Source organism: Triticum aestivum, chromosome 4B (genome assembly GCF_018294505.1).
Source record: "Triticum aestivum cultivar Chinese Spring chromosome 4B, IWGSC CS RefSeq v2.1, whole genome shotgun sequence".
Taxonomy (NCBI): Eukaryota; Viridiplantae; Streptophyta; class Magnoliopsida; order Poales; family Poaceae; genus Triticum; species Triticum aestivum.
Window position 1 is genome coordinate 164,146,295 of NC_057804.1, and position 72,089 is coordinate 164,218,383.

Below are 72,089 nucleotides of genomic sequence, written 5' to 3' on the forward strand. Positions count from 1 at the left end.
TGCTAAACCCATGACATAGTTGTTGAAGAAGGACACCAAGTTTAAATGGACTGAGGAGTGTGAAGCCAGTTTTCAGGAGTTGAAGAAATGTTTGGTTACAGCCCCAGTGCTGATTCTTCTAGATCAACGAAAGGATTATCAAGTGTATTGTGATGCTTCTCGACGAGGACTTGGAGCAGTGCTTATGCAGGAGGGAAGAGTTGTTTCATATGCCTCACAACGGCTTAAACCTCATGAGTTAAATTACGCTACTCATGATTTGGAGTTAGCAGCCGTAGTGCATGCGCTCAAGATGTGGAGACATTTTCTCATCGGAAACCACTGTGAGGTATACACGGATCATAAGAGTTTGAAGTATATCTTCACATGGAAGGAGTTGAACCTCAGGCAGAGGAGATGGTTGGAGCTCATTAAAGATTACGATATGAAATTGCACTATCATCCCAAAAAGGTTAATGTAGTAGCCCATGCATTGAGTCGCAAGAGTTATGTCAATACGCTCATGACCGGAGGATTACCCAAGGAGTTAGCAGAGGATCTTCGCGAGCTATGTTTGGAAATAGTTTTGAGAGGTTATGTAGCAGCCTTGGAAATTCAGTCCACTTTGATGGATAAGATCGGAGAAGCCCAGAAGACTGACAAGGAGATTGCTGAGATAAAGGAAAGGATGGGAAAAGGAAAGGCTAAAGGATTTCGTGAGGATGAGCACGATACTTTATGGTTTGAGGATCGCGTATATGTGCCTAATGACCCCGAGATCAGGAAGTTGATTCTGCAGAAGGCCCATGATTCGCCGTATTCGATTCACCAAGGAAATACTAAGATGTACCTGGATTTGAAAGAATGTTTCTGGTGGACAGGAATGAAGATGGATATTGCCGAGTATGTAGCAGTATGTGATGTATGTCAGAGAGTTAAGGCAGAGCATCATAAGCCAATAGGATCGCTACAGCCATTGCCGATACCCGAATGGAAGTGGGACAAGCTCGGCATGGATTTTATCACTGGATTGCCCAGGACTCGTTCAGGCTATGACTCTATATGGGTTGTAGTCGATCGATTGACGAAAGTAGCTCATTTCATTCCAGTGAACACTACTTACACAAGTGGTAAGTTGGCAAAGATATACATGACCAGGATCGTATGTCTGCATGGAGTTCTGAGGACCATTGTATCAGATAGAGGAAACCAGTTTACCTCAAAGTTCTGGAATCAGTTGCATGAGACTTTGGGTACTAGGCTAGAGTTCAGTACAACTTTTCATCCACAGATAGATGGACAGACCGAGAGTGCCAATCAGATTCTGGAGGACATGTTGAGAGCTTGTGCACTAAATTATGGATCTAGTTGGGATAACAATTTTCTGTATGCAGAATTCTGTTATAACAATAGTTATCAAGCCAGTTTGAAGGTGGCCCCTTTCGAAGCTTGGTACGGAAAGAGGTGCAGGACACCGTTATTGTGGGATGAAGTTGGAGACCGAAAGTTGTTTGGACCAGATTTGATTAAAGAGTCTGAAGAGAAGGTCAAGTTGATTCGCGACAGACTTAAGGTAGCCCAGTCCAGGCAGAAGAGTTATGCGGATTCTAAACGCAAGGAGACAGTTTATGAAGTCAGAGAGAGAGTATACCTTCGTGTGTCACCGCTTCGAGGAGTTAAGCGTTTTGGCGTTAAGGGAAAGCTAGCACTGTGACGCCCGGATAATCAAGCTACAGTAACCCTCTACTAACGATGCCACATCACCTCCATTTCGGTTACTAACCTCGAGTTAGTTCGAAATCCAAATTCAAAATCAAACAAATAATAAAAGTTTTCCAATCTTAAAACTAAAATGTTTGGAGAGAGCCAAATAATGCATAAGTAATATTGGTGAAGAAACCAACCTCTTTGAAAGTGTTTGATTCCTAAAGTAAATAAAATAGTAGCAAAACAACTAATCAAATACTTTTTACAATTAATAAATTATTAAACTATTCTATCTAGTTGCCCAAACTTAGGTGGCCGTAGTATAACTATTTAGACCAAATTAGGGACTACTTTTACAAGTCATAAATTTAAAATAAAAGTGAAACTAAATGTAACAGAAAAATAAATAAAAGAATAAAAACAGAAGACAAAACAAATACAAAAAGAAAAAAAAGAAAACAGGACCCCCCCGCTGGGCCAAGTGGCCCAGCTGGACTCAACCGCTCAAACGGGTCGGCCCACCCCGGCCGAGCCGCTCTCCATAACCCCGTGAGCCACCCCGAAACCCTAGCCCGATCCCACTCTCCACTCCTCCCCACGATCCCCTTCTCTCACTCATCTGGATCGGGATCGAGGCGACCTTGCCCTTGCCCCCATCGCCCCTGGCGCACGATCCCCTCTCCTCCCTCAGTCGTCCTCGATCCCCGACCTCACCACCTCGACGCCGTCGACTGCCGGATCCCGCTTCCTTGCCGTACCTCCTCCTCTACGTCGCCGTCGTCCCCGTCCTCCTCCACAACGGCTCCCTCGAGCCTCGCCGCCCCCTGGTCTCTACTCGAATGTGAGGGCCGCCTTCCCTCTCTTCCCTCTCTGTCCAGCGCCGCCTCCCGTTCGTCCCCGCGTGCTAGCACGAGACGCTCCGCCCCTGACCCCCTTCGTGGCCGCGCTGTACGCGCGCCGCCCTGCGGCCCCGTCCACGGCCACGAACGGCCAACCATCCCCCGCTGCGCCCGGCGCTCGCGCCCATCAGGCACCTACGGCCTTGTCAGCCTCATGCCCCGAATGGCCGCTCGTTGGCTCCCTGAACCGTCGCCCCTTTCCATCCCGCGGCGGTCCTGTTGTTGTGCCGCATCGGCGCGCAGCCCCGGCCCCCTGCGCGGCAGCTGCCGCTCGTCGTGGTGGCCGCCGGCACCCATCGCCGTTTCCCCGCCGACGACCTGGGCGGGTGCCCAGCACCCGCTCTAGGTTTCCGTCGGCCCGACCCGCTGTGGCCTCTGTGCCACTGACCCGAGGGGCCCAGCCCACATAACATTTTAACAGAAAAAGAAAAGGAAAATGACAAATAAATAATAATAATTAAAATATTAATTAATTAATTAAAGAATTAATTAACTTAATTAATCCTGATTAAATTAATCTAATCACTAGTTAACTTAATTAAACTCTGATTAGCATGTTCAGTCAATGACATGCGGCCCCGACACGTCAGTTTGACCCAATCAACGCCCTGTTGACTGCTGACGTCATGATGACGTCATCATACACTATTCTGGATAATGTTGATTTAGAGTAATTAAATAAATTCTAAAAATGATTAAATCTTTTAAAAATAATATAAAATAAACCGTAGCTCCGATGGAAAAACTTTGTACATGAAAGTTCTCAGAACGACGAGATGAACCCGGATGCGTAGCCCGTTCGTCCGCCACACACTCCTAATATATCAAACTCGCAACTTTCCCCCTCCGGCTCCTCTGCCCGAAAACACGGAACACCGGGGATACTTTCTCGGATGTTTCCCCCTTCACCGGTATCGCCTATCCCTACGTTAGGTCACCCCTAGCAAAACGTATTGCCGCGTCTTGCTTTGTGTTACATTTGATTGCTCTGGTATTTATTGTGTTCCCCCTCCGTTACTCCTTTCCGGTAGACTCCGAGACCGCTGCTGATGCCCCTGTGGTCGACTACGTCACCGACGACCCCTCCTTGTCTGAGCAACCAGGCAAGCCCCCCCCCCCCTTGACAACAGATATCGCCTATTCTCCTCTATACTGCTTGCATTAGAGTAGTGTAGCATGTTACTGCTTTCCGATTAATCCTCTTCTGATGCATAGCCTGACATTGTTGCTACATCTGTTGATACCTTACCTGCAATCCTAAATACTTAGTATAGGATGCTAGTTTATCATCATTGGCCCTACATTCATGTCAGTCTGCCTTGCTATACTATTGGGCCGTGATCACTCGGGAGGTGATCACGGGTATATACTATACATACATACATACTATACAGATGGTGACTAAAGTCGGGTCAGCTCGATGAGTACCCGCAAGTGATTCTGATGAGGGGGCTGAAAGGACAGGTGGCTCCATCCCGGTAGAGGTGGGCCTGGGTTCCCGACGGCCCCCGACTGTTACTTTGGGGTGGAGCGACAGGGCAGGTTGAGACCACCTAGGAGACAGGTGGGCCTGGCCCTGGTCGGGTTCGTGGATACTTAATACTTTTAACGAGATCTGGGTATTTGATATGAGTCTGGCCATTTGGTCTATATGCACTAACCATCTACGCGGGAGTAGTTATGGGTATCCCGGTGTCGTGGTATCAGCCGAAGCCTTCTTGACGTCAGCGACGGAGCGGCGCGCGCCGGATTGGAATGTAAGCCTGCTCTTGTATTAAGGGGGCTAGTTCTGCTTCCGGCCGCCCTCGCAACGTGCAGGTGTGCAATGGGCGATGGGCCCAGACCCCTGCGCGCATAGGATTTAGACCGGCGGGCTGACCTCTCTGTTGTGCCTAGGTGGGGCTGCGACGTGTTGATCTTCCGAGGCCGGGCATGACCCAGGAAAGTGTGTCCGGCCAAATGGGATCGAGCGTGTTGGGTTATGTGGTGCACCCCTGCAGGGAAGTTAATCTATTCGAATAGCTGTGATCTTCGGTAGCAGGATGACTTGGAGTTGTACCTTGACCTTATGACAACTAGAACCGGATACTTAATAAAACACATCCTTCCAAGTTCCACAGACAACCCGGTGATCGCTTTTCCACAGGGCGACGAGGGGAGGATCGCCGGGTAGAATTATGTTATGCTATGCTACTTGGAGATGCTACTTGGAGGACTTCAGTCTACTCTCTTATACATGCTGCAAGATGGAGGCTGCCAGAAGCGTAGTCTTCGACAGGATTAGCTATCCCCCTCTTATTCTGGCATTCTGCAGTTCAGTCCACCGATATGGCCCTTTACACATATACCCATGCATATGTAGTGTAGCTCCTTGCTTGCGAGTACTTTGGATGAGTACTCACGGTTGCTTTTCTCCCTCTTTTCCCCTTTCCCTTCTACCTGGTTGTTGCAACCAGATGCTGGAGCCCAGGATCCAGACGCCACCGTCGTCGACGACTCCTACTACACTGGAGGTGCCTACTACTACATGCAGGCCGATGACGACGACCAGGAGTAGTTTAGGAGGATCCCAGGCAGGAGGCCTGCGCCTCTTTCGATCTGTATCCCAGTTTGTGCTAGCCTTCTTAAGGCAAACTTGTTTAACTTATGTCTGTACTCAGATATTATTGCTTCCGCTGACTCGTCTATGATCGAGCACTTGTATTCGAGCCCTCGAGGCCCCTGGCTTGTATTATGATGCTTGTATGACTTATTTATGTTTTAGAGTTGTGTTGTGATATCTTCCCGTGAGTCCCTGATCTTGATCGTACACATTTGTGTGCATGTTTAGTGTACAATTGAATCGGGAGCGTCACAAGTTGGTATCAGAGCCGACTGCCTGTAGGAATCCCCCTTCCCAACTCCTTGGCCGAAGTCGAGTCTAGACATTGCAAAACTTTTACTAACATGGCCATGTGTCTTACGGGCACACGTCGCCATTGGGTGGTATTAGGATCTTTTACTGCTCGACCTTTACTCTGGGACTCTGAGCTCTCTTCTATTCGGGTTAAATGATTTTGCTAAAAACAAAACTAACTTTAGGTTCTCGCAAGTACTTTCTCCCAGAGAGCCACTTGTTACCGATGACCGCCTGCTGCACCAGAAGATTCCGAAGATACTCTACAATGTGCTCTCGAGATTATGTGCCATCGCTTTTGCAATTCACTTCCATCGATAAATCCCTCTGGATAACTACTTACACCTATCGTTCATATTGTCATCCCCAGTTGCCCTTGTTATTACAAGATGTCCTGAAATACTCTTCGATATTCCGATAATTCTTTACGCTTACTGCGCTGCAGTTCCTTGCTGCATGAATAACCCTACGGATAATTACTCGCGCTTGCTGAGTATCCGTTCGTCCAAAGTTGTTCATGTGTTTCACAAAAACACATTCAAATACTACCCGATCTTCCGAAAATCCTGAGCAGCCTATTGCTCTTGAAAATTCTTGCTTGTTTGCATTATGGTTAATCCCATAAGCCTCGTAGTCTTATTGACATTCCTTGTCAGTATCATTTTGAGTTTGTTGACTCAATATGTTTGTGAATACACGCAATCATCATTGATCCTTATAAATTAACTTTCCGGCTGAGCTGCCATTTTTTTAACTGGAATTGGTTCTCGACCCATCCAATTGTCATTGATTGTACCCTAAGGCTATTCAACTTATCCATCCCTAATCAGAGCATTGCTTCTGATCCCTAGATTTGGAAATCATATTCCTTTGCATCTGACAATTGAATTAGTCAATTGTTCAATCATATGATATCCTTGCATTCTTTCTTCTTCTGGTAGAGTACTGATGCTCACATCAGATCCCTTATGGACCACCATATCCTTTGTTGGATTTATCTGACAACGCCCTTCATATTCAATAACCTTGTGAGCCTTTCCTCGGATACATAATGCCTTTGGTAAATTGTATCCTTTGCTTTCTCAAGCATACTCTACTATCGAGTTTGCGTTATTTATTCTCAAAATGTGTGGTATATACTCCTAAGAAGCCCCGATGGGATTGAACCAACGCCTTCCCTCATCGGTGTGAACCCGAAAGATTTCACGAGTCATACTTATCTGGTATTGCACCAGGTAAAACTTTCAACAACTAATGTCGTCTTCGAAATACGAGAGGTGAATGGAAGATTATGCATTGAGGAAGTGGGAGTCGACCTTGAACTTTGTGTTCATGCCCATGGACGCGATGTATATCCTATCATGGAAGCTTCTTGTAATAATAACTATTTCCTTGATAACTAACCTATGGTATCTGTGAATTGATCCCTTGCAACCGTGGTTCCGACCATGATTGTTCTTCTTTGATTCCATTTCTCGGACAAGTTAAAACAATTGTCGTCTATGGATCAATACACCAGTCCAACCTTTACTTTGATCTTGTGTCGAGTATTACCCCCCTGGTATTTCGAGATTATCATGGAACTGCATAACTTCTTATGAGTTCTTCGTCAAGTGCTACCTCCCACTAATTCCAATTTTTCACGGGCTCTGAGTTATTAAACACTCAAAGACACCGATAACTGAACCGAGTCCGCACTACGGTTCAACAACTCTTCAGTAAGCTTCTATAAGTACGAGTTTGTACCCGATCACGCCATTCCTAGCCTGTTTGGCTATATCATTGTCGTGATGATTTTAACTGTGCTACCCGGTCCTTCTTCTCAGAGCACAATTTTCGACGATGAACTAACCTTACGCCGATCCTCATCGTCATATCATTTCTCCTTGAACAACAAGCTTGGTTTCGAGTTTGTGTCATACCCTTGGTTCCAATAACCTTTCACTTCATCATTACTTTGACTTGATGTCGTCGCCGATCGATTACATCTTCATGAACTCTCGCGACAAAGGTGTCGTGATCATCAACATTCTGAGCTCATCCAGGATATCAATTGAATTCATGATGAGAAATACCATCCTTACCCTCGATGAATTGTATTATCATCGACCACTTTATTGCCTTCCCACCAACACAAGCTTGTTCATGTTTGGTGTTATACCTTGAGTTCCTTGCTATCCAGCAATTGTTCTTCTTTACCTTCGAGTATTACCATCCCTTATGTCAAGAATGTTCTAAGATTTGTTCCACCTCTTGAGAATTCTTGACATAGAAATACTTCTCAGCATCACCATTCTTTCTTGGTCCCCGTGTTAATTCCAACAAGTGAACGGTGTTGTTTGGATTCTTTCCTTCTAGCAACCCTATTTCTTTGAAGTTAATGGTCGAAAGCTCATTCTTAGGCTATTGATTATTGAATCACCATTCTGACATTGGTCGTGCAACCCAACCCATATTTCGGGCGCACCTTTCAACCAATGTTTAATTGTGTATGTTTTCCTCGAGCATACTTCCTTATATCATTTGATCTGACAAATGTTATCTCCTTGTTCACTTAATTGTGGAAATCCATCTTTTGGATATCTCGATGAATTGCCGTTGAGTTCACCAGACACCTCCTTGTCCTCTCCTTGGTTTAATGATGGACTCTTGTTAACGGAAATCACTTCATAGTTCATTTCCCCGAGAATCTTACAATGTCTTCTCGTCTATTTGTGTCGCACCCTTTTCTTCTAAGGCATCCTGAGTCTGAGGTATAATGACACCAATCGGATCTGAATCTTGGTCAGATATGATGGTTGGGACATATTTCCAAGAGTTGTAACATTGATCTCTACGTAACCCGGTAAGGTGGTGTCTTTGCTTAGCACCCTTGGCCAGAGGACCTATTGTTATAGTTTTCTTTTTAGCAATGTTAACCATTCTTCCAAGAGGAAATTGAAAGACTTATTCTATAAGCTATTCCCGATGAATCCATTGAGTATCTAAAGTCCAACCTTTGCTTGAAGACCATGTCAATGCTATCTCGAAGCATGTCTGTGGTACTCCGATTTTCAACAGGAACATTTGAAGCACGATGCTAAATTTTATTTATCGTTTATCCGAACACCATTGTATGCGTAATATCATGAGATTCCTCCCCCCTTACCTAAATGGTTTTCTACTTTATATCCTGTCTTGGATATCATCCTCTGCTTGACTTTGGGGAGGATATATCCCTGATATATGTGTCTAAACACATTTTCCTTTCCATTGTTATGATTAATTTGATAATCATATTATCCTTTCCATTGTTTAGTTTAACCGTTCTTGAGGTTTATATGATCTAAGCACTAATATTTTCCTGCCTACGAAAACACCTCGGTGTACCACCTTATTAGTCAAACCCTGTTACTATTGTTGATGACATTTCAGTAACCACCGATGGACGGGAACTTTGCCTATTGGTCCGCCTCGTTCAACGAGCGGGAAAATGATTCTCTTCGTCCCTCGCTCTTGGTACCGATAGTGTTGCCGACATAACTGATAGGCTACCCTCTGTCATGTCTTGCTATCATGACCGCGAAAGATGTCAACACCCTTCCTACTCTTAACCACATGGTGGGCCCATAACCCACAGGTCCCAGGATCGAAACCTGACTCTCCTATATACCCCCTTTTCTTAAGATTGGTCCTCGCACGTGGCCTCGTATGTAATTCATGAGCCACCTTCAAGTCTGATATGAGGCACAATACCTATTCTCGTTGCCCTGACACCCTTTCACCTTCTGATTAGGCATCGAACGATTGCCTATCTGTTTAAAACTTCTCATGGTACCTTCTTACTTTGCTCTTGATATCTTTTTAAGTTTCAAATCGAGAGACACTTATGCTTCTTCCCTGAGTTAACCGTCTGATGCTCGATCTTGTTAGAATCCATCCATATAGAGTTTTCCCTGCTTAACCTTTCGTAAGTACACTAAAGATCCTGAAGGAAGGATGGCAACTTCATCTTAATCACCTGAAGCAGAGGAATGAAGACATCAGCGCTATGGATCGACCACCTCGAGAAGAGCAACCAGACCTTTCCCCCTTATTCCACCTCTTAAATCTCGGGACAAGATTTCTTGTAGTGGAGGAGAATTGTGACGCCCGGATAATCAAGCTACAGTAACCCTCTACTAACAATGCCACGTCACCTCCATTTCGGTTACTAACCTCGCGTTAGTTCGAAATCGATTCAAATCCAAATTCAAAATCAAACAAATAATAAAAGTTTTCCAATCTTAAAACTAAAATGTTTGGAGAGAGCCAAATAATGCATAAGTAATATTGGTGAAGAAACCAACCTCTTTGAAAGTGTTTGATTCCTAAAGTAAATAAAATAGTAGCAAAACAATTAATCAAATGCTTTTTACAATTAATAAATTATTAAACTATTCTATCTAGTTGCCCAAACTTAGGTGGCCATAGTATAATTATTTAGACCAAATTAGGAACTACTTTTATAAGTCATAAATCTAAAATAAAAGTGAAACTAAAGGTAACAAAAAAATAAATAAAAGAATAAAAACAGAAGACAAAACAAATACAAAAGGAAAAAAAACAGGACCCCCCTCCCGCTGGGCCAAGTGGCCCAGCTGGCCTCAACCGCTCAAACGGGCCGGCCCACCCCGGCCCAGCCGCTCCCTATAACCCCGTGAGCCACCCCGAAACCCTATCCCGATCCCACTCTCCACTCCTTCCCATGATCCCCTTCTCTCACTCATCTGGATCGGGATCGAGGCGACCTTGCCCTCGTCCCCATCGCCCCTGGCGCACGATCCCCTCTCCTCCCTCAGTCCCCCTCGATCCAGATCGGGCTCCAACCCTGGTGCCCCGCTGCTCGCCTCGCCGTCGGTGTTCCCCGACACCGCTCGTCATCTCCGGCGTCGCCCACGCCCGATGCAAGCCGCAGCCGACGCCGCCCCGCTCGGACTTCTCCGCGCCCCTCCTCTCCGTCGCCGACTCGGCCCCGACCTCACTACCTCGACGCCGTCGACTGCCGGATCCCGCTTCCTCGCCGTACCTCCTCCTCTATGTCGCCGTCGTCCCCGTCCTCCTCCACAACGGCTCCCTCGAGCCTCGCCGCCCCCTGGTCTCTACTCGAATGTGAGCCCCGCCTTCCCTCTCTTCCCTCTCTGTCCAGCGCCGCCTCCCGTTCATCCCCGCGTGCTAGCATGAGACGCTCCGCCCCTGACCCCCCTTCGTGGCCGCGCTGTACGCGCGCCACCCTACGACCCCGTCCACGGCCACAAACGGCCAACCATCCCCCGCTGTGCCCTGCGCTCGCGCCCATCAGGCACCTACGGCCTTGTACGCCTCACGCCCCCAATGGCCGCTCGTTGGCTCCCTGAACCGCCGCCCCTTTCCATCCCGCGTCGGTCCTGTTGCTGTGCCGCATCGGCGCGCAGCCCCGGCCCCCTGCGCGGCAGCTGCCGCTCGTCGTTGTGGCCGCCGGCACCCATTGCCATTTCCCCGCCGTCGACCTGGGCGGGTGCCCACCACCCGCTCTAGGTGCCCGTCGGCCCGACCCGCTGTGGCCTCTGTGCCACTGACCCGAGGGGCCCAGCCCACATAATGTTTTAACAGAAAAAGAAAAGGAAAATAATAAATAAATAATATTAATTAAAATATTAATTAATTAAAGAATTAATTAACTTAATTAATCCTGATTAAATTAATCTAATCACTAGTTAACTTAATTAAACTCTGATTAGCCTGTTCAATCAATGACATGCGGCCCCCACACGTCAGTTCGACCGAGTCAACGCCTTGTTCATTGCTAACGTCTTGCTGACATCATGATGACGTCATCATACACTATTCTGGATAATGTTGATTTAGAGTAATTAAATAAATTCTAAAAATGATTAAATCTTTTAAAAATAATATAAAATAAACCGTAGCTCCGATGGAAAAACTTTGTACATGAAAGTTGCTCAGAATGACGAGACGAACCCGAATGTGCAGCCCATTCCTCCGCCACACACTCCTAACATATCAAACTCGCAACTTTCCCCCTCCGGCTCCTTTGCCCGAAAACACGGAACACCGGGGATACTTTCTCGGATGTTTCCCCCTTCACCGGTATCGCCTATCCCTACGTTAGGTCACCCCTAGCAAAACATATTGCCGCGTCTTGCTTTGTGTTACATTTGATTGCTCTGGTATTTATTGTGTTCCCCCTCCGTTACTCCTTTCCGGTAGACTCCGAGACCGCTGCTGATGCCCCTGTGGTCGACTATGTCACCGACGACCCCTCCTTGTCTGAGCAACCAGGCAAGCCCCCCCCCCCTTGATCACCAGATATCGCCTATTCTCCTCTATACTGCTTGCATTAGAGTAGTGTAGCATGTTACTGCTTTCCAATTAATCCTATTCTAATGCATAGCCTGACATTGTTGCTACATCTGTTGATACCTTACCTGCAATCCTAAATACTTAGTATAGGATGCTAGTTTATCATCATTGGCCCTACATTCATGTCAGTCTGCCTTGCTATACTATTGGGCCGTGATCACTCGGGAGGTGATCACGGGTATATACTATACATACATACATACTATACAGATGGGGACTAAAGTCGGGTCAGCTCGATGAGTACCCGCAAGTGATTCTGATGAGGGGGCTGAAAGGACAGGTGGCCCCATCCCGGTAGAGGTGGGCCTGGGTTCCCGACGGCCCCCGACTGTTACTTTGTGGTGGAGTGACAGGGCAGGTTGAGACCACCTAGGAGACAGGTGGGCCTGGCCCTGGTCGGCGTTCGCGGATACTTAATACTTTTAACGAGATCTGGGTATTTGATCTGAGTCTGGCCATTTGGTCTATACGCACTAACCATCTACTCGGGAGTAGTTATGGGTATCCCGGCGTCGTGGTATCAGCCGAAGCCTTCTTGACGTCAGCGACGGAGCGGCACGCGCCGGATTGGAATGTAAGCCTGCTCTTGTATTAAGGGGGCTAGTTCTGCTTCTGGCCGCCCTCGCAATGTGCAGGTGTGCAATGGGCGATGGGCCCAGACCCCTGCGCGCATAGGATTTAGACCGGCGGGCTGACCTCTCTGTTGTGCCTAGGTGGGGCTGCGACGTGTTGATCTTCCGAGGCCGGGCATGACCCAGGAAAGTGTGTCCGGCCAAATGGGATCGAGCGTGTTGGGTTATGTGGTGCACCCCTGCAGGGAAGTTATTCTATTCGAATAGCCGTGATCTTCGGTAACAGGACGACTTGGAGTTGTACCTTGACCTGATGACAACTAGAACCGGATAATTAATAAAACACACCCTTCCAAGTTCCACAGACAACCCGGTGATCGCTTTGCCATAGGGCGACGAGGGGAGGATCGCCGGGTAGAATTATGCTATGCTATGCTACTTGGAGATGCTACTTGGAGGACTTCAGTCTACTCTCTTCTACATGCTGCAAGACGGAGGCTGCCAGAAGCGTAGTCTTCGACAGGATTAGCTATCTCCCTCTTATTCTGGCATTCTGCAGTTCAGTCCACCGATATGGCCCTTTACACATATACGCATGCATATGTAGTGTAGCTCCTTGCTTGCGAGTACTTTGGATGAGTACTCGCGGTTGCTTTTCTCCCTCTTTTCCCCTTTCCCTTCTACCTGGTTGTTGCAACCAGATGCTGGAGCCCAGGAGCCAGACGCCACCGTCGACGACGACTCCTACTACACTGGAGGTGCCTACTACTACGTGCAGGCCGATGACGACGACCAGGAATAGTTTAGGAGGATCCCAGGCAGGAGGCCTGCGCCTCTTTCGATCTGTATCCCAGTTTGTGCTAGCCTTCTTAAGGCAAACTTGTTTAACTTATGTCTGTACTCAGATATTATTGCTGCCGCTGACTCGTCTATGATCGAGCACTTGTATTCGAGCCCTCGAGGTCCCTGGCTTGTATTATGATGCTTGTATGACTTATTTATGTTTTAGAGTTGTGTTGTGATATCTTCCCGTGAGTCCCTGATCTTGATCGTACACATTTGCGTGCATGATTAGTGTACGATTGAATCGGGGGCGTCACAAGCACCATGTTTTGTGGGACCATACAAAGTTTTGGAACGTATGGGAGAAGTTGCTTACAAACTAGAATTGCCAGAAGGATTGTCAGGAGTTCACAATGTGTTTCATGTTTCCCAGTTGAAGAAGTGCCACGCATAGACAGCCGATATTCCTCTGAGAGATATAGTGCCACTGGAAGTGATTCAGCTGAGAGAAACCAGTGAAGATTCTCAAGTTTGCACGAGTCACACGCAGCAAGGTTATCAAGTTTTGCAAAGTTCAGTGGAGCCACCATTCCAAGGATGAAGCCACCTGGGAACGAGAGGAAGATCTACGGAAGGACCACCCGCACCTATTTTCTAGCCAACCCGAATCTCGAGGGTGAGATTCATCTTAAGGGGGGTAGGTTTGTAACATCCCAAATGTTCAATTTGGAATGTTATTGTCAGGACCCCGACTCAATGCCACATCGATCTAGCATGTAACACCTCATATCACTTTGCGGCCTCCCGCACGGTATTCCCACGGGTGTCGCCTTACCTTTGCCCGGGACCGTTTGCGCCTTTTGGCACACGTATATGACAGTGTCGCTAGCATCCATATGATAAGGAGCCCGGGCTGACATGGCTAGTCGTAAACCCAAAGTGGCACAGACTTACAGGGACAGGCATCCATGACCCAGCATCGAACGTGTCGGTCATCAGCGAGTGAATCCAGGCTGTAGCACTGGGCTAGCAGGACTCCGGTGAACCGGGCTGTAGCGGGCTAACAGGACTCCGGTATTCATCGCATGACATTTCCCCGAAGGGACAGACACAGGAACGAAGAAGGACACATGCCGGCCAGCCTAAGTGTTCCGGAGCAGTAGCAAGCTACCATGGCTCAGTGAAACACTAGGAGACATTTCCCGGTAAGAGAGGCTACTAAAGATAAACAACTAGATGGTCAGATCCCACACATACCAAGCATTTCAATAACATACACACAATATGCTCGATATGTGCAAATACAGCATAGCATCACAACATGACTCTATGACTCAAGTAATTTATTCATTAGGCTCCGAGGAGCGAGATATTACAAACAGGGGTCTCACGACCCAACATTCAGAGCATACAAATCAAAGCACAAGCGGAAGCTATCATGTCTGAGTACAGACATCTATAAATGAAAAAGGCTGAGAAGTCTGACTATCTACCAGATCCTGCCGAGGGCACAAGATCGTAGCTGAGGTAACAAGCTAAACGTCGAAGACCACGCGGAATTACTAGTGAGACTGAAGTCTCTCTGCAAAAACATAAAATAGGCAAACGCGAGTACAAATGTACCCAGCAAGACTTACATCAGAACTATCTACATATGCATCATTATCAACAAAGGGATGGTGGGGTTTAACTGCAGCAAGCTAGCTTTGACTCGGTGGCTATCCTAAACCACGACTGCGAGTAACTCTTTTGAGGTGGCGCACACGAGTCCACATATTCACCAACCAATACACCACTATGGATCCGCTCCCGTCTCCCTACGAGAACACCATCCATAGCACTCACGCTTATCTTGCGTATTTTAGAGTATCCCTGCAGGGGTGTACTTCTTCACACACGCTCTCACCACTTACCGCCGTTTACACGACATGTACTCGGCAACCTTCAAGCGGAAGCCCAACGTGGGTGTCGGCCACGGCCTGCCCAAACACTCAAGTCTCTAGTCCAGGTTTATTGCCTATTCGGGTTCCATCCATGAGGAGATCCGGCCGGAGTTTCGCTCACAGCCCCAAACGATGTGAACAAGGTTCCGTGACACCAAACGGGCGCCCGGTTTACCCGGCCACGTGCCTACCGCATCACAACCCACCCCTACGGTCAGTGCTGCGCACGGCCTCCAGCATACTACAAACACCAGAAACTACTTGCAACTCCTGGACAGAGGACAAGGGTGATCAAGAAGCCGAGAGGGTCCATTGGTTTCGGGCCCAATGCGTGGTAGTAGCTGAATCATGGATCACAAACACAGAACTCAGTTCCTGAGGACGGCTGCAATGAGACAACCCACCATGTACTCCTACATGGCCTCTCACCGCTACCTTTACCAAATCGTATTCACACACTTAGCTCACACACAGTAGGACATGTTCACACACCTCTGATTCATCACGGATGAATCAGACCTGACTCGACTCTAAGCAGTAGCAGGCATGACAAACAAGCATGAATGAGTAGGCACAACAGGGCTCAAACAACTCCTACTCATGCTAGTGGGTTTCATCTATTTACTGTGGCAATGACAGGCCATGCAGAGGATAAAGGGGTTCAACTACCGCAGCATGTAACAGTTGAATCGGTGTTGTCCTAATGCATTAAAAGAGAGCAGGAGCGAGAGAGTAGGATTGTATCGGAATGAACAAGGGGGTTTTGCTTGCCTGGCACTTCTGAAGATAACATTGAGTCTTCATCAGTGTCAACGATCACATCATCGGTATCGCGTCTATCGAGAGGGGACAAATACCGGCAACACAGAAAGGAACACAATCAATGCAATGCACAATATGATGCATGTTCATGACATGGCAATATGAATGTGTTTTGAGCTAATGCAACTAGCAACAGATTAAATGAAGTTGGTTTGAATATAAAATTCAAATTCAAACTCCATATGTGATTAATTCAAATGCCCTTTAATTGATTTGTGCTAAACAGCAGCTATAAGTTGTTCTAACATGCATGAAAATGGTACAGATGGATTCCTTGAATTTTTCTGATAATTTTTCATATATAATTTATTTAATTTGGAGTTACGGTTAATTTTCTATGATTTATTGAAGTTTTAGGCATTTTCTGGAATTTCAGAATTAAATTAAATCCAGAAAATACTTATTGCGTCAGCCCCACGTCACAGTGACGTCAGCAGGGTCAACTGGGCGCCCCAGGTCAAACCTGACGTGTGGGGGCCACACGTCAGTGACACAGGAGCTAATCCCGGTCAAACCCAGCGCTAACTGAGGTTTGACCAGGGGTGGGGCCCACAGTCAGTGGCCTAGGGGGTTGATTAGGGCGTCATTAGTGCTAATTAAGCGTGCCACGTCGGCAGTCGCCGGAGTATCGCCGGCGGCGACCATTCCGCACGGCGGCGCGGCTCGGATTCGAGCTAGGGGCGTCAGTTTGGCGCGCTGAGGGCACCAGGGGATGGCCCTTGCTCCCGCGCATCCAGAGGACCGAGTGGGAGGTCGTGGGGTCGCCGGAACTCATGCCGGCGACGAGCTTTGGCGGCGATGGTGTTCGGTGGTGCTCGGGCGCGTCGCTACGGTGCATCAGTGAGCAAATGGAGAGGCTGGGCAGCACCTGCTAGTCATGGGGAGCGCTAAGAGCAGCTCAGTGAGGCCAGGGGAGCTCGGAGGCTATGCGTGCAGCAGCAATGGCGGACGGTGGCTTCGGTGCTCGTGGGAACGGCGCTACGGCACGGAGGGAAGCATGCTGAGTTAGGGGAGAGGGTCAGTGACTCACGGCGATGACGAGGGGACGCTCGGCGAGGTCGGGGACGGTCCGGAGCCGGCGAATTTGACGAAGATGGCCGGCGGGTCCGAGGTAGAAGACGACGGCGATGGCGGCGATGCAGGGCTTCCGGAGGGCTGTGGATCGGTGGGGAGGAAGAGGGGGTCGAGGCGGAGCTCCTGGGTGCATCGGCGAGGCTAGGGGTGGCCGGTGGCCATGGGTACGGCGACGATGACGGCGAGCTCCGCTCGGTCGCGGGAGGGGAACAGAGGAGCGAGGGGGAGGGAGGTCCAGAGAGCGAGGGAGAAGTGAGAGGGGGTCGGGGACGTCTGGCCGGATCGGGGGCCGGAAGCAGGAGGTGGCCGGCGTCGGCGCGCGTGCGTCCAGCACGCAGCTGCTTCGGGGCGAGGGGGAGGAAGATGACTGGCAGCTGGGCTGCACAGTAACGGGCCGCGCAGAAGCTGGGCCGGCTACAGGTAAGTGGCCCAGGTACGGGTCTTTCTCTCTCTCTCTTTTTCTAATTATCTCAGTTTTCTATTATTCTGTAAATTTAGGGCTTTATTAAAAATACTCAGACACTTTCAAAAATCATGAAACTAATCATGGCTACTGTTTAGAATATATCCAACAGTAAACATTTTAGTTTATGATTATTTGGGCATTTGAAATGTTTAATAGCATTTAAATGCCCAAATGAAAATACTATATGATTTAATTCAGTGACCAAATATGTCCTGCAAAAATATAAACCATTTTTGGTAGATGCTTCCACCTCAAACCAGAAATGTTGAACATTTTTAGAGGACATTTTGAGTTCAATGAAAAAGGTTTTATTTTGACCCTAGTTGAATTCATTTGGTGCTAGGGCTTAGTCAATCCCCATCTCAGGTTTAAATGAAATTTAAACATGATGTAACACTCTAGTGCATGCACTAGGCATTGTCAGAACTAGGGATGTGACAACTCACCCCCACTAAACAAGAATCTTGTCTCGAGATTCAAGCGTAGGGTAAGGTGAAAGGTAAACGCAACTAGTATAATCTTCACGATCCAGGGTGCACTTCAGTTGAACGTTGATTCAGTCACCATCATTGTCTTGAAGTCTTGCTCTGAGAAATCCTGTCAACATGACATGGAGGGAAGAAGGAGACTCTAGAAGGACTGATCTTTCGAAGATCGAACCACTCAGGATTAACTCCCGGAATGACATAGCAACATCTCTCGAGCTGAGAGACGAAGCATACCTCTGGAGGGATGGAGTGGAGCAAGTGATGAGGTTCACTAGGTAGACAACAATTCCACACTTAAGAGGGTGGTAAACGATTGTCCACGTAGCGAGGAGTTAAGTTGCCATGATACCACGACGAAACATCCTGGAGGAGGGTGATTCGTAGATTATTACCTTAAGTGGCAAAAAGAATTACTTTTGATTCAGAGATCATTGAAACTCTTCATACCAGCCTAAGGCAGTTCACAACGATCGTTTGGAGGGGGTCGGTAGAATGGCATACTCGGACTTGGATGATGTGGATTACCTTGTTGAAGACAACGTAATGGATGAATTTCCTTATCACCGGAGATGGAAGAGACCCGTGGTAGAATGGCACATTGACGGTGCAAGCTGGGAACAAAATGCAAATGCTGGGAATGATTCTGGTAACTGTGGAAGAACCCAACACTAAAGAGTTAATTCACTGGTTGAAAAGGTCCTAGCATTGCCTAGGAAACTGAGAGCAAACCCAGTTAGTGCCGATGATAACACATAGCGCTTGTGCATGCTCTCAAGAACTTGAGCATTTCCACATTCATCAAGGTTTTACCAACATCCGTGTCAAGGGTCCGGTAACACAACTTACTACCATGATGAATGGTGATGGAGGATGCAGATGCAAAGGAGGATAACACTTCTCAGATTTCATCTTAGCGAGGCCAAGGAAATAAAATCTGGATGATCGACCGAGAGACATTTAGCACTCCGCTTCTAATGTTCTTCTTGATGTGCTAGTGTAACCCATTCATAGATATGGTTTGATATCTAGAACATCAAGTAAAGGTCGGACTTCGGGAGCACAAGAATCCATAAGGAACAACTAGGGAGGTAAATCCTACGAAATCCTTATGGGGAGGTGGCCAACTTCTTCAATCAAGATACTACAATAATAGGTCTTTCGGCTGGGTGGTGCTGGCCACGACATCCACTTTACCAGTTATCGAGGAACCAATATTATAGTTCTTGGGGAAATGTTCCAACCATCATATCTGCCTGAGATTCAGATCTGGTTGGTGTCAGAATATTCCAGACCCATCGAGTCTAGGAAGAAAAATGAAAGTTTGCAACACAAATCGACGAGATGACGTTGCGGGATTCTCGGAAGATGAACTACGATAGCAAGCTCCAAAACATGAGCTGGTTCTGCTACAAACATGTGAACACGTTGTCCCAGACAAGCATGCCCACATGGTAGTCTTACAATAAAACACTACCGAGTTCTGGTTGGGAACCATCAGCGAGGATATCGAAGTTCTTTCATAAGTCCGGATTAGCTCTTATGAAGATACTCCTTCTCCTTGAACAAATCAGTCAGTGGCTTGGTGTGCTAGGATACACATATGGAATGAAGGTTGCAAGTCTCCAGACCACAGAATACTTCGCACGTGTGCATGACTGACTTGCGATGATTCCAGAGGAAGCAACATTGACTTTCTCGAGTCCACGGCGGCAACTTGCATCAAATGCACATGAACTAGAGGAAGTCACTTCTTACATCCGAACATATGCTTCATGAGCTAGCATGAACAAATGCTTTCAAAAGTTTCCAACACTAGCTTAATGTTCAGCAAAATTATGAAGAAGACAAGGATGTTGTCAATGGGCACAACAACAATTCATCTGGGTTTCCTTTTAAAAGGAATTCCATAGTTAAGTGAACAAGTGATAGCATTGGTCAGACCCAAAAGATATAATGGTGTATGCTCGAGGGATCAACCACGAGTAAGACAACATTACGAATATCGTTGGTTCTGGTCTGATTGGATGATAGCCCATACTCAATCAAAGGTTTGGGTAAGATAATAGATCCAACAATTGTTCACAAGGACCAATTGATGAAGATATCATCTTTCTTCAACACACACACACACAAAAAGATATCCCTTAACATGAACTAAGTCGGACAAGCTTTTATCTTCCAACTCTCCAAGTTGTTGTTTAGCTTATCCAACTAGCTCAGGGTATCCAACACGGATTCTTGGAGAAGGGGTGGTTTACAGGAATAAACCAACTTGATCACGAACTCAACATAGCGGTCAGGTGACAACCTGGTAATACTTCTGAGAAGATATTCAGAAAATCACGAACCACCGGTATGTTACTAAGCTCGAGAACAATCTTGCTTTTCAGGGCAAGACGATATGATCAATAGAGCAAGGATTTGAAATAATCCTAACTCATCGATCGAGGAGTGAACCAGGAGAATGGACTAGGTAGCATGATCAACCTTAGAATGATGATTCAAAACCAACACGCTAAGAATGAAATTATTGTCCTTTAACTACCCAGCAACGAGGTTGCTAGGCGTATTGATTTCACACATCACGATTCACTTGTCGACATTCCGGTTATAACCACACGGAACCGAGGAATGAGTAATGATGGTGAGAAGTATCACTACGTCAAAATTCATGAGAGTTGGTGCAGTTCTCATGACAATTCTGACATAAAGGGGGTAATACTCCAAGGTAGAACAGAACCAAAAGCTGGGCTGGCATTTGATCTGCGGAGCACAATTGCTTTGACCCAATCCTAGATATGGAAGAGGTACTGGAGTTTGTTTCTCCTAGTCATTCTGCGATAGAATGGCTTGACGGACCACAAGAGTAATAGGCATCGATAAACGAACGCACGCATACTCTTGACTATCAATTGATAGACGAGGGTCAGAATGCAACTAAAGAGAACAACTCAAAGGAACATATAATTTTCTGAGTTGTGGATGCATAGATTAGTATGTCGAACCAAGTTCAACATATTTCTTCCGGATAACCCATGCAGAAAGGTAGAACTGGCAGAGTCACGATTTATGAATGGAGAACTCCTCAAGAATAATCCTGTTGTGATATTTCAGTTCAACGAGGAACTTCTGCCATAAGTAGTTCATGGTATTTGGAAGAAGAAGATACCACGGACTTCAAGGACTATCACAAAGGTTACTAATATCCTAAAGGCGCTAGCAATTACTATCAACATGAAGTAGGTAGAGTGAATCTCGGGTTCAAGAACCCAGGAACAGAATACCTATTACTAAGTAGCATCACGGGATGCTTTCGAGAATAAAAGCCAGAATCATCACACTGGGAACACAAATCATAGCTAAATTACTAGATGATCCCCTAAGACACCTAGGGTCATAATAATATCTCCAACATATACGCCGAGGTAACAAAGTACGTCAACTCACCGATTAGTGTGGTTAATCTGGCCCAAAGGAACATCGGAACGGGAGGAAGGGATTTTGCAAATGCTTCAGACTATTTAGAAACCTGGGATGACTCGGACAGCATAACGGCTGTAAATGCTCAGAAGAGATTTGAGACATTCACAAAAATGGTGGCATAACCACTCAGAACCACAATATCAAGGTTTCGAGATCAACAATTAACATACGGGAGTAGTAGGAACTGAACTGAGACTTAAATCCAACAATCTTATAAGTCCACTGATTAGTAACACGTGATCCTGATAGAAAGAAGAGATAGCCTAGTTCTTAATCCCCGTAGGAAAGATAAGATGACTCAGATCAGAAGGCCATGAGGTATAAGGAGTAAAAGAGCCTTACGTTCCATCCCACAATCAATTCCCTTATATAACTAAAGAATTTCTAGACTCAACTTCGACCAGTTTGGCTTGGTAATCCTACAGGCAGTCAAGCTCTGATACCAACGCTGTCAGGACCCCGACTCAATGCCACATCGATCTAGCATGTAACACCTCATATCACTTTGCGGCCTCACGCACGGTATTCCCACGGGTGTCGCCTTACCTTTGCCCGGGACCGTTTGCGCCTTTTGGCACACGTATATGACAGTGTCGCTAGCATCCATATGATAAGGAGCCCGGGCTGACATGGCTAGTCGTAAACCCAAAGTGGCACAGACTTACAGGGACAGGCATCCATGACCCAGCATCGAACGTGTCGGTCATCAGCGAGTGAATCCAGGCTGTAGCACTGGGCTAGCAGGACTCCGGTGAACCGGGCTGTAGCGGGCTAACAGGACTCCGGTATTCATCGCGTGACATTTCCCCGAAGGGACAGACACAGGAACGAAGAAGGACACATGCCGGCCAGCCTAAGTGTTCCGGAGCAGTAGCAAGCTACCATGGCTCAGTGGAAACACTAGGAGACATTTCCCGGTAAGAGAGGCTACTAAAGATAAACAACTAGATGGTCAGATCCCACACATACCAAGCATTTCAATAACATACACACAATATGCTCGATATGTGCAAATACAGCATAGCATCACAACATGACTCTATGACTCAAGTAATTTATTCATTAGGCTCCGAGGAGCGAGATATTACAAACAGGGGTCTCACGACCCAACATTCAGAGCATACAAATCAAAGCACAAGCGGAAGCTATCATGTCTGAGTACAGACATCTATAAATGAAAAAGGCTGAGAAGCCTGACTATCTACCAGATCCTGCCGAGGGCACAAGATCGTAGCTGAGGTAACAAGCTAAACGTCGAAGTCCACGCGGAACTACTAGTGAGACTGAAGTCTCTCTGCAAAAACATAAAATAGGCAAACGTGAGTACAAATGTACCCAGCAAGACTTACATCAGAACTATCTACATATGCATCATTATCAACAAAGGGATGGTGGGGTTTAACTGCAGCAAGCCAGCTTTGACTCGGTGGCTATCCTAAACCACGACTGCGAGTAACTCTTTTGAGGTGGCGCACACGAGTCCACATATTCACCATACCAATACACCACTATGGATCCGCTCCCGTCTCCCTACGAGAACGCCATCCATAGCACTCACGCTTATCTTGCGTATTTTAGAGTATCCACTTTCACTTGTCTATGAACTGATATAAGCAACCCAGAAGTCCTTTTCCGCGGACACGGCTATTCGAATAGATGATGTTAACCCTGCAGGGGTGTACTTCTTCACACACGCTCTCACCACTTACCGCCGTTTACACGACATGTACTCGGCAACCTTCAAGCGGAAGCCCAACGTGGGTGTCGGCCACGGCCTGCCCAAACACTCAAGTCTCTAGTCCAGGTTTATCGCCTATTCGGGTTCCATCCATGAGGAGATCCGGCCGGAGTTTCGCTCACAGCCCCAAACGATGTGAACAGGGTTCCGTGACACCAAACGGGCGCCCGGTTTACCCGGCCACGTGCCTACCGCATCACAGCCCACCCCTATGGTCAGCGCTGCGCACGGCCTCCAGCATACTACAAACACCAGAAACTACTTGCAACTCCTGGACAGAGGACAAGGGTGAACAAGAAGCCGAGAGGGTCCATTGGTTTCGGGCCCAATGCGTGGTAGTAGCTGAATCATGGATCACAAACACAGAACTCAGTTCCTGAGGACGGCTGCAATGAGACAACCCACCATGTACTCCTACATGGCCTCTCACCGCTACCTTTACCAAATCGTGTTCACACACTTAGCTCACACACAGTAGGACATGTTCACACACCTCTGATTCATCCCGGATGAATCAGACCTGACTCGACTCTAAGCAGTAGCAGGCATGACAAACAAGCATGAATGAGTAGGCACAACAGGGCTCAAACAACTCCTACTCATGCTAGTGGGTTTCATCTATTTACTGTGGCAATGACAGGTCATGCAGAGGATAAAGGGGTTCAACTACCGCAGCATGTAACAGTTGAATCGGTGTTGTCCTAATGCATTAAAAGAGAGCAGGAGCGAGAGAGTAGGATTGTATCGGAATGAACAAGGGGGGTTTTGCTTGCCTGGCACTTCTGAAGATAACATTGAGTCTTCATCAGTGTCAACGATCACATCATCGGTATCACGTCTATCGAGAGGGGACAATTACCGGCAACACAGAAAGGAACACAATCAATGCAATGCACAATATGATGCATGTTCATGACATGGCAATATGAATGTGTTTTGAGCTAATGCAACTAGCAACAGATTAAATGAAGTTGGTTTGAATATAAAATTCAAATTCAAACTCCATATGTGATTATTCAAATGCCATTTAATTGATTTGTGCTAAACAGCAGCTATAAGTTGTTCTAACATGCATGAAAGTGGTACAGATGGATTCCTTGAATTTTTCTGATAATTTTTCATATATAATTTATTTAATTTGGAGTTACGGTTAATTTTCTATGATTTTTAGAAGTTTTAGGCATTTTCTGGAATTTCAGAATTAAATTAAATCCAGAAAATACTTATTGCGTCAGCCCCACGTCACAGTGACGTCAGCAGGGTCAACTGGGCACCCCAGGTCAAACCTGACGTGTGGGGGCCACACGTCAGTGACACAGGAGCTAATCCCGGTCAAACCCAGCGCTAACTGAGGTTTGACCAGGGGTGGGGCCCACAGTCAGTGGCCTAGGGGGTTGATTAGGGCGTCATTAGTGCTAATTAAGCGTGCCACGTCGGCAGTCGCCGGAGTATCGCCGGCGGCGACCATTCCGCACGTCGGCGCGGCTCGGATTCGAGCTAGGGGCGTCAGTTTGGCGCGCTGAGGGCACCAGGGGATGGCCCTTGCTCCCGCGCATCCAGAGGACCAAGTGGGAGGTCGTGGGGTCGCCGGAACTCATGCCGGCGACGAGCTTTGGCGGCGATGGTGTTCGGTGGTGCTCGGGCGCGTCGCTACGGTGCATCAGTGAGCAAATGGAGAGGCTGGGCAGCACCTGCTAGTCATGGGGAGCGCTAAGAGGAGCTCAGTGAGGCCAGGGGAGCTCGGAGGCTATGCGTGCAGCAGCAATGGCGGACGGTGGCTTCGGTGCTCGTGGGAACGGCGCTACGGCACGGAGGGAAGCATGCTGAGTTAGGGGAGAGGGTCAGTGACTCACGGCGATGACGAGGGGACGCTCGGCGAGGTCGGGGACGGTCCGGAGCCGGCGAATTTGATGAAGATGGCCGGCGGGTCCGAGGTAGAAGACGACGGCGATGGCGGCGATGCAGGGCTTCCGGAGGGCTGTGGATCGGTGGGGAGGAAGAGGGGGTCGAGGCGGAGCTCCTGGGTGCATCGGCGAGGCTAGGGGTGGCCGGTGGCCATGGGTACGGCGACGATGACGGCGAGCTCCGCTCGGTCGCGGGAGGGGAAACAGAGGAGCGAGGGGGAGGGGGGTCCAGAGAGCGAGGGAGAAGTGAGAGGGGGTCGGGGACGTTGCCACGGCGAAGCAGGAGGTGGCCGGCGTCGGCGCGCGTGCGTCCAGCACGCAGCTGCTTCGGGGCGAGGGGGAGGAAGATGACTGGCAGCTGGGCTGCACAGTAACGGGCCGCGCAGAAGCTGGGCCGGCTACAGGTAAGTGGCCCAGGTACGGGTCTTTCTCTCTCTCTCTTTTTCTAATTATCTCAGTTTTCTATTATTCTGTAAATTTAGGGCTTTATTAAAAATACTCAGACACTTTCAAAAATCATGAAACTAATCATGGCTACTGTTTAGAATATATCCAACAGTAAACATTTTAGTTTATGATTATTTGAGCATTTGAAATGTTTAATAGCATTTAAATGCCCAAATGAAAATACTATATGATTTAATTCAGTGACCAAATATGTCCTGCAAAAATATAAACCATTTTTGGTAGATGCTTCCACCTCAAACCAGAAATGTTGAACATTTTTAGAGGACATTTTGAGTTCAATGAAAAAGGTTTTATTTTGACCCTAGTTGAATTCATTTGGTGCTAGGGCTTAGTCAATCCCCATCTCAGGTTTAAATGAAATTTAAACATGATGTAACACTCTAGTGCATGCACTAGGCATTGTCAGAACTAGGGATGTGACAGTTATACATAGGTCATCATATGCATATCATATTTTAATTGCATTTTGGTTTGATCCTAGAAATTCTAAGCAACTCAAGGACCCACGGAGAGAGTTGGGGATTTCGTTTATTTTCATATTTGAATTTTCTCAAATTTGAAAAGAGGATCATTTGGTTTTAATCATTTTTCTCTCTGAAAATATTTCGTTATTAAAATAAAAGAGAGGAGATAAAATGACTTCTCCGAAATAAAAGAAATATTTGAGGAAAAATGTTAAAATAAAAATAAATTATTTTATTTGGATTTTTTTGCTATTTTATTTGATTTAGAAAAATATACATTTTTGAAAAGTGCATTTTTACGCCAGAAAAATGTTCACTTTGTTCTAAATATTTTATTTAGATGGTGAAAATTTTTTCTTTGCATTTTTAGAATTTCTTTTTATAATTTATTAGGATTTTTTTGTTCTGGCGAAATTATTTAAAAAAACTGCCCGCGGACCGAACTGGGCCAGCGGCCCATCCGGCCCACAGCGTGCCACCGCCTCCCGCTCCGGCTCTGGACCAGAGTCCCGAGCAATGCCACCGCCGCCCGAGTCCGGGAGGAGCATGCCTCCCGAGGCCAGCCCCCTCCCCAAGCGAGCCGCCACCCCACCCGCCGTTAAATATCGCCGCCGTCGCCCCCTTGCCCCACATCGCCCCGCCGCCGTAGTCGCACCACCGCTGCCCGCCGTCGCCCCGTGCTGCTGCTCCCGCTCCGCCAATGCGCCTCCGACGCCCCGCCGACGCCGTCGACTGCCGTGTATTTTTGGGTAAAAACCACTGGTTTTTTTGAAAACCCTAGATCCGTCTTTTTATTAGATCGGTTCGTTTTTTCGTCGGTTTATTTATTTAGCGGACGTTCGTCCGTTCGTTCATTTTAACAAACATTGTTTGCCGGTTAGGTTCAGACAGCGAACATTCGTTCGTTAGTATGTCTGTTTCGTTTTATTTTCCAGGGATTTATCTACGATTATTTTTTATCACGATTCTGCCCCTGATCTTCAATCTAGTATATCTTTTTACTCGTTTCTCCAAATTAGATGAAAACAACACGTAAATCTTCGTCTCGAAGCCCTCTTTCTAGTTAACCAACTTGAACATGATTTTGGTACTATAAAATTTGACTTTAGTGCAGATTATTACAGGATCTTGTTTCATTCGTATCTTGAGTTTCGTTGCTCCGTTTGAGTTGATTATTTGTGCAAATCGAAGCTCTTCAGTTGAACTTTCTGTTTGGGTCTTCTTATTTGAGTTTTACACGTGCATCTACGATGGAGTGCTTATGTATGCTATTGTTTGTTTGCGACAGAATTCCCGGAGTGCGGAGCGTGCTACTACGAGTCTCTAGGGTTTGCAGATCGCCAGCAAGGCAAGTAACACTTTGATCATATTCCTTTATTACCCAGTTTTTAAGCATTAGTTCCAATCCTCAAACATTGCATGGTTAGGATTTGAATAGCTTGTGGGTTTTGGGAGGTAGATGATGAGGTAGAACTTATTGCCTTTTATTGTCAAACCTTTGGGAGTTACTTCTACGTTATGCTCAATTTGCTATGCTATGCTGGTAGACGTGGATTGGTTGAGTGTATCCATGACACATGTGAGAATTGTTAACTAATGGTTAAATTAAGGTGGCTACTTTAATACACATCTAGGTGGATTAGTTGCGGGCACCTGGAGAATCTAGTGTTATCCTAGGATATCCCTGAGTACCCGTGTGATCATCCTACGGTTCGCCACCCAGGCTCAAAGGGATCATAAGATATTTCATGCTAGAATCTTCCGTGTGCAGCCACAAGCTATTATGGGCTGTAGCATAGTTGAGTAGGTTGCATAACCTCTTTCAGTGGTGGTCTAGCAGATGTAGGGGAAAGTAGGTGTAACTGTCCATACAGAGTAAAGAGTTAATGTTTCTGAAAGACTGTGTCTCTGTCATCCATTTCTCAAACACCATGTAGTGTGAGAAATCTAATGGAGGAGATCGAGTCTTGTGGGGAAAAGTGCGCAAACCTCTACAGAGTGTACAAACTAATCATGGTTAGTCGTGTCCCCGGTTATGGACATCTTGAGTATCTAGTTCTTGGATTATCATGTTGATCTCATCACTCTAAATTACTTTGTTGGGTTAATTGATATTGTTTAATTGGGATTGAGTTGGAGGAACCTTCTCAATGTTTAACAACCACCATGATAGTTAAATAAAATTTATTCCTTTGTTGTAGGGAAAAACTGGCTTTATGCAAAACCATTAACCATAGAGCTTTCCACCAGCCACATTTGCATGTAGTGATATCATTTATTCTGTTCATTGCTCTTTTGTGTTACATTGCAAGCATATTCCATGTGCTGACCCATTTCGGGCTACAACATATCATGTTGCAGACTTTTCAGACGGCGAGTAAGGTGTGCTAGGTCGTTGTCGTTCACTCAGCTATGCCGTTGAAGTTGATGGACACACTTTATCTTCCAAGTCTTCTGTTGTTATCTTATTTAGATGGCCTTAAGCCATATTACTGTAATAAGTTCTCTTTTGAGACATTCGATGTAATAAGTGTGTGATTGAAACTCTGTTATGAACCCCTCGAGTACTATGTGTGTCAGCATTACGGATCCAAGGATGACACTGATGCATAGAGACTTGACCGTTTGAGGTCTCGTCGCTACATCCATCCTCGGGGCTGAGGGTTTGTACCGGTAGCTATGTGTTTAATCTCTCTCTCTCTCTCTCTTGTGTTCTTGAGTTGGCACGATCTTGATGTATCGCGAGCTTTGTTAATGTGGTTGGATCATATGGTGTTTTCCCCTCTCTATCTTGTTGTGATGAATTCAGTTTTACCTTTGAGATTTTGTTTTTATCAGATTGAATACTTTTATGGATTGGAGAGCACTTGATCTATGTCTTGACACTCAACTTGTGGATTCCCAAGCTGACATTGGGTTAATCTGTGCATAGGGGTTGATGCACGTTTTCCTCCTTGTTTCTCCGGTAGAAATCTTGGGAACTCTTTGAGGTTCTTTCTGTTGGATTGAGTGTTATGAATCTGAAATTGTTTGATGCATATCGTACATTCAACTCACGGATACACGTGGTGACATTGGAGTATCTGGGTGACAATAGAGTTGGTTGATGTGTATCATATGGTGTTATTTTAGTATGGACTCTTAGATAGATCGATCAGAAAGGATAACTTGGTGTTATTTTAGTAAGAACTCTTGGATAGATCAATCGGAAAGGATAACTTTGAGGTTGTTTAGTACCCTACAAACAATTTCATCTTATGTTCTCTGCTAGATAAGAACTTCGGAGTGATTCTTCATCGCACGTCGAGGGATGGTTATATGATCGAATTATATTAGCATTATTGAGAGATTGCACTAGCGAAAGTACGGGCCCTAGGCCTCATTTTAATCATTGCAATACCATTTGTGCTCACTTTTGTTACTTGCTACCTTGTTGTTTTTTATTGTTCCTATTACAAAAAACAATATCTACTATCATTACTACACTTGTATCACCTTCTCTTTGCCGAACTAGTGCACCTATACAATTTACCATTGTATTTGTGTGTTGGGGACACAAGAGACTCCTTGTTATTTGGTTGCAGGGTTGGTTGAGAGAAACCATCTTCATCCTACGCCTCCCACAGATTGATAAACCTTAATTCATCCAATTGAGGGGAAATTGCTACTGTCCTACAAAACTCTGCGCTTGGAGGCCCATCACTAGTCTACAAGAATAAAGTTGCATAGTAGACATCAGGATCTACCGCAACAAGTAAGATGAAAATGGTCAAGTGGTAAGGAATAAGACCCGTCTTGTAGCACAAGGCTACACACAGGTTGAGGGTATTCATTTCGGTGAAGCTTTTGCACCTGTTGCTAGGCTTGAAGCTATTCTTATATTGCTTGCATATGCTAACCATCACAATATTCTCTTGTATCATATGGATGTCAAAAGTGCATTCCTCAATGGTAAGCTTGAGGAAGAAGTATATGTTGCTCAACCACCAGGTTTTGAGGATCCAAAGCATCCTGACAAAGTCTTCAGACTGAACAAGGTCTTTATGGCCTCAAGAAAGCTCCCCCGAGCTTGGTATGACACTCTGAAGGAATTCCTGAAGAAAAAAGGGTTCAATCCTGGTTCACTTGACCCTACCCTTTTCACAAAGTCTTATGATGGCGAACTGTCCATATGCCAAATATATGTTGATGATATTATTTTTGGTTGCACTAACAAGCGTCTTAGTGACGAATTTGCATATATGATGCGTGAAGAATATCAAATTTGTATGATGGGAGAATTTAAATCCTTCCTTGGTCTTCAAATTTATCAATAACAAAATGGCATCTTCATTTCTTAAGAGAAATACCTCAAAGTTTGCCTGAAGATATTCAACATGCAAGATTGCAAAGGCCTGAAAATACCAATGCCTACCAATGGTCAATGATGGCCCACAAGTACAGGGGATCAATCGTAGTCCGAGTGTAGAACCCAATAAGGAGCAGAAGGAAATGACAAGCAGCTTTCAGCGAGGTATTTTTTGCAAGCACTAAAATTGTCAGTAACAAGTAGTTTGATAGCAAGATAATTTGTAACAAGTGACAAGTAACAATAGTAACTAAGGTGTAGCAAGGTAGCCTAATCCTTTTTGTTGCAAAGGGCAGGCCGGAACGGTCTCTTATAATAAGCATTCTTGAGTACACACACAAATTTCATCTAGTCACTTTCATCATGTTTGTTTCATTCGCATTCGCTACTTTGATAATTTGATATGTGGGTGGATCGGTGCTTGGGTGATATTCTTACTTGAACAAGCCTCCCACTTATGATTAACCCCTCTCACAAGCATCTGCGGCTATGAAAGAAGAATTAAGATAAATCTAACCCTAGCATTAAACATATGGATCCAAATCAGCCCCTTACGGAATAGCGCATAAACTAGGGTTTAAGATTTTGTCACTCTAGTAACCCATCATCTAATTACTACTCCACAATGCATTCCCTTAGGACCAAAGATGGTAAAGTGTCATGTAGTCGACGTTCACATGACACCACTAAGAGAATCATCAACATACATATCATGAAAATATCAAACGAATACCAAATTCACATGATTACTTGTGACAAGACTTCTCCCATGTCCTCAAGAACAAAAGTAACTACTCGCACATCATACTCATGTCCAAGATCAAAGGGGTATTGAATAGCATAATGGATCTGAACATATAATCTTCCACCAAATAAACCAACTAGCACCAACTACAAGATGTAATCAACACTACTAGCAACCCACAGGTACCACTATGAGGTTTTGATACAAAGATTGGATACAAGAGATGAACTAGAGTTTTAGATGAGATGGTGCTAGTGAATATGTTGATGAAGATTGGTCCTCCCATGATGAGAGGGTTGTTGGTGATGACGATGGCTTTGATTTCCCCCTCCCGGAGGGAAGTATCCCTGGCGGAATCACTCCATCGGAGAGCAAAAGTGCTCCTGCCCAAGTTCTGCCTCGAGACAGCAGCGCTCCATCCTGAAAGTCTTCTACTTATTTTTCCTAGGGCAAATGGGCTTATATACCACACGATGGACACCAGAGGCTGGCCAGGGGCCCCACAAGCCACCAGTGTGCGCCCTGGTGCCTCGTGGGTACCAGGATGGCCCCATCTGGTACTTCTTTTCTCCAATATTTTTTATTTATTCCAAAATAAATCTCCGTGAATTTCAGCTCATTTGGAGATGTGCAGAATAGTTATCTTTGACATAGCTTTTTCAGGTCCAGAATTCCAGCTGACGGCAATCTCCCTCTTCATGTAAATCATGCATATTAAGAGAGAAAAGGCATTAGAATTGCTCCACAAAGTGTTATATTGATTAAAAACACTATAAATAATGCTACTTCTTGAGCTTGCGTTGGTTTTTCCCTTGAAGAGGAAAGGGTGATGCAGGAATGTAGAGATAAGTATTTCCCTCAATTGGGAACCAAGGTATCAATCCAATAGGAGGAACACACAAGTCACCAATGGTTTTACCTACACAAAAAAACAAATACTTGCACCCAACGCGATAAAGGGGTTGTCAATCCCTTCACGGTTACTTGCAAGGATGAGATCTGAAAGTGATAGATATAAAAGATAAGTAAAAGTGCAAAATAAAAGAAAGGTAAATAAATTGTAGCATGGTATTTTTGTATTTTTGATTTAATAGATCTGAAAATATTATGATAAAAATAGACCCGGGGGCCATAGTTTTCACTAGTGGCTTCTCTCTTGAAAGAACACATACGGTGGGTAAACAAATTACTGTTGAGCAATTGATATAAAAGTGAATAATTATGATGATATCTAAGGAAATGATCATGAATATAGGCATTATGTCTATGACAAGTAGACCGACTCCTGCCTTCATCTACTACTATTACTCCACACATCGACCACTATCCAGCATGTATCTAGTGTATTAAGTTAACAAGAATGGATTAACACCTTAAGGAAGATGAGATGATGTAGAGGAATAGATCCAAACAATATGATCAAACCCCATCTTTTTATCCTTAATGGCAACAATACAATACGTGTCATGTTCCTTTCTGTCACTGGGATTGAGCACCGCAAGATTGAACCCAATACAAAGCACCTCTCCCATTGCAAGAAAAATCAATCTAGTTGGCCAAACCAAATCAATATATTAGAGATAAATACAAAGCTATCTTAAACATGCATAAAAGAGTTCAAAGAATACTGAAATAATGTTCATAGATAATCTGATCATCAACCCACAATTTATCAAATCTCAACAAATGCACCACAAAAGAAGATTACGTCGAATAGATCTCGAAGAACATCGAGGAGACCATTGTATTGAAGATCAAAGAGAGGGAAGAAGCCATCTAGCTACTAGCTATGGACCCGTAGGTATATGGTAAACTACTCACACATCATCGGAAGGCAACAAGGTTGATGTAAAAGCCCCTCCGTTGTTGAATCCTCCTTTGGCAGAGTACCGGCAAAGGCCTCCAGATGGGATGTCGTGGTTTTGGAACTTGCGGCAGTGAAAAAGTATTTTGGTTTGCCCATTAGTCTACGGGGAATATTTTGGTATTTATAGAAGAAAAAATAGGGTTGGAAGTGCCACCAGGGGACCACAAGCTTGGGGGCGCCCCTCCCCCTAAGGTGCACCCTCCGAGCTTGTGGCTGCTCCGTGGCCCTTCTGGCCTCCTCCTAAACCTTCTAGGGTGTCTTGTGGTCCAAGAAAAATCGTCAAAAGGTTTCGTTCCGTTTGGTATTGATTTTTTGGAAAGACAAAAGCAAGGAAAAAACATCAACTGGCACTTGGCACTAGGTTAATAGGTTCATACCAAAAATGATATAAAATAGCATAATAGTGCATATCAAACATTCAAGATTGATAATATAATAGCATGGAACAATCAAAAAATATAGATACGTTACGTATCAAATAACAGTAGGAAAACATGATGCAAAATGGACGTAGCAACTCCCCCAAACTTAGACCTTGCTTTTCCTCTAGTGAAAGCCAATATCGATAATCATGTCCACATGTTTAGACAGAGAGGTGTCGATAAAAACAAAATACAGACATAGTAGCATCATGATGATTATTATAGTAGCAAGATTCATTATCATAGAACTTCTCATGAGCAGTAACAATTCATCACAACAATGAAGTATAAGGCATAAACTTTCTTGAAAACTGACAAACTATGTTTGCGATCAACAATGCAATTCCAATTCATCATATTTTCATGAAGGGTCTCATGTAGGAGCTTTTTAGCAAGTCCACATACTCAACCATCATTTAGTCTTCTATGATTGTAACACTCATAATGTATATATGGAGCAAAAAGTTTCAGCCAGACACATAGAAAATGTAGGGGCTTATAATTTGCCTCCCAACTTGTTCACCTCAAGGGTAATGTCAACAATAATAACTCATGATCACTCATATCCAGCTTGATGTATATGCCTAGATCTTTCCCCACCACATGATGCTTACAAAAGAGAAAAACAAAAAGGAATAGAGGAGAATACTATTGAGTCTTGCATAAAAAGTAAATACATAAAAGTAAAAGATAGGACCTTCTTAGAGGGAAGCAGAGGTTGTCATGCGCTTTCTATTTTTGGATGTGTAAGCTCTTAATGCAAAGGAACGTCACTTTATATTGCCCCTTGTGATAGCAACCTTTATTATGCAGTCTGTCGCTTTTATTTCTTTACCATCACAAGATCGTACAAAGCTTATTTTCCCTTACAATAAAAGATCTTACATATTTTGAAGCAATTTTTATTGCTTTATGCACAGACGACAACATGCTTGAAGGATCTTATTCAATCCATAGGTAGGTATAGTGGACTCTGGTGACATGAAACTGGGTTTAAGGTTTTTGGATGCACAAGTAATATCTCTACTTGGTGCAGATTTTTGGCTAGCAAAGATCTTGGGCAAGCACCACATGTTGGAGGATATATGACAATATAACTTCTATCTGAATTTAAGCAAACATAATTCATTATGTTGTCTTCCTTGTCCAACGTCAACAATTTGACATAGAATACTCAATGGGGGCTCACAATCATGAATGTTGTCCAAGATAGTGTATTTGCATGTGAATCTTCTCTTCTGTTATTAATTTTTTTCATGAATTGCATCATTGACCAATGCTATGTTTGTTAACCTTCAATAAATTTTACCACTTATACTTTTCCTTATGTAATGTCATTACTTTCCATAAGATTAGCATATGATCTTTTTCATTATTTTCATTGCTAGGATTGAAACATAAAAGTAAAGAAGCAAAAAACTCAAACTACTCTTTATTATATAACACTCAATTCGGCTACACAGATAGATAGATCATGAAACTAGTACTCAGAAAATAGATCATACTAAACTTTTATTCAACTAAATCACGAAATAACTAAGGATCGACCTAAAAATAGGTAAAGATAATAAAAGTGATGGTGATACGATACCGGGGCACCTTCCCAAGCTTGACACAAGCCAAGGAGAGTGCCCATACCCGTCTACTCAAGTATCTTTCTTCGGTGATGGTGATGGGTTTGTCCTTTGTCTTCCATGGCATAGGTTCTCCATCATAAAAGGATGAACGAGTCTCCAGAGTCCTGAAACTTGCAACTAAACTCATACATTTGAATCTTGCCTCATACTGATAACCCGCAAGTATAGGGGATCGCAATAGTTTTCGAGGGTAGAGTATTCAACCCAAATTTATTGATTCGACACAAGGGGAGCCAAAGAATACTTGTAAGTATTAGTAGTTGAGTTGTCAATTCAACCACACATGGATACTAAATATCTGCAGTAGAGTGATCAGTAGCATAGTAGTATGATTATTTGGTAGCAATAGTACTAATAACAATAGTAGCAGTGATAGTTTTGTAGCAATTGTAACCGTAGCAGCAACAATAGTCACTTAGCAGGAGCAATATGTGAAAAGCCCGAAGGCATTGGATCGGTGATAATGTTGGATAATATTCATCATATAACAGTCATAACCAAGGGTGACACAGAACTAGCTCCAATTCATCAATACTCCCTCTGTTCCCGAATATAAGGTGTATTGGTTTCCATGCAAGTCAACCATTTGAAAGTTTGACCAAGATTATAGAACAAAATAGAAACATCTGCAATACCTAATAGATAAAATATGAAAAGGCCTTTCATGATCGATCAAATGATATAAATTTCATATTGTGAATATTGATATATTTTTCTGAAAACTTGGTGAAACTTGCACTCCTTTGACTTTGGAGAAATAAATACACCTTATATAATGGAACGGAGGGAGTATAATGTAGGCATGTATTCCGTAAATAGTCATACGTGCTTATGGAAAAGAACTTGCATGACATCTTTTGTCCTACCCTCCCGTTGTAGGGGGTCCATATGGACACTAAGGGATATTAAGGCCTCCTTTTAATAGAGAACCGGAACAAAGCATTAACACATATTGAATACATGAACTACTCAAACTACGGTAATCACTGGAAAGAATCTCAATTATTGTCACCTTGGGGTATGCGGATCATAACACATAGAAGGTGCGTATAACTTGCAAGATGGATCAAGAACACAAATATATTGGTGAAAACATAAATGATTCAGTCTAAAATTATGGCACTCGGGCCCTAGTGATAAGCATTAGGCATAGCAAAGTCATATCAACATCAATCCCAGAACATAGTGGATACCAGGGATCAAGCCCTAGCAAAACTAACTCAACTACATGATGAATCTCTTCCAACCCATCACCATCCAGCAAGCCTACGAAGGAATTACTCACTCCTGATGTTGAGCATCATGGAATTGGTGATGGAGGACGGTTGATGATGTTGAAGATCGAAGATCCCCCTCTCTGTAGCCCCGAACGGACTCCAGATATGGCCTCACAATAAAGAAAAGGAGGTGGTGGCGGCTCCGTATCTTAAAATGCGATGAAACTTCCTCCCTATTTTTTCTCGTGAAATAGGAATTTATAGTATCCAGATTAGGGTCTGATACGTCTCCAATGTATCTATAATTTTTGACTATTATATTACTCCTTTTGGATGTTTATGGGCTTTATTTTATACATTTATATCATTTTTGGGACTAACCTACAAACCGGATGCCCAACCCATATTGCTGTTTTTTTGCCTATGTCAGTATTTCGAAGAAAAGGAATATCAAACGGAGTCCAAATGGAATGAAACCTTTGGGAGCGTGATTTTTGGAACGAACGTGATCCAGAGGACTTGGAGTGCAAGTCAAGAAGCAGCCGAGGCTCCCACAAGATAGGAGGGCACGCCCCCCTATCTCGTGGGCCCCTCGGGCGGCCACCGACGTACTTCTTCCTCCTATATATACCTACGTGCCCCGAAAACATCCTGGGGCACCACAAAACACAATTTCCACCACCGTAACCTTCTGTATCCGCGAGATCTCATCTTGGAGCCTTCACCGACACCCTGCTAGAGGGGGAATCAACCACAAAGGGCTTCTACATCAACATCCTTGCCCCTACGATGAGTTGTGAGTAGTTTACCATAGACCTACAGGTCCATAGTTATTAGCTAGATGGCTTCTTCTCTCTTTTTGGATCTCAATACAATGTTCTCCCCCTCTCTTGTGGAGATCTATTCGATGTAAACTCTTGTTGCGGTGTGTTTGTCGAGATCCGATGAATTGTGGGTTTATGATCAAGTTTATCTATGAATAATATTTGAATCTTCTCTGAATTCTTTTATGTATGATTGAGTTATCTTTGCAAGTCTTTTCTAATTAGCAGTTTGGTTTGGCCTACTAGATTGATCTTTCTTGCCATGGGAGAAGTGTTTAGCTTTGGGTTCAATCTTGTGGTGTCCTTACCCAGTGACAGAAAGGGTTGCAAGGCACGTATTGTATTGTTGCCATTGAGGATAACAAGATGCGGTTTATATCATATTGCTTGAGCTTATCCCTCTACATCATGTCATCTTGCTTAATGCGTTACTCTGTTCTTATGAACTTAATACTCTAGATGCAGGCAGGTGTCGGTCGAAGTGTGGAGTAATAGTAGTAGATGCAGGCAGGAGTCGGTCTACTTGTTATGGACGTGATGCCTATATACATGATCATGCCTAGATAATCTCATAACTATGCGCTTTTCTATCAATTGCTCGACAGTAATTTGTTCACCCACCATAATACTTATGCTATCTTGAGAGAAGCCTCTAGTGAAACCTATGGCCCCCGGGTCTATCTCTTATCATATTTGCTTTCAATCCACTTTTATTTTCATCTTTACCTTTTGCATCTATATTATAAAATACCAAAAATATATCTATTTTATCATACTATCTTTATTAGATCTCACTTTCGCAAGTGGCCGTGAAGGGATTGACAACCCCTTTGTCGCGTTGGTTGCGAGTTCTCAGTTTGTTTGTGTAGGTGCGTGGGACTTTTGAGGAGCCTCCTACTGGATTGATACCTTGGTTCTCAAAAACTGAGGGAAATACTTAGGCTAATATTGCTGCATCACCCTCTCCTCTTCGAGGAAAACCAATGCAAGTTCAAGATGTAGCAGGGTCAACGGTGCCTCGTGGTTCCCACTATCCACCAAGGAGTGCCAGACAGGGTGGCGAGCCCTGGTGCCTAGTGGGAAGTAGGGCCCCCCTCTAGTGGGTCTTTGCTCCATTAATTTTCTTTTATTCCAAAATAATTCTCCAAAAAGTTTCATCCAATTATGAGAACTTTTATTTCTGCACAAAAACAACACGATGGTAGTGCTGCTGAAAGCAACATTAGTCCGGGTTAGTTTCATTCAAATCATACAAATTAGAGTCCAAAACAAGAGCAAAAGCATTAGGAAAAGTACATACGACAGAGATGTATCAACTCCCCCAAGCTTAATCCATTGCTTGTCCTCAAGCAATTCAGTTGACAAACTGAAAGTGATAAAGAAAGCTTCTACGAACTCTTTTGTTCTTGTCTCCATATATATGCTTAAATAATACCTAGGTTTCGAGCAAAGATCATGACTAACCATGCAAATGATAACTCTTAGAAATTATATTCACTAGTATCAATGGAGTAATCAACTAGTGAGCAATAATAAAATATCTCAAATGCCAACACTTTTTCAAAACAATCATGATATAAACAATAATGGTATCTCTCTAGCCCTTTCTATGACCACAAAACATAAACGCAGAGGACCTCCAAAGTTTAAGCAGCGACTAAACATTGTAATTCATGGTAGAAGACATCCAGTCATGATGCACGCAACATTAACTATACACAATGCATGAGAATGACAATAGTAGTCTCAGGACAGGAGCTTGTTGGAGAATCTGATGACTCAACAATAAATGTAAAACAACATAAAAGTAAATAGATATGCCTTTCACAGAGGGAAGTAGTGATTTGCAGAGGTGCTAGAGCTTGAAGTTCAAATTGGACATAAATATAATTTTGGGAGGTATACCTTTCCTGTCAATGTTATGACCAAGAGTTTTCAACATCTTCCATGCTAAACAAACTAGCGGCGGTTCCCAAGCGGTAAAAAGTAAAGTTTAGCCCCCCTCCACCTACAAACACAAGCCATGGCTACCCGAATCCTTGGGTATCCTCCATACCAACAACAGTCCATGGGAGTTTGTTTTATTATTATTATTGCAATTTGATTAAGGGATTGGGCATCCCGGTTACCGACCCCTCTCTTGTAGCAAGGACGAGTGAATAAACACTCATCGTGAGAATAACCCTCTTAGCATGGAAGATACTGACCACCCCCTGTCACTCCATGAGTAGTACGGGCACACAAAATAGATGTTCATTTGAATTTTTAGAGGTGGCACATGCAAATTTACTTGGAATAGTAGAGTAATACCACATATAGGTAGATATAGTGGACTCGTTTGGAACAACTTTGGTTTAAGGATTTGGATGCACAAGCTGTGTTCCCGCTTAGTACAGGGGAAGGCTAGCAAATAGGTTGAGAAGAGACCAACTAGAGAGCAAAAACGGTCGTAATCATGCATTATAAATAATCAACATTGAATAGTAGCATTAGTGGGATATAAACACCATGAACATAAATATCATGGATGCTATGTTGGTCTTGAATCAACTACATGCGTGAAAATGTGCCAAGTCAACCCACTTGAAACATTCAAACTAGGATACCAAATCATCATACTACATCACAATCATTTTAATGCATGTTGACACCCAAGATAAATAATTATCCACTTCTAGCCACTTAAACATGGCATCAGAAACTATAATCTATAATTGTCATCACAACCATGGTTAATCATAATATGCTTGATCATGGATACTCAGTTAAACATATTTACCAAAACAAAAAGAAGTTCAGTTCATACCCGCTATTCCTTGCCATAGTCACTTCATCAAATATCGTCATTATTGCCTTTCACTTGCATGACCAAATGATATGAAAATAATAATAATGCAAGAGTGTCGTGGACTATTCTGGAATATGCATACATTTTACTCAAAGGAGAAGACAAAATAATATGGGCTCTTTGTTAGATCCACAATAATGCATATGAGACCCACTCAACATTTTCATTGTGGTATTCTCCTCATTTTGACTCAACAGAAGAAAAGAATTTCAGAGAAACACACTGAAATATTTTTGGAGTTTTTCATTTTTTCTTGAAGAAAGCAAATTAAAGAAAGAAAAAAAACGAGAGAAACTATTTACACGGGAAAGCTCCCAACAAGCAAAAGAAGAAATAAGAAATATCTTTGGGTTTTCTTTCAATATTACATTAAATTAAACTAGAAGGAAAAAACCGAAAAGAAGAGAGAAATATTTTTGGATTTTCTTAAAGTTTTTCAAACACACAAGAAGAAAGCATGAAAATAAAACTAACATGGATTATACATAGAAAAAGTATGAATACCGACAACTTGGAATGAAATGTGCGAACATGAATTTAATGTCGGTCGGAAATACATACTCCCCCAAGCTTAGGCTTTTGCCTAGCTTGGTAATCACCATCCGTAGTAGCCATCCGATCCAATGTGAAAATGCTGAGGCGGTAGCACTTCACTGTCCAACTCCTGGGGCTCCTCCTCTATCGTTGCTTGTGCGTTCCGGTAGGTAACAATGTCCTTTGGTAGGGTGGTGTATCCATTCCTAGCATAAGAGTCAAACAAAGCATGTGCTGGCAACGGAATAATATCATGGGTATCCTCACTAAAAATCAAGTTATAATGAATGTGATGAGGAGGCACTTAATAAAGTGGTGGTCCTCCATTGACTGGTGATCTAAATAAACTCTAGGCAACAAGTAATCGTGGGGGCATATCTAAATATTAAAGCATCTAGCTAAGCGAGTAGCATATATACCACCATGAATTTTACCCTTAGTTCTATTATTATGCAGGCGACGTGCAATGATAGCCCCTAGGTTATAGGTGAGGTCACTGTGCAGTGCATGGTGTAAAATGGCAAGGTCATGGGCACTGAGTATACTGGCTTGTTCTCTAGTAGTCTGATACGTCTCCAACGTATCTATAATTTTTGATTGTTCCATGCTATTATATTATCTGTTTTGGATGTTTAATGGGCTTACTATGCACTTTTATATTATTTTTGGGACTAACCTATTAACCGGAGGCCCAGCCAAATTGGTGGTTTTTTGGCCTATTTCAGTGTTTCCTAGAAAAGGAATATCAAACGGAGTCCAAACGGAATGAAACCTTCGGGAGAGTGTTTTTGGAACAAACAAAATCTAGGAGACTTGGAGTGGACGTCAAGAAAGCAATGAGGCAGCCACGAGGCTGGGAGGCGCGCCCCCACCCTCGTGGGCCCCTCGTGGCTCCCTGGCCGACTTCTTTCGCCTATATATACTCATATACCCTGAAAACATCCGGGAGAACCACGAAACCCTATTTCCATCATCACAACCTTCTGTACCCATGAGATCCCATCTTGGGGCCTTTTCCGGTGCTCCGCCGGAGGGGGAATCAATCACGGAGGGCTTCTACATCAACACCATAGCTGTCAGGACCCCGACTCAATGCCACATCGATCTAGCATGTAACACCTCATATCACTTTGCGGCCTCACGCACGGTATTCCCACGGGTGTCGCCTTACCTTAGCCCGGGACCGTTTGCGCCTTTTGGCACACGTATATGACAGTGTCGCTAGCATCCATATGATAAGGAGCCCGGGCTGACATGGCTAGTCGTAAACCCAAAGTGGCACAGACTTACAGGGACATGCATCCATGACCCAGCATCGAACGTGTCGGTCATCAGCGAGTGAAACCAGGCTGTAGCACTGGGCTAGCAGGACTCCGGTGAACCGGGCTGTAGCGGGCTAACAGGACTCCGGTATTCATCGCGTGACATTTCCCCGAAGGGACAGACACAGGAACGAAGAAGGACACATGCCGGCCAGCCTAAGTGTTCTGGAGCAGTAGCAAGCTACCATGGCTCGGTGGAAACACTAGGAGACATTTCCCCGTAAGAGAGGCTACTAAAGATAAACAACTAGATGGTCAGATCCCACACATACCAAGCATTTCAATAACATACACACAATATGCTCGATATGTGCAATACAACATGGCATCACAAAATGACTCTACGACTCAAGTAATCTATTCAATAGGCTCCGAGGAGCGAGATATTACAAACATGGGTCTCATGACCCAACACTCAGAGCATACAAGTCAAAGCACAAGCGGAGGCTATCATGTCTGAGTACAGACAACTATAAATGAAAAAGGCTGAGAAGCCTGACTATCTATCAGATCCTGCCGAGGCACAAGATCGTAGCTGAGGTATCAAGCTAAACGTCGAAGACCACGCGGAATTACTAGTGAGACTGAAGTCTCTCTGCAAAAACATAAAATAGGCAAACGTGAGTACAAATGTACCCAGCAAGACTTACATCGGAACTAACTACATATGCATCATTATCAACAAAGGGATGGTGGGGTTTAACTGCAGCAAGCCAGCTTTGACTCGGTGGCTATCCTAAACTACGACTGCAATGTAACTCTTTTGAGGTGGCGCACACGAGTCCACATATTCACCATAGGAATACACCACTATGGATCCGCTCCCGTCCCCCTACGAGAACGCCATCCATAGCACTCACGCTTATCTTGCGTATTTTAGAGTATCCACTTTCACTTGTCTATGAACTGATATAAGCAACCCAGAAGTCCTTTTCCGCGGACACGGCTATTCGAATAGATGATGTTAACCCTGCAGGGGTGTACTTCTTCATACACGTTTCCACCACTTAGCGTCTGCACACGACATGTGCTCGGTAGACTTCAAGCGAAAGCCGACGTGGGTGTAGACCACGACCTACCTAAACACTCAAGTCTCTAGTCCAGGTTTATCGCCTATTCGGGTTCCATCCATGAGGAGATCCGGCCGGAGTTTCGCTCACAGCCCCAAACGATGTGAACAGGGTTCCGTGACACCAAACGGGCGCCCGGTTTACCCGGCCACGTGCCTACCGCATCACAGCCCACCCCTACGGTCAGCGCTGTCCACGGCCTCCAGCATACTACAAACACCAGAAACTACTTGCAACTCCTGGACAGAGGACAAGGGTGAATAAGAAGTCGAGCGGGGTCATATTTCAGGGCCCAATGTATGGTAGTAGCTGAATCATGGATCACAAACACAGAACTCAGTTCCTGAGGACGGCTGCAATGAGACAACCCACCATGCACTCCTACATGGCCTCTCACCGCTACCTTTACCAAATCGTGTTCACACACTTAGCTCACACACAGTAGGACATGTTCACACGCCTCTGATTCATCCCCGATGAATCAGACCTGACTCAACTCTAAGCAGTAGCAGGCATGACAAACAAACATGAATGAGTAGGCACAATAGGGCTCAAACAACTCCTACTCATGCTAGTGGGTTTCATCTAATTACTGTGGAATGACAGGTCATGCAGAGGATAAAGGGGTTCAGCTACCGCAGCAAGTAACAGATGAATCAATGTTGTCCTAATGCAGTAAAAGAGAGCAGGAGCGAGAGAGTGGGATTTTATCGGAATGAACAAGGGGGTTTTGCTTGCCTGGCACTTCTGAAGATAACATTGAGTCTTCATCAGTGTCAACGATCACATCATCGGTATCACGTCTATCGAGAGGGGACAAATACCGGCAACACAGAAGGGAACACAATCAATGCAATGCACAATATGATGCATGATCATGACATGGCAAAATGAATGTGTTTTGGCTAATGCAACTAGCAACAGATTAAATGAAGTTGGTTTGAATATAAAATTCAAATTCAAACTCCATATGTGATTATTTAAATGCCCTTTATTTGATTTGTGCTAAACAGCAGCTATAAGTTGTTCTAACATGCATGAAAATGGTACAGATGGATTCCTTGAATTTTTCTGATAATTTTTCATATATAAATTATTTAATTTGGAGTTACGGTTAATTTTCTATGAATTTTAGAAGTTTATATTCATTTTCTGGAATTTCAGAATTAAATTAAATCCAGAAAACATTACTGCGTCAGCATGACGTTGGCATGACGTCAGCAAGTCAACAGGGGCCGGCTCGGGTCAAACCTGACGTGTGGGGTCCACACGTCAGTGACACAGGGGCTAATCCCGCGTTGACTCGGGCTTTGACCCGCTACGGGGCCCACTGTCTGCGTCTGTTAGTCTAACTAATTTTAGTTAACACTAATCCTAACCTATTTAATAGGCCGGCCCCACCTGTCATGGACACAGGGGAGGGTCCCGTCGGGGTCAAGTGGTCAAACCCACCGGCGTTTAGCCGCCGGCGGGGTCAAACGCGGCGGAGGAGCTGCGGGTTTCGCGCTCCAGCGTCCAGACGGACGGAGGAGACCACCTACGGGCAGCTGGTGATCCAGCGCGTCGAGTGGTGTAGTCAGTTATGCCGGGGGCGACCTACATCGACGGCGGCGAGCTCGGTTGTGGCCGCCGGAGTTCGGGCGTGGGTGCGGGCGGTGGCTACGGTGCGCCACAGGAGCGATAGACTAGGGTTTTGGGATCCTGGCGTGGTGCTGAGCATGGTGGTGTGCTTGGACGTGACGCGCGTGAGCTCTAGCCATGGCGACCTCGTGGCCGGCGGCAATGGGCTCTCGGGCTCGGCGGAGACGATGGATACGGCACGAAATTGAACGAAAATACGGAGGGGAAACGAAGAGGAGCTCACGTCGAGTCCGCAGGGGTGGTCAGTGTGCTCGGGGAGGGGCTGGTGACGACGGGAGGTCGCCGGCGATCTCGGTGGCCCGAGGAGGAAGAAGACGTCGGGGACGGCGCTCCGAGGCTTCCGGCGTCACATGGGTTGGTGGAGACGAAGAAGAAGGCGCGGCGGTTCTTCTGGAGGCATCGGCGAGGCGAGGGGTGGCCATGGGTACGGCGACGATGGCGGCGAGCTCCGCTCGGTGGTGTGCGTGAGAGGGAAACAGAGGAGGGAATGGGGTCCAGGGGGAGAGAGGGGAGGTGCAGGGGGCGAGGCGTCTCCGTGGCGTCGCGAGGGAGTCGGGGGGGGGGGGCTGCCACGACGAAGCAGGAGGTGGCCGGCGTCGGCGCGCGTGCGTCCAGCACGCAGCTGCTTCGGGGCGAGGGGGAGGAAGATGACTGGCAGCTGGGCTGCACAGTAACGGGCCGAGCAGAAGCTGGGCCGGCTACAGGTAAGTGGCCCAGGTACGGGTCTTTCTCTCTCTCTCTTTTTCTAATCATCTCAGTTTTCTATTATTCTATAAATTTAGGGCTTTATTAAAAATACTCAAACACTTTCAAAAATCATGAAACTAATCATGGCTACTGTTTAGAATATATCCAACAGTAAACATTTTAGTTTATGATTATTTGAGCATTTGAAATGGTTAATAGCATTTAAATGCCCAAATGAAAATACTATATGATTTAATTCAGTGACCAAATATGTCCTGCAAAAATATAAACCATTTTTGGTAGATGCTTCCACCTCAAACCAGAAATGTTGAACATTTTTAGAGGACATTTTGAGTTCAATGAAAAAGGTTTTATTTTGACCCTAGTTGAATTCATTTGGTGCTAGGGCTTAGTCAATCCCCATTTCAACTTTCTGTAAAAGTAAACATGATGCATCACCAAAGACTGGTACTAGTGCATTGCCAGAAGCTAGGGGTGTGACAATAGCCTCTCCGATGAAGTGTGAGTAGTTTACCTCAGACCTTCGAGTCCATAGTTATTAGCTAGATGGCTTCTTCTCACTCTTTGGATCTCAACACAAAGTTCTCCTCGATCTTCTTGGAGATCTATTCGATGTAATTCTTATTGCGGTGTGTTTGTCGAGATCCAATGAATTGTGGGTTTATGATAAAGATTATCTATGAACAATATTTGAATCTCCTCTAAATTCTTTTATGTATGATTTTTTATCTTTGCAAGTCTCTTCGAATTATCTGTTTGGTTTGGCCTACTAGATTGATCTTTCTTTCAATGGGAGAAATTCTTAGCTTTGGGTTCAATCTTGTGGTGTCCTTTCCCAGTGACAGCAAGGGAAGCAAGGTACGTATTGTATTGTTGCCATCGAGGATAAAAAGATGGGGTTTATATCATATTGCTTGAGTTTATCCCTCTACATCATGTCATCTTGCCTAATGCGTTACTTTGTTCTTCTGAACTTAATACTCTAGATGCATGCTGGATAGCGGTCGATGTGTGGAGTAATAGTAGTAGATGCAGAATCGTTTCGATCTACTTGTCGCGGACGTGATGCCTATATACATGATCATTCCTAGATATTCTTATAACTAAGCACTTTTCTATCAATTGCTCGACAGTAATTTGTTCACCCACCGTAATACTTATGCTATCTTGAGAGAAGCCACTAGTGAAACCTATGGCCCCCGGGTATATTTTCTATCAAATAAGTTTCCGATCTATTTTATTTTGCAATCTTTACTTTCCAATCTATATCATAAAAATATCAAAAACTTATTATCTCTATCAGATCTCACTTTTAAAAGTGGCCGTGAAGGGATTGACAACCCCTTTATCGCGTTGGTTGCAAGGTTCTTATTTGTTTGTGCAGGTACGAGGGATTTGATACCTTGGTTCTCAAAAACTGAGGGAAATACTTATGCTACTTTGTTGCATCACCCTTTCCTCTTCAAGGGAAAACCAACGCATGCTCAAGAGGTAGCAAGAAGGATTTCTGGCACTCTTGTCGGGGAGGTCTACGCACAAGTCAAGGCATACCAAGTACCCATCTCAAACTCTTATCCCTTGCATTACATTATTTGCCATTTGCCTCTTGTTTTCCTCTCCCCCACTTCACCCTTGCCGTTTTATTCGCCCTTGTTTTCTCATTCGCCTCTTTTCCGCTTGCCTCTTGTGTGCTTGTGCGTTGGATTGTTTGTCACGATGGCTCAAGATAATACTAAATTGTGTGATTTCCAATACCAACAATAATGATTTCCTTAGCACTCCGATTGCTCCTCTTACCAATGCTGAATCTTGTGAAATCAATGCTTCTTTGTTGAATCTGGTGATGAAAGATCAATTCTCTGGCCTTCCTAGTGAAGATGCTGCTACTCATCTAAACAACTTTGTTGATTTGTATGATATGCAAAAGAAGAAAGACGTGGATAATTTCCGTATTTTCTTAGAGATCGTGCTAAAACTTGGTGTTCGTCTTTGCCTAAAAATAGTATTGATTAATGGAATAAGTGTAAAGATGCTTTTATCTCTAAGTATTTTCCTCCTGCTAAGATCATCTCTCTTAGAAACGATATTATGAATTTTAAGCAACTTGATCATGAGCATGTTGCACAATCTTGTGAGGATGAAATTAATGATTCACAATTGCCCTACACATGGATTAAATTTATGGATGATCATACAAAAAATTTATGCCGGATTGTATTTTGCTTCTAGAAATCTTCTAGATTCGGCGCGGGTGGCACTTTTATGTAAATCACTTTAGGAGAAGCTACTAAACTCCTAAATAATATTATGGTTAATTATTCTCAATGGCACACCGAAAGATCTACTAGTAAAAAGATTCATGCGATAGAAGAGATTAATGTTTTGAGTGGAAAGATGGATGAACTTATGAAATTGTTTTCTAATATGGGTGCTCCTATTGATCCTAATGATAGGCCTTTGTCTACTTTGATTGAGAATAATAATGAATCTATGGATGTGAATTTTGTTGGTAGGAATAATTTTGGTAACAATGCGTATAGAGGAAACTTTAATCCTAGACCGTTTCCTAGTAATTCATGCAATAATTATGGTAATTCCTACAACAACTCTTATGGAAATTTTAATAAGTTACCCTCTGATTTTGGGATTAGTGTTAAGGAGTTCATGATTTGTCAGAAGAATTTCAATGCTTTGCTTGAAGAAAAATTGCCTAAGATTGATGAGTTGGATACGAATGTGGATAGAATTTCTCTTGATGTTGACTCTTTGAAACTTAGATCTATTCCACTGATGATTTCAATGAGTCCCTCAAAGCCATGAGAATTTCCATTGATGATTGCAAGGAAAGAACCGCTAGGATGCGTGCTAAGAAAGATTGCTTTGTAAAAACGTGTTCTTCTTGTTTTCACGATAATCGGGATGAAGATCTAAAAGTGATTGATGTGTACCCTATTAAATATTTGTTTTGCAATATGAATCCTGATAATGATGGGACTGGAGATGAGTCAACTTTAGTTAAAAGGTGTCCCAATGATTCGGAGTTTTTAGATCTTGATGCAAAAATTGGTAAAAGTGGGATTGAAGAGGCCAAAACTTTATATAGCAATGAACCCACTATTTTGGATTTAAAGGAATTTAATTATGATAATTGTTCCTTAATAGATTGTATTTCCTTGTTGCAATGCGTGGTAAATTCTCCTCATGCTTACAGTCAAAATAAAGCTTTTACTATACATATTGTTGATGCTTTAATGCAATCTTATGAAGAAAAACTTGAATTAGAAGTTTCTATCCCTAGAAAACTTTATGATGAGTGGGAACCTTCTATTAAAATTCAAATTAAAGATCATGAATGCTATGATTTGTGTGATTTGGGTGCTAGTGTTTCCACGATTCCAAAAACTTTGTGTGATGTGTTAGGTTTCCGTATATTTGATGATTGCTCTTTAAACTTGCACCTTGTGGATTACACCATTAAGAAACCTATGGGAAGGATTAATAATGTTCTTATTGTTGCAAATAGGAATTATGTGCCCGTTTATTTTATTGTTCTTGATATAGATTGTAATCCTTCATGTCCTATTATTCTTGGTAGACATTTCCTTAGAACGATTGGTGCAACTATTGATATGAAAGAAGGTAATATTAGATTCCAATTTCCATTAAGGAAAGGCACGGAACACTTTCCTAGGAAGAAAATTAAATTACCTTATAAAACTATTATGAGAGCCACCTATGAATTGAATACCAAAGATGGCAATACTTAGATCTATTCTTGCTTTTATGCCTAGCTAGGGGCGTTAAACGATAGCGCTTGTTGTGAGGCAACCCAATTTTATTTTTGTTATTTACTTTTTGTTCCTGTTTATAAATAAATAATTCATCTAGCCTCTGGTTATATGTGGTTTTATGTTTTAATTAGTGGTTGTGCCAAGTAAAACCTATAGGATCATCTTGGGTGATAGTTAATTTGATCTTGCTGAAAAACAGAAACTTTTGCACGCACGAGAATAAATTTCATAAATCACAGAAATGCGATTTTCAGTTGGTTATTTTTTAAGAAGATTAATAGAAAAATTATCTAGGACTTCCTATTTTGGTAGAATTTTTGGGGTTCCATAACTATTCGGATGTTTCAGATTACTACAGACTGGTCTGTTTTGACAGATTCTGTTTTTCGTGTGTTGTTTGCTTATTTTGATGAATCTATGGCTAGTATCGGGAGGTATGAACCATAGAGAAGTTGGAATACAGTAGGTTTATCACCAATATAAATTAAGAATTAGTTCATTACAGTACCTTAAAGTGGTGGTTTGTTTTATTTCGCTAACGGAGCTCATGAGATTTTTCTGTTGAGTTTTGTGTTGTGAAGTTTTCAAGTTATTGGGTAAAGATTTGATGGATTATGGAATAAGGAGTGGAAAGAGCCTAAGCTAGGGGATGCCCAAGGCACCCCAAGGTAAAACTCAACGACAACCAAAAGCCTAATTTTGGGGATGCCCCAAAAGGCATCCCCTCTTTCGTCTTCGTCCATCGGTAACTTTACTTGATGCTATATTTTTATTCACCACATGATATGTGTTTTGCTTGGAGCGTCTTGTATGATTTGTGTCTTTGATTTTTAGTTTACCACAATCATCCTTGCTATAAACACCTTTTGGGAGAGACACACATCAATCGGAATTTGTTAGAATACTCTATGAGCTTCACTTATATCTTTTGAGCTAGATAATTTTGCTCTAGTCTTTCACTTATATCTTTTTAGAGCACGGCGGTGGTTTTATTTTGTAGAAATTATTGATCTCTAATGCTTCACTTATATTATTTTGAGAGCCCTTTAGAACAGCATGGTATTTTCTTTTGTTATAAAATTAGTCCTAATATAATGAGCATCCAAGATAGGTACAACAAAAACTTTCATAATAGAGTGCATTAAACACTATGATAAATTTGATACTTGATAATTGTTTTGAGATATAAAGGTGGTAATGTTAGAGTCATGATAGTTGGGTAATTGTGAAATTGAGAAATACTTGTGTTAAAGTTGGCAAATCCCGTAGCATGAACGTGTGGTGAATGTTGTGTGACAAATTTGAAGCATGGGGTGTTATTTGATTGCCTTCCTTATGAGTGGAGGTCGGGATCAAGCGATGGTTAACTCCTACCAACCCTTTGCCTAGGAGCATGCATAGTAGTACTTTTTGCTTCAAGGGCTAATAATCTTTTGCAATAACTATATGAGTTCTTTATGACTAACGTGAGTCCATGGATTATACGCACTCTTACCCTTCCGCAATTTTCTAGCCTCTACGGTACCATGCATTGCCCTTTCTCACCTTAAGAGTTGGTGCAAACCTCGCTGGTGCATCCAAACCCCGTGATACGATACACTGTATCACATATAAACCTCCTTATATCTTCCTCAAAACAGCCACCATACCTACCTATTATGGCATTTCAATAGCCATTGCGATATATATTGCCATGCAACTTTCCACCGTTCCGTTTATTATGGCACGCTCCATCATTGTCATATTGCTTTGCATGATCATGTAGTTGACATTATATTTTGGCAAAGCCACCTGTTCGCACACGAACACGTCACCGTGTACCTCCAACGCCGAGGGTGATACACCGCAGCTCACGTTGAAGGAGACCCTTCCGGAAGCGCGGTACGCAGGCAATCCGACGGGTGCTTTTGAAGACCCGAAACCCCACACGTCCGGGAGGGACCCCGTCAGGGCGCGCGGCGGCTATGGGATGACCTAGGTCAACCTGATCGCCCCTAGGGCCTCGAGGTTCGCCGCCCTGCAATAAGAAGAACAGACGAAGAACGAGGAGAAGAAGAACTAGGGTTAAGGAGAAAAGATAAAAGATAAAAAGTGGTAGATGATTTGTTCGATTGTGTGTTGTCCAATCGGCCGTCACCCCCAACATATATAAGAGGCGGCTGGACTTCCCGTACAAGAAAAGGATTCATCTAGGCTTTCCTTACAATAAAATTGCATCAATTCACGTCCAAAACTCTAGTCAAATTCGGACTGGTTTTATCCGAACTTTCCAAAACGGTTCGGTTTACAACCTGGCTGCACCTTGCGGGTCATGTTTGAGGTAGTAAACGACCTCGGATGGAAACGAGTCCAAAAGCAATCATGACCGTTTCGACGAGATGAAAAACTTTTGTGTTGAACGATTTTTTATCAGAGGTCATCTTGACGGTCAAATAGCTCGCGCAAAACGGACTGTGACGCAAAACATCCGTCGCTCGCGCTACCCATCAGACATGGCGTCTAGTGGGGCGCGCCACACTTCGCCTCCTGGCAGGGCTACATTCCGATGGCTCTAACTTTTGCATACGAACTCGTATTTGAACGATTTTTATATCGAAATCAATCGTTTGGACGAGACGAAGACAATCCGTGTAGATCATGTTTCCATCTGAGGTCGTCTTGGGTGCTTAATCAGCCAAACTGTACTCTGAATATAAGATACTAGTACTTTGAGCATAGTTTTGGCCTTCGAGATTAAATCGGACTGCGATGACCCAAACTTCAAAGATGTTCATATCGACAATACGGAACTCTTTCATGCAGATCACTTCTCCATTCAAGGTCATCTTAAATAAGTTATTGACCGTGCCAAAATCTGGTGTCAACACCACCTTCATAATTCTTTCATACATGTCGCTCTTGATTCATTGCATATCCTGGTACACCGCTGGCGGCATTCACATAGAGTCATATTTTGTCCTAAGTATTGAGTTGCAATTCTTGAGTTGTAAATAAATAGAAGTGTGATGATCTTCATTATTAGAGCATTGTCTGATGTGAGGAAAGGATTATGGAAGCAATGATTCCCACACAAGTCGGGATGAGTCTCTGGACTTTATGAAAAATAAAAGAGGCCAAAGAAGCCCAAATAAAAAAAAGAGGCCAAAGAAGCCCAAATAAAAAATTGAGAGAAAAAGAGAGAAGGGACAATGTTACTATCCTTTTTCCACACTTGTGCTTCAAAGTAGCACCATGATCTTCATGACAGAGAGTTTCTTATTTTGTCACTTTCATATACTAGTGGGAATTTTTCATTATAGAACTTGCCTTGTATATTCCAATGATGGGCTTCCTCAAAATGCCCTAGGTCTTCGTGAGCAGCCATGTTGGATGCACACCCACATAGTTTCTTTTTTATGAGCTTTCATACATTTATAGCTCTAGTGCATCAGTTGCATGGAAATCCCTACTCCTCGTGTTGACATAAATTGATGGGCATCTCCATAGCCCGTTGATTAGCCCCGTCAATGTGAGACTTTCTCCTTTTTTTGTTTTCTCACATAATCCCTATCATCATACTCTGCTCCACCCATAGTGCTATGTCCATGTCTTACGCTCATGTATTGCACGAGGGTTGAAAAGGCTGAAGCGTGTTAAAAAGTATGAACCAATTGCTTGGCTGAAACTGGGGTTGTGCATGATGGGAGCATTTTGTGTGATGAAAATGAAGCATGGCCAAACTATATGATTTTGTAGGGATAAGCTTTCTTTGGCTATGTTATTTTGATAAGACATAAACTTCTTGGTTAGCATGCTTGAAGTATTACTATTTTTATGTCAGTATTAAACTTTTATGTTGAATCTTTTGGATCTGAACATTCATGCCACAATAAAGAAAATTACATTGAGAATTATGTTAGGTAGCATTCCACATCAAAAATTCTATTTTTATCATTTACCTACTCAAGGACGAGCAGGAATTAAGCTTGGCGATGCTTGAGATGTCTCCAATGAATCTATAATTTTTTATTGTTCCATGCTATTATATTATCGGTTTTGGATGTTTAATGGGCTTACTATGCACTTCTATATTATTTTTGGGACTAACCTATTAACCGGGGGCCCAGCCCAAATTGCTATTTTTTTGCCTATTTTAGTGTTGCAGAAAAGGAATATCAAACGGAGTCCAAACGGAATGAAACCTTTGGGAGATTCGTTTTTGGAACAACGAGGCGGCCAGGAGGCAGGGAGGTGCGCCTCCACCCTCGTGGGCCCCTCGTGGCTCCCCTGGCCGACTTCTTTCGCCTATATATACCCATATACCCTGAAAACATCCGGGAGCACCATGAAACCCTATTTCCACCGCCGCAACCTTCTACACCCGTGAGTTCCCATCTTGGGGCCTTTGCTGGCGCTCCGCCAGAGGGGGAATCAATCACGGAGGGCTTCTAGATCAACACCATAGCCTCTCCAATGAAGTGTGAGTAGATTACCTCAGACCTTTGGGTCCATAGTTATTAGCTAGATGACTTCTTCTCTCTCTTTTGATCTCAATACAAAGTTCTCCTCGATCTTCTTGGATATCTATTCGATTTAATTCTTTTTACAGTGTGTTTGTCGAGATCTGATGAATTGTGGGTTTATGATAAATATTATCTATGAACAATATTTGAATCTCCTCTGAATTCTTTTATGTATGAGTTGTTAGCCTTGCAAGTCTCTTCGAGTTATTAGTTTGGTTTGGCCTACTAGATTGATATTTCTTGCAATGGGAGAAGTGCTTAGCTTTGGGTTCAATCTTGCAGTGCCCTTTCCCAGTGAAAGCAGGGACAACAAGGCACGTATTGTATTGTTCCCATCGAGGATAAAAAGAAGGGGTTTATATCATATTGCTTGAGTTTATCCCTCTACAGCATGTCATCTTGCCTAATGTGTTACTTTGTTCTTATGAACTTAATACTCTAGATGCATGCTGGATAGCGGTCGATGTGTGGAGTAATAGTAGTAGATGCAGAATTGTTTCGATCTACTTGTCGTGGACATGATGCCTATATACATGAGCATGCTTAGATATTCTCATAACTATGCACTTTTCTATCAATTGCTCGACAGTAATTTGTTCACCCACCGTAATACTTATGCTATCTTGAGAGAAGCCACTAGTGAAACGTATGGCCCCCTGGTCTATTTTCCATCATATAAGTTTCCGATCTATTTTATATTGCAATCTTTACTTTCCTATCTATATCATAAAAATACCAAAAATATTTATCTTATTATCTCTATCAGATCTCACTTTTGCAAGTGGCCGTGAAGGGATTCACAACCCCTTTATCGCGTTGGTTGCAAGGTTCTTATTTGTTTGTGCAGGTATGAAGGATTTGAGTGTAGCCTCCTACTAGATTCATACCTTGGTTCTCAAAAACTGAGGGAAATACTTACGCTACTTTACTGCATCACCCTTTTGTCTTCAAGCAAAAACGAATGCATGCTCAAGAGGTAGCACAGTCAAACATTTCCCTATGAATAAAACGAAGTAATACACAGAAGGAAATTGTAAACTAGCGGTTGTGTATTTCGATGCGCCCCTTTCCTCTCCCACGGTTAAGGTGAGAATAAAACCATCAAACTCCACTATTCTAGGCTCTCTTAATTCCCCATCAAAAGGAATCGAACATATCTCACAGAATTCAGCAAGTGGTATCTGACGATGCTTAGCATATAAGTCAAAGCGCAGCTCAGGGGGTTCGAGCCTATTCAAGAAATGAAAGTTTTCCACAAAGGAATTTGTAAGGAGGTGGTGTTGGTCACACTCATCTATAGGAAGTCGATAAGTCCAGCATTTGCAATGAATTGCGCGAACTCTTGGTACAATCCAACTTCGTTCATGAAGGCAATGTGCAGCCATTCGCACGGCCGGACCTCCGCCCAACGAGGAGTGTTGATGTCACTGTCCGAGGATTCACCCAACACTCCCTTGGCATTTCTCTTCGAGGAACTCCTCCGGAAGATGTTCATTTTTCCTATGAACATCTTTCTGAATTTTTTGGGCCACAAAATGATATCAATAAAACTTCAGAAAACTGATAGCAACTACTCATATGGATGTCTAGAGGCTATATCAAGCATTCAAACTACTTGGAACTCAAAGAATTCAACACGCAAGCTCATTTTCAATAGCACCAAGAGTATCTAATTACTCAAAATATAAAACACTAAAGCAAAATCTAATTGGAGCAACAGAGGAGTCACATACAAAGTAGTTGATGGCTCATGTCTGCGTCAGTATTTCCTCGAAGAGGAAGGGATGATGCAACACAACTACGGTAGGTATTTCCCTCAGTTATGAAACCAAGGTTATCGAACCAATAGGAGAACTAAGCAACACTATGTAAATGGTACCTGCACACAAAGAACAAATACTTGCCACCCGATGCGTAAGAGGGGTTGTCAATCCCTCTCGGGTAAAAGATTGGTAAAGATATAGATTGGTAGATGCAAATAAAATAATGGGAAATAAAATTCAATGAGATATTTTTGGGTTTTTGATAATATAGATCTGCAAATAAAAGATGCAAATAAAGGAAAGGTCAAATAGCAGATATTAAAATATATGATGAGAAAATAGACCCGGGGCCGTAGATTTCACTAGTGGCTTCTCTCGAGAAAATAGCATATGGTGAGTAAACAAATTACTGTTGGGCAATTGATAGAACTTCAAATAATTATGACGATATCCAGGCAATGATCATTATATAGGCACCACGTCCAAGATTAGTAGACCGACTCCTGCCTGCATCTACTACTATTACTCCATACACTAACCGCTATCCAGCATGCATCTAGTGTATTAAGTTCATGGAGAAATGGAGTAATGCAATAAGCACGATGGCATGATGTAGACAAGATCTACTCATGTAGGAATAGACCCCATCTTGTTATTCTTAATACAACAATCAATACGTGTCTTCCTTCCCCTTCTATCACTGGGAAAGAACACCACATGATCGAACCCATCACAAAGAACTCCTTCCCATGGCAAGAAAAATTGATCTAATCGGCCTAACTAAACCAAAGATTCGAAGAAGAAATACGAGGTTATAAGTAACAATTCATATAAGAGATCAAAACTCAAAGAACTTTCATGGATGAAATAGATCTGACCATAAACTCAAAGTTCATCGGATCCCAACAAACTCATCGCAAACACTACAAAAAAAAGACACATCCGTGACATTTTGCGCCGAACGAATTTTTTCTGTCATACTTATGACACTTCTATGGCGATAATTGTGACAAAACCCGGTATCATCATAGATGTGATGGGCTCCTACTTCTATGACTAAAAATCATGATGGAAAATGGGCTTTTTGTCCTGGGAGGGCCGAAGACGCAGCTGCATGACATTCTTTTGGACGTCCATGACTGAAAAAACCGTGGTAGAAGCGAGGGCGAGGAAAATTTCGGGGAGTTCCCGGTTACTGTGGGTGGTCGGGGGCCGAGCGATGCACGTTTCTCTCATACACGTACGCATGTGTGTGCGAGGCGTTGGGCTCTAACTGAACCCCAGCGAGGCGTTGCCTAACTAAACCGGAGCAAATGCACTGCCGGCTACGCGTTACTGAACCTAACCGATCGATCGATGGCTGTTAACTGAACCCGATCGAGCGATTCCTTCGCTACTGCTACTAACTGAAGCCAATCAATGCTGCCTCTAGATGAACAGTGAGTGTTGCGGGGGGGGGGGGGGGGGGGTTGGATGAACAGTGAGCGGTGGGGGTGGATGAATAGGACCCCATGGCGTTGCCTCTGGATGAACAGGACCTCGACCGATCGAGCCGGTTGGGGCTGGATGAACAGGACCCCGATCGATCGGGCCGGTTGGGGCTGGATGAACAGGACCCCATGGAGGGCTGGATGAACAGGACGACACCGTGGAGGGCTAGATGAATAGTAGACGGTGGAGGGGTGGATGAACAGTACCCCATGGAGGGGTGATTGAACAGGAGCCCGTGGAGAGGGGTGATTGAACAGTAGCCGATGGAGTAGCGCGTGGTAGAGGCTGGATGTACAGGAGCCCGTGGATGAACAGTCGCAGGTGGAGGCTGGAGGAGGTCGACGGTGGATGAATAGTAGCCCGTGGAGGCTGGAGGAGGTCGACGGTGGAGATGAACAGTATCCCGTGGAGTCCTGTTTTGCGGTACACCACACCCCTCTCGATGAACAGGACCCCCGTTTCGACCTAGCGCTCCAAAACAAGTCTGTTTCGTCCGTTTTGCGGTACGCCACACCACTCCTGATCAGTAGGACCCCGTTTCAACCGTAGGAGGTCCAACACAACTCCATTTCCTCCGTTTTGCGGAACGCCAGACCCCTCCCGATGAACAGGATCCCGTTTCGAACATGGCCGGTCGAACACAAGGCCATTTCCTCCTTTCTACGGTATGCCATGCCTCGTTTCCATCGCTTGTTCCGTCCAAGCCCTCCCGATGGACACAACGACACATTTTGTTCCGACCCAGCCGGTTGGCTCCCCATGAACACGGCGAAGATGCTGTTTGTCCATTCTGACCCAGCCATGTACATGAGCCCTGGCCGTACGTATGCGCAAGTAGGCTTTCGAGACCCCGCCCGTATGTATGTATGTGGCCATATTTTCTTCCTTGCACACTGGCCGCTGTATGTACGTGTACACGCTACGTGCGCGCCTCTACTACGACACGTGTGTGCCTCTACTACGTCACGTGCGTCTCTCGACATCCACTAGTATGTACGTACACATTCACAACCAGAATGACAATGCTACTTACGCTTCGACCGGGTGGGTCCCGACTATCAGGCACTTCCTTGCGTGTGAAGATGTAGATGGTGGGTCCCAGCAGTCAGGGGGGCGAATCATTTTTTGCGCGGACGCACTTCCTTGCGTGCGAAGGTGTAGCTGGTGGGTCCCAGCAGTCAGGGGGGCAAATCGTTTTTTTGCCTGGACGCACTTCCTTGCGTGCAAAGATGTAGCTGGTGGGTCCCAGTAGTCAGGGGGGCGAATCGTTTTTTTCCCGGACGCACTTCCTTGCATGTGAAGATGTAGCTGGTGGGTCCCAGCAGTCAGGGGGGAAATGTTTTTTTCGCAAAATACAATGGCCCATATGGTGGGTCCTAGCTGTTAGGTGGAGGAATCATTATTTTCCGCGTAATAAGGAGGCACTTCCTTGTAGCGGCCGTGGACCCAGCTGTCAGCCTCTCCACGTACAGTCCACGCCTGATGGAAGTCGTTCCTTGACCACGTTGACCATGCCGCGCCGAGAGCACCACGGCGGTGGACGACGGCGAGGCCTAGGAAGGGGACGCTGCGGAGCCGGGGAAGACGCGGCAGTGGATGCACATGCGGAGAGGAGTACGAGGGTTCACTGGTTCGGCTGTGGAGTGAGGCTACCGTCGCTGCAGAATCACAAGGGGTGTGGGTGAGTGGAGGGATGGCCTGGCCAGCGGTGGGAGTAGTAGGGGGTGGTGAGGCCTCCGCGGCAGCACAGTTGGCCACGGGAGGCAGGAGCAGGCGGCACGACCGATGCTACTTTGGGCGGCTGGAGCAAGAAGACCAGAGGTTGAAGAAGCATGACGGCCGTTGGATGGACATCGTACGGTCACTGCAGCTAGAATCATTTATATTGACTAAGTTGACAAAGCCCTTGGTACGCGTCAACTTAGTAGGCCCACAGGTCATCTTCCGAAACGGTGCGCCCAGATGTCAGGGGAGGAATCATTTTTGGGGCGGGTGAAGCTAGAATATCTGAGATTGAAGAAGAAGCACGGCATCCGTTGGATGGACATCCAACGACCACTGCTGCTAGAACCGTGTGTTGACTATAAGTTGACAAAGCCTTGCATACGCGTCAACTCTTTTTTTAAGGGATGCGTCAACTTAGTAAGGCCACAAGTGTGTGGCAGAGAACTTATAACCCATTTGAGATTTGTAAGAATGTGCAGCCCATTTTTGAATTCTAATGGAATTTACTACAGCCCATTTACAGTTTGTTAAAAGTACAGCCCATTTGAATGAACCGTTCAAAATAGAATTCAATAAAATTTCCCACATTTTGATGGGATCCGAAATATTTTTATCCCGAAATTTCTAGTCAGATTAAATACAATTTCAATATAAATTTATATTACGTAAAATTCCAACGAAACATTGCACTCGCAAAAATTAATGAAATTAAAATTTTCAATGTCCAAAAATAATATTTTATAAAGTAATTACGTGTTTGGTGCATTTTTTTATAGTTACTGCCCCCAATTTTTATAATTACATCCCATTTATTATTTCTTAAAGCTCATTTTCTTGTTCAGCCTAATACATCCCTCCTAGGAAAGATTTGCAGCCCAGCGGGGTGGAGAATAACACCTTGACCTTGCCTGGGTATTCCTAAAAAAAGTATAGCTGGGCTAGCCATTTTCAGCTTGAAAAAAAATTAATATTTGGGCTGGTTATCTGGCCTGGGCTAGACGGGCCACAACGCGCCCAGTTAATACCTGCAGCGATGTTTTCGTTCTTGTTCAGAGGAGAAAAATTAATATTTGGGCTAAACATCAAAAAACACTGCAGTGCTCACACCTCAGAAACACAAAAACTGCTCGAGCTGCTTGGTCCTAGCTGTCGGCCGCTTATTGTGCAACTCTCTCTTTTATTGACTACATAGGTTGACAATGGTGTGGGACCGTGATGTCGGGAAACCAGGAGGAAGCAAAAAAATATAGTTTTATATAATAAGGAGGCACTTGCGTACGTGAGGCTATGGCCCTGGTGGGTCCCCATTGTCATCCTCTCCAAGTAAAGTCATCTCCTTGCCCGCGCGCGCTTTCCGCCCAAAACAGTCAGCGTCGCCTGCCCCGCTTCCCGGTGTAGGAGATTGCTCCGCCTTCAAAGAACACAAGTGTCGTCCGTCTGTCCATCTGCCGCCCACATTAATGATACGCGGTTGCCGAGGCAGCTACTCCGACGCCACATGTCTGTCCCTCTGCCGCCCACCATTTCTATATATACTGATGCGCCGGCTATAGCCATAGTCATCCGCATACGTTCCCTTTCTCCTGTCCACACCACCACTGCCCACCATGGCTTCCTCGCGCTCTAGCGCTCTTCGGGACGGGCGAACGACAGACCACAAGGAGATGGAAGCCATTGCTGCCGACCGGCTGGCCGGCAGGCAGCCGGAGGACGATAACGTCCCAATGGAGAACATGGTAGTCAACAATCCGGCGCCAACCCCTCCTCCCCACCATCCTCGTCGGTGCATTGCACCATGACCATCGGCGAGGCCGGTGCCCAATATATGGACACGGTGAGGCAGATGAGCGAGGAGCAGTTCCGGGAGGCACAGGCCGACGCCGCCTACAACCACCCTCTCCTCCAGGAGCTCCTGCAGGCGGAGGAGCAGATCGCCGCGGAGCGGACGGAGCAGGAGGCGTTGCTCGACTCATACCGCTCCACCCGCGAGAGCCGCCTCGAGCGCTGGCGGTACCGGATGCGGGTGGCGGAGGCTACGGCCGCCTACAAAGAGGGCGATGAAGCAGGCGAGGCGCTGTTTGGCGAGACCGAGGATGAGGCAGAGGACAATGTCGGCTCCAATGAGTCCCTGCTCCGCTGGCGTCGACGAGGCCATGCTCTGCCGAGGCCCCGCGGCGCCAACAACGAGGCAGAGGACACCGCAGGCTCCGCCGAGGCCCCGTCCCGCCAACAATGATGCAGAGGACATCACTGGCTCAGCCGAGGACCCACCCTGTCGGCAACGAGGGGGAGGATTTCCACCGCTCCGCTGAGGCGCCGCCCGCCGGCAACGAGATAGAGGACATCGTCGGCTCCACCGAGACCCCGCCCCGATACCAACGAGGCCGCGCCACACAGAAAACGAGGAAGAGTAGAACACGGTAGGTCGCCGTCGCTTGGGTCCAAATAAGACCACCGATGCTACCCTCCAGCTGAATCCAAGCTAGGAGGGTTGACCATTGATGCCCGGTTAGCTTCTTGGCGGCGACGTGGAGCCGGAGAGCTGTGTTGGAGAAGAACGTTGCTTCTACTGAACTGCTGGTGCAGTTGGCTGACTGACACATGGGCCCAATAGGCCACATGTCATTTACGCAACTGCACCTACAGTTAGGTCACTGAAGCTTTTGTTCGGCTCAGCGAGACACAGGTGGGTAGCTTTGGTTAATTAATTATACCTCCAGCGCACCACTTTTTAGTTGAAGAATGTATGAAATGTAATGAAATCTGGCATGTTTATATGAAATCCGACCATGTATGAATGAATTTATTTCGATTAGTTCAAATTCCTTTATCACTGGCATTGGATGAACATGCAAAATAATACGTACTAGCATTATTCCTAGGGTGATCACCTCGTTTGCAGCAGTTTCACATGTACTCCCTCCGGTCCTTTCTAGTCTGCATACAAGTTTTGTCTGCAGTCAAAGTATCTCTACTTTGACCAATCTTATAGAAAAAAGTATGCACTTTCACAATGTGTGAAGTAAAAAGGAACAGAAGGAGTACAAAGAGTTTGAGCAGCTTTTTAGCGTTCCTGTACATTGCAATCTAACACACAGGGCTGGCAATTCATAGAGAACATTCAAAACAAACAATGATTATGCATCTCAGCGACTCACATGTCAGAGGCAATATTTACTTCACAACTAAAGAATAAAGAAAAAAATTGATCGACGCTACTGACAGCAAAGGGCGTCCCATTCAAAAATATCAAACGCATGTCTTCTTGCTAAAATCAATGAGCAAAATTTGACAAGATTGTCCCATACCAAAATATCAAATGCCTATTTTTGTGGAATGGGCAGGGTTTGCCATCAGTTCGAGCATTGACACGACACCTCGTGCTAAATAAACCAGCTGTTCTTTTTTGTGCAGTTCCACCAAAATCAACCAAATTCGCGCGTAGCTTGTATGATTTTGCCCTTATATGTTGCAACGCCTTGAACTTATCGGCACCTCCTTTCTTGTGGTGGAAATGAATTATTCAATGTATTCATGAACATTTTGTGCAGTTCCCATTGAAATCAAGCTGAGCACCCCTGTTTGCACAAATACAAAAAAGTGATTAGTATAAAGCAAAATGTACTATGAATTGACAATTTAAATAGGCACCTACATGGTCCATGTAGAGCACACTTTTAGAAAAATGGAACTCACCAGAAAGAATCCTAGAACAACATTGTACTCACGCATGACAGCAAAAAAATGGAGATTTGTCAGTCCTTCTGAGCTGAAGTTAGTTTGGTCTTCTGGGGAGTAATGTAACCATCCTTCAACTGCTCCTTCTGATGAGAAGATAGACTGGGCTTCTTCATCCTGGCATAATCGGAACTAGTCACTTCACGTACTCCATATTCTTCTTCAAAGCAAGATGATCCTGTTGTGCAAAGACAAGAGGACAACTAAATGCTAGCATCCTTGTTTGCTCGAAAAAAAGGAAAGGAAATATTTAAAACAGCACAGATGAAGCACTTCTCAAGGACAATACCACTTTTTCATGACAGTATCTAAGCAGTAGCACAACACCAATAGAGATGACAAAGCTCAATCATATGGATGAAATCAGTGGGCGAGTATCAACCTTTGTCAGGAGGATTATTGTGTACAGCATACACATGAAGCACTTCTCCGGAACCATATGTTGCTAACTACTGTGGTGGGCGTGCTTACTATATACTCCTCGATGAGTTTAATGTTTCCAACATCTTCTTGTGCAGTTCCACTAAAATATATGGTATCTTCAAAGAAGATCCCTGTTTGCACAAGTAGATAATTATGTATTACATTAAGAGTGGCATCAAATCAGTGGCAAAACAATTGCTCATTCCAGCCATAGCAATAAATTAAGATGCAAAACTATATCATTACTTGTGTCATCACAGTTCCAGTGCTTCATTACAGCACGAGGAGTTGATTTTTGTTTTTCTTCCCCTTGTTCTTCCCCTTCATCACTTGGTTCAATAACAGACAAGCTTCGCGATCAATGTAAGATTTGGCATGTCAATTAGGGATCACAAGTATAGGACTACAAAATGACATTAATTTTCTGAAGAAAGTAGCAGAATACAGGACAATAGTTGTGAAATATCCTTATCTTACCTCAATGGGATATTACGGTGCACATACAGATTGGAAGTCTTGTCTCCATTTGTGCAGTTCACTAAAATCAAGCAACATTACCATACAAGTAGCACAACATATGAAAGCACACTGCAGAATCATGTGAAAGAAGGCTAGTACTGACCTCTCATGATGCGGAATTCAAACAACTCACAAGAAGAAGATCTGAACCAAATTTGCCAACACAGATAGGAAGTAAGATCTCCTCTTGTGCAGTTCCACTAAGATCAAGCAATCAAGCAACATTGTCGGTGTGACATTTTGGTTGAACTGCACAAAACACTCTTAAAACAAAAGTGTTTTGTGCAGTGCAACGAAAGGTCACAATGACAACGAGGTGAAGTAGATAACCCTGTTTACACAGAGGTGCAAAGAAAACAACTAGTGGTCAATAATGGTGGATGACATAGAAGCCAACAAAAAGAAGCATCTACCTTATCTAAATGGGAAAGAAAGCAAGACAGTAGCACTTCTCAGACGGTGGCATTGATTAATATTAACATAGAGATTATATTAATAATAAAATTTGTTGAAGATGTAATTTGCTTTTAACTGTGGCATTGCATCAATTTTCCAGCGGTATTATTAGAGGGTGTTTTTTTACGGGGACATTTTGTTGTAGGGACTAAAAAAACTCCGTTTCAGTCCCATCTAAACCAAACTAGAGGGACTTTTAGGGGCTAAAAGTGGGCATTTGGGACTAAAGAAAGAAGACCCCGAGGTAGTCTTTTTGGGACTTTTTCCAATAGTTGCCCCTGCCATGCATCGCACCTTGTCTCTATTAGTTCATCACTAGGGGTAACATGGTCATTTAGCATGTCATTTAATAACCTCTAATCCATGTTTAGTCCCTGGAACCAAGCAGGTAGGGACTAGGGAGTTTTTAACCAACAGGGCCTTAGATTAACAACAGCTAAAGAGTTGCATGGTACAGTGGACGCACCAGCACCATGTGCATCTACCGATGTACTGTGGTCATGCATAGTCTGTTGCAAAAAGAACAAACAACCAAGGAGCATATTTGTGTTGGTCCCAGTTTTGTTATCTTTAGACACCTTTCCCTATGTGAGCGCAGCAAATCTAGTCCTGCTCAAACTCTATAGCCTTGTCCCCCAAAACAAAATATCAGTTTGTTACACATGTGTGTACTGCGTTTGTCATTGTTTTCCCTTTTTGACCAACGTAGGTGCTGGATAGCCAGTCTGTACTAGTACTTTTGCCCCTTCCTTTCCTCTTTGAACCATGTCCTAGATTTATGCGATACAACCTTCCCCACTACTTTCCCCCATTGCTTTCCTCTTTGAACCACGTCCTAGATTCATGCTATACAACTTTCCCCACTACTTTCCCCCTTCTTTTCCTCTTTGAACCACGTCCTAGATTCATGCTATACAACTTTTCCCACTACTTTCCCCCACTCCTTTCCTCTTTGAACCACGTCCTAGATTCATGGTACACAAGCAGCTAGAGGAATGCATGTGGAATAAGTAAATTATACCTTAAGGTTCTTGGGGCGTGGTTCGGTGGGCGAGGGGACAACAACGAAGAAGAAGGGGTCGGAGGCCCTCCCGCGCCGCTGCTGGGTGAAAGTGAACAGCTACGCTGGTAGTGGATTCCCTCCCTCGCCGACGGCGACAATGTTAAGCCTTATTCCCTTCTTGGCGGATGGATCCTATCGGCTCTTTGACCAGCAGTGAGGGGAGAGAGAGGCGAACGAAGTCTTGTTTATATCTGGAGAGGGTGAGAGAGTGTGAAGAGAGGAACTACAAGCGCTGAGGCTCCAGCGTGTATATAGATATATATATATATATATACTGGAGAGAGATTGTGAAGCATGCAAACCCTAGAAAACAAGTGCCGAGGCTGTAGTTTATACGTGATGAGGTGATTATACGGTCACAACGAGATCGTATATCTCCATATCCATCCATTTTGACCAGTCAAAGAATCCTCATGGCGCGAATTATGCTCAAGTGTAGTTATCGAACCCGAGACCTCAAGTTTGATGAGCGAACAGGAGCGAACAGGCTAACCAGCTATAAAACCCTCCCGTTATGTTCAACGAGAGGAAAATAACCTTGTATACATTCCTGCATTCGTGTGACAAGCATGCCGTGTTTTTTTGTGTGGGAGTCATTGGGATTTAAATCATAATCGTTTCATGTGGCCTACAGAGAGATGGTGTGTAGTGTACGATTTTAGCCACGAGAGTCGGTGCATCCTCTCGTTTCCGGGCGTCCGGTAGGGACAGGCGGACAACTGCCATGCCCGCTCCTGACCAGCCTGGCCCATCCAAAGAACCGGTGTCGCATTCATGCCCAGGCAGAGCGGACGCGACCTCTCACTGGCGCAAGAGTGATGGTTGCTTCATCCGTCCAACTTACTACTGGGTCTACGTGATTTGGTGGCTCATTGGTCTTTATTACTGAGGTGGTAGGACTGCTGGATGTCCCACGCATTCGACGAAAGGAGGTACTACTAGATTACAATTTTGTCCATTCTTATAGCAGAGGAGTGCAAGAGGAGTGAAAATACGTAGGCTCAGTGATTACATGGCCCACCACACACTATCACCATATTTTCTGGACACCGTGCGACACCTAACTCTTTATATAGTAGTCCCCCCGTTCCTAAATACTAGATGAGTCCCCGCGCGTTGCCGCGGAACAGCCGTATATCTCTATGCGTAAAATTATAGATTTCATAGAACTAAAAAAGCCTCTATAACCGCATGACAAATGTGGTAGCCAAACTAAAAAAACTCCCATCATCATTTAGATCATCCCACATAAGGAAAAAAGATCAGCCAACTCCTACTGCATAATGGGATTATATTTTTCTTTTTAACATGTTAATGGGACTTAAAAGCTCAATTAAATGCATGCTACCGGTGCATGCTTGCATGCAGACATGTTGATGTGATTTAAAACCCACTCACATGCATGCCACGGTATTTCTGCATGCTTGCATGTGGCTTAGTGCGGAGCCTCTCAACGTCTAGATCAGACGGCTACTATGGACTAATTTAGTTCATCTAACGGCTACATTAATTTTGATGATGTGGCTCAAGGAGAGGATATAGAATTTCTAGTAGTGGGGGCTAGCTATTACTAGTAGATAAGTCTTTGTAGAGATTCCGCTAGGTGAACTACATATAGAACAAAATGAATGAATCTACACTTAAAATGCATCTATATACATCCACATGTGGTTCATGTTGAAATCTCTACAAAGACTTATATTTAGGAAGAGAGGAAGTACTAGTATAGTACGTACTCTAATTCATCGGCGAGATAAATTTGTACAATGCTATGAAGCTTCCAGCTTCTCTTACATGTATCTTGCATCCAAGGTTGCCCGTTGCAACATTTCATCAAATACAAAGGAGACTAACATGCATGCTATTGCATCTCAATGATTGGTAGATCATAGCAAATATGTACTCCCTCTATTCCAAAATAAGTGTCTCAACTTTATGCAAACTTTAGTACAAACTTATATTACTACTAAAGTTGACACTTATTTTGGAATAGAGTCAGTTAAAGAAAAAAACGATCCATGCAGTCCCTAGCCCTTGAACCATGAACCCTAACCAGGCTTCAATTTGCTGGCAACGTTCGAGCTTCCTAAGAAATGAAGTTGGTAATCCTTACACTCTCCCACCCCTACACCATGCCTCCCACCCCCACCCCTAGACCACCGCCCACTGGCGACCTCCACATCTAGCCTCTAATTTGATCTTCTGATCCGATCAACCTCTCCAGCGGCCTCTGATCCTCTCCTCAATACCCTTCCTAATGGGTTCTCCTTATGGATCCACCCTTGGCTTGGATTTCTCCAAGGTAGGGTTTTTGCAGATGAGATCTTTAATGATTCTGGATTCACTGTTCATCCTATGGAGAATATGGGATCTTTCACTCTAGTGGTGTCTTTTAGTAGGGACGAATTTTGTCTTAATGAGGATTCTGTGGCGGCTGCACTAGAATCAACTCTTAGGGGTTCGGCCATTGATCTTCTGGTGTCTCAGATTGGATATAGGGTATTCAGCTTTAATGTTTCTTGCAAAGGTGTTGGTTTCTATATAGTGAATCTTTGATCTTACTCTTGCCCGCAATTCAAATGTTAGTTTCATCTTTCGGGAAATGGTGGACCCAATTGGGTTCATGAGTTTAAGATCTGGAAGAAGGAGTGTGAGGCTGAGTGGGTTCTTGTTAGTCCTTCTAAGCGTAGGGATGCTCTTGGTATTTTAGCCATGCACAATCAACCAGTTAAGTCAACCATCAAATCATGCTCTGGTGTTCAAAAAAAGCTTTCCTTTGCTATGTTTTAGAATTATTCGGTTTGCAAAGGTTATAGGTATCCTGCTACTGATAATTGCATTGCTACTGCTCAAGATGCTGGTTATGAGATTCCTGAGAGTGAAAGGGTTGTCATTCGTGCTCCCCCTACTCATGATCTTAATTGGACGGTGTCGCCGCCGCCGATCATTTTTGGTACGGTTGGATCTCCGATTGTGCGCCGCCGCCTTGCTTTGCATGCTCAACCACCTCAGGAGCCGTCATCTTTGGCGGATTTGTTGGGCGGGATCTCGCCTGCTTTGATTTCCCATGATGGGCCTTCTGTCACTCAGCCTGTTGGGCCTGTTGGGCGTTCTAATGTGGTGGCCCAAGTTTTAGGGCCTTCCCTCAATCCGAATGGATCTTTAGATGACATTCCTTCCTCGCAAGATGCAAATATTGCTTTCAATGACATGGTTGATAATATGGTGGATAAAATATTTACCTGTCAAAAATGTTCTCTTCCTGGTCATTTTGATAAAGATTTCCCCTCTTCGTTAGTTTGTTTGGCATGTTTGCGGGTGGGCCATAGTCACAGGGACTGCGGGAGGATCTCTTTGGAGCAAGGTTTGTTTTGGAAGCCAAAATCTTCCCCGATGTCTTCAGTTCCCAATACCAGTATCGAAGTTGCCGCCTCCTCTGACAACCAAGTCACATCTATTCATTGCTCTCCTTCACGAAAAACCCCAACTGGCTCTCCGCCGGTGACACCTCCGCCTCCGGATTCTCCACTCCAGCCTCCTGAGCTTTTGATGGCCAACTTCGCTCTTGATGCCCACCGCTATGTTCTGGCTGGCGACCTTATTGTTGATGGTGGAGGCAACAGATTGCCTCGGACTTTTGTCACGCCTCCTGCCCCCATTGTTCGTCGCCATGAGGAGTTCATGGTGGCAGAAGTTATGCCTCTGCCACCTCCTGATCAAGTGGGGCCTACTCGCAAAGAAGTGGTTGAACTTCTGGAGAACATGAGCATTCAGGTTAGATCTGCGCAGCCTTGGGTATGTGGTGTTGGTCTGTTCCAGCTTAGAGATGTTGTCGTTCATTTCCGTTTGCTGCAATTGCCACCTCAAGCATTGGTGGGTGATAGATTCGTCAGATTTCATAAGCATGATGAGGGAGTTGGTTATAGAGGCACTCAGGGTTTTCACGATGGATGTTTGATGTTTCTTGGCATTCCTTTGGATCTTAGGACTACTGAAAATATTCGAGCTACAGTTAATACTTTTGGGAAGTTCCAGCATTGGGTGAGTGATGATCCATATTTGGTTTGCTCCATTGTTTTTGCTTCATTCCCAAAGGATATTTTGGTCCCACGAGATGTGGTTTTCACTGATTACGCTCCTTATGGTGGAGCGAAGGTTTCCTAGATAGCTCCCTGTTACATTTTGGGGGCGAACTTTGCAGAACAGATGCCTGAAGATGAGGACCCCATGCCTTTGGAGGGAAACCCTCATCCGCTACCTGGTCATGTTCTGCCTGTTGAGCACAATTTTGTTCTGCATCCATACCCTGCCATTGGGTGGAATTACTTGCCACCAATACCACCACCAGCCGATGACTATGTTGCAGATGATAACTGGGGCAATGCAGTTTGGGGGGATGAGGACAATATGCATCATGCTAATGAGCAGCAGCCAGTGCAAGACCAGGAGTCCATGGTGATTGATCATCCTGCTCTCTCTGAATCAGAAGTGCATTTGGATGTACCTGAGAATGTTCTGCAGCCTCCACCTGGGGATGATATTGTGGCCGCTCCTGTCGATGTGCCTGTGAATGCTCTTGAGCCAGCTCCTGAGATTGATGATGCTGCCCCTCCTGTTGATGTGCCTGAGCTTGATCTTCTACCAGCTCCTGAGAATGTTGATGAGGCCCCTCTTGATGTTAATGACTGGGCTATTGTACCATATCATCCTCCACTTATTCAGTATGAGAGGAATTTTGTTGGTGCTGTTAAGGTTGTTTTTGGTCGAGTCCTTCCACCTGAGCTTGCATGGAAACGGACTTTTGACTCTCTACTTCAGTTTGGCCCTCCTTTGGCCAAGCCCATGCCAATGCCCTCAGTTGATGTTGAGCCCATTGTTCTCTCCAAGAGGAGCTGGGCCCTGGCTTTTAATGATGTTCAGGTGCTTTCTAAGCTTCAGTTGGTTCAAGCTCTTTCTGCAAGCCCATCTTCAACAAGGCCTGTTGCAAGAAAATTGTTTCCTTTAGTGGACTCTGTGGTTTCAAGTAGCACTATTGCTTTGGATTCTGTCCCCGCTTCTTCAGTGGTGGAAAAGACAGTTTCTGATGAAAAGTTTTCCTTCTCTGCTGAACGCAAAACACTGGCGCCAACGCCTAGTGTGGAAACTTCTGTCCACAGGTGTACTACGGGATCAATCAAGCGGGATGGTTTCAAGCCTGTCTTCCAGGAGTTGTATTCTGAGCCCAATAAGAAGAAGCCTAGGAGCAAGCCTTTTGTGGCCGTTCCTTCTGAGGATGCTCATCAGCAGGGCCATGGCAACAATGATGAAGACCACCTCCATGGTGTGCCTCCTCCGACTCCAATTCCCACCCTTCAGCATGTTGGAGAAGACCTGGGCATAGCACCAGAAAAGCTATCTGTGGATCGGCTTATGGCTGAACCATCTGAAGATCGCCCTGTTGCGTCTGATGTTTGATTTCAGAGTGTTCCCTTGGGTTTGGCAAGCCCTTAATTTGGTTGTTTATGTCTGGGCTACTTTTGTTTGTGCTATAGGAATATTTTCTCTCGTTTTATCTGTTAATCTTCCAGTGGTTGTCATGGTCTGTAATAATGCACTCTGTCATATCTGGTGGAACTCGGTTCTATATTTTGGGCACTATTACATAGTGTTGCTTTATTGCTGCTCCTATGTTGTTTATCATGAATCAGACATCGTTTAGGAAATGGAGTTTGCTTTGCTGGAACGTGCGAGGTCTTAATTCCCCTGCTAGGCAGCGTGCTGTTAAGCAAAAAATTGAGGAAAGCCAATGTGTGGTGGCCTGCTTCCAAGAAACTAAATGCAGTTCTTTTGACTGCAGAGATATTAGGGCTATTTGTCCCAAACAATTTGATTCCTTCACTTTTGCTCCCTATGAGGGTGCTTCTAGGGTATTCTTGTGGTCTGGAACTCCACAATTTTATTTGGTATGCTTATGGAAAACCATCCTTTTGCTGTGGTTATTAATTTTACCTCTAGACACAATAATGAACAGTGGACTTTAGTATTTGTTTATGGGCCTTGTCAAGGTGAACCTAGGGACATTTTTGTAAATTGGCTCTATCGTTTGAATATCCCTATTGAGGACAACTGGCTGCTCCTTGTAGATTTTAATTTTAATTGACCCATTGAAAATAGGAATCTGCGAGGAGGGGATCTTAATGACATTTTCATTTTTAATGAGATTATTGGGCACCTAGGTTTGCTTGAGCTACCTTTGAAGGGCAGATCCTTTACCTGGTCTAATATGCAGGATGCTCCAGTCTTAGAGCAGCTTGACTGGTTTTTTTACCTCAACCAACTGGATTTCTTGCTACCCTTTTTCTGAAGTGCTTCCTTTGGCTAGGACTGCTTCTGACCTTGTCCCTTGTGTGGTTGTCATCAGTACAAACATTCCTAAATCTAACATATTCAGGTTTGAGAATTTCTGGGTTAAAATGGAGGGGTTTTATGATTGTGTGAAGCAGTCTAGGGAGAAACCCTCAAGGAAAACACATATATCTTCTATTATTGCTGATAAACTAAAAACTCTCAGGCGGGATCTGAAGAAATGGTAGTTGGGGATTTCTAAGCTAAAAATTTTGATTGATAAATGTAATAAGGTGGTGATCATCCTAGATAATCTTGATTAGTTGAGGCCCTTGTTTAGGCAAGAATTTAATTTCAGGAAAATTGGAAAGCTGCATGTGGAGCATCTGCTACATCTACAGTTCTTGTACGGGAAAAAAGGTGCACAATCAGATATATTAAAGTGGGGGAGGAGAATACTAAGTTCTTCCATGCAATGGCTACTGAAAGACACAGAAGAAACTCTATTCCTAGTCTCCAGCTGCAGGATGGTACTGTAATCTCTGAACATAGTCAGATGGAAGGCATTATTTGGTCTGCTTTCAAGGGCAGGATGGGCACTTTTAGGGGAATCAATACGGGTTTTGATTTTAAAACCCTCCTTAAACTTGTTCCAGGCTTAGATGCTTTAACCAAACCCTTCACAGTAGAGGAGATTCAGAATGTGGTGAAGCATATGCCAGTGGACAAGGCCCCTGGACCAGATGTTTTTAATGGTCTCTTTTTCAAGAAATGCTGGCCTCTTATTAGAAAGGATGTTATTGCTCTTGCACAGGAGTTCTTTCATGGCTCTGCTCACCTTGCTAATTTGAACTCCTCTTATATTACCTTGATCCCTAAAAAGCTTGCTCCTAAGGGAGTGGGGGATTACAGACCTTTCTCTTTAACTAGCTTGGGGGTAAAATTTCTATCTAAGATGGTTGCCAATAGGTTCCAAGAGTTCATTATGGAATGCATTCATAAAAATCAGTATGGCTTCATTAAATCAAGAACAAATCAGGATTG